Below are 72,089 nucleotides of genomic sequence, written 5' to 3'. Positions count from 1 at the left end.
TGAAAAAAAAACAGGAGGTTGAGCATCACCTATAAAAAAAAAGCAGGATGTTGAGCATCACCTATAAAAAAAAAACAGGAGGTTGAGCATCACCTATAAAAAAAACAGGAGGTTGAGCATCACCTATGAAAAAAAAAGCAGGAGGTTGAGCATCACCTATAAAAAAAGCAGGAGGTTGAGCATCACCTATAGCAGCAGATCAGAAAAACAGAGATGTGGGTGCTGTAGTAAAGGTTCCTTTGAAAGTGACGTTAATACAATGGAAACCTTTTGGTCTTCTGTACTCTGAGTCATAGACAGTCTCCGGATGTATTTCTGGTACAAGACACAGATGTGCTGATGTCCATCAACTCCAAAGGAAACACCTACAATATTCATGACTTTGTGTTGTTCTTGTATAATACATTTGTTTATTGTTTAAATATCCGTCATGTGTGAAATGTTATTATCTAATCCAAAATGCCACAAACAAATTTTCCTGTATGAAAAAAACATTATGCTATGATATTCGACTGTATTCTTTTCCATTGTTCAAGCATTGTAGTGGAGTGGAGAAACCTGGCCATTAGAGTTGTTTTAGTCCAGGATGGACATTAATGTTCATTAGTCTGGATCATAGTGATGACCTCATGTGAAACATGAGACCTTTTGTTATGTCCCCTGGTTACCGACCCCTGGTTACCGACCCCTGGTTATCGACCCCATGTCCACATATAGGACGGAGAGATTAACAAGGATATTTCTATAACTGAATAAATAAATGACCTTTAATCTAAAAGTAAGATTGTTTATTTATGGTAAAGGAGAACATCAAAGGGTGATCAAAAATCTAAATTATTCACATCGAAATAACTGTAGAAGTCTAAACTATTTTAAAAGATAGTAGGTTGAATATTGAATATCATTAAGACATTGAACACTTTTGACATGTTTTCTATACTAAAGCATTATACTGTACATATGAAGTAGGCGTTTGTGTTTCCAACGGAGCATTAAAACCTATTCTGTTAGGCCCAACAACAACAACGACAACAACAGGTTCCAGTCCATTGAATGAAACCTCGAAAGCGGACATTGATATTGCATTCTATTGTGCAATTCAAATGGGACTTTGTGTTTCAACAGTAATAATACGTAAAGACACCAAATGGAATTAATGGATGTTCAAATCGTAAGTTGCTAATAATAAAATACAATTTATTAAAATATTGTTGAGTTTTAAGCCTTGAAACACCACACGTCTGCTCATAACTGTAACTAAACCCTTTGCATAGGAGTGATCTTGAACCCCTATCATAACCACAGGACAAAATGGTGAAGTCATGTCTTCATGAAGCATCGCATAGACATGGCTATCTGTAGATATATATTATGTCTGTGTAGGATATATAATTACCCTAATCCCTACATTTGATTACTCAACATTACTATAATGACTCGTCAATTAAGGTCTGCGATGATATTCCTTATATGGTTTTGGGTAGAGCAAATTGATAATAACCAGATGGGGACATGACGTTGGCTTTGTCTGGCTGGCTGAAGTCACTTCTGGGTTACTCTGTAAGCATTTTGACATTTTTTGAAAACCTTAATCTTTTCCCTTTTTTAAATTCAGGTTTGTTGAGATCTGACCCTTTGTTTTCATGTAGTAGTAAAGTTATTCAAGTTTCTCCATTAGCGTGAGACGGCAGGTAGCCTAGTGGTTAGAGGGTTGGACTAGTAACCAGCAGGTAGCCTAGTGGTTAGAGGGTTGGACTAGTAACCAGCAGGTAGCCTAGTGGTTAGAGGGTTGGGCTAGTAACCAGCAGGTAGCCTAGTGGTTAGAGTGTTGGACTAGTAACCAGCAGGTAGCCTAGTGGTTAGAGCGTTGAGCAATTAACTGAAAGGTTTCTGGATCGAATCCCCGAGCTGACAAGGTAAAAATATGTTGTTTTACCCCTGAACAAGGCAGTTAACCTGGAAGGCACTGTTCCCCGGAAGGCTGTCATTGTAAATAATAATTTGCTCTTAACTGGCTTGCCTAGTTAAGATAGTCATTCTCTCTTTTATGGCTTGGAGAACGGCAACATGAAGCTGAAAATAATAGGTACATCTTGGAAAATATGTAACATGTGTTTTAGATGTCAGAAATGAGTTCTGGGAGCCAAACCTTGTGCTCTGTTTGTAGTTGTTTATAGCTCATCTGTGGTCCTGTATGTGTGAGGATGGTAAAGCAGAAGGGATCTAATTTACCTCTTTCAAAATACTTATATTTGAAGATTGTGAATCTTTGGCTAAACACACACTCACTTAAGTCATTTTTTTCTCAAAGTAGGATTCCATTCTTGTCATTTGTGGAGAGCAATTCCATTCAACTATTAGTACGATCTGTGGCTGGTCTGGGGCTGGGTCTGGGGCTGGGTCTGGGGCTGGGTCTGGGTCTCGGTCTGGGGCTGGGTCTGTGGCTGGTCTGGGGCTGGGTCTCGGTCTGAGGCTGGGTCTGGGGCTAGCTAACCCTTGGAGTTGAGGGTCAGTGTAGGAAGCAACGTCATGTGACTAATCATGATCCAACCAGGGGTTCTAATATTACTGACATCTCAGGTTCCGATTATCAACTGACCCATTAAAACAGTGAAACATCAAGGCACTCACAGTAACTAGAATTACACACAGTTCAAATGACAAACTTGGATAGAAATTAAGAGCGGGCTGGCGCGAGTTATAAGATTTTGCTTGACATACCAACCAATTGGTTTGGCGGCTCTGGCGGATCCTGGCTGAATTGCAGCTCTAGCGGATCCTGGCTGAATGGCGGCTCTGGCGGATCCTGGCTGAATGGCGGCTCTGGCGGATCCTGGCTGAATGGCCGCTCTGGCGGATCCTGGCTGAATTGCGGCTCTGGCGGATCCTGGCTGAATGGCGGCTCTGGCGGATCCTGGCTGAATGGCGGCTCTGGCGGATCCTGGCTGAATGGCGGCTCTGGCGGATCCTGGCTGAATGGCGGCTCTGGTGGATCCTGGCTGAATGGCGGCTCTGGTGGATCCTGGCTGAATTGCAGCTCTAGCGGAACCTGGCTGAATGGCGGCTCTGGCGGATCCTGGCTGAATGGTGGCTCTGGTGGATCCTGGCTGAATGGCGGCTCTGGTGGATCCTGGCTGAATTGCAGCTCTAGCGGAACCTGGCTGAATGGCGGCTCTGGCGGATCCTGGCTGAATGGCGGCTCTGGCGGATCCTGGCTGAATGGCGGCTCTGGCGGATCCTGGCTGAATGGCGGCTCTGGCGGATCCTGGCTGAATGGCGGCTCTGGCGGATCCTGGCTGAATGGCGGCTCTGGCGGATCCTGGCTGAATGGCGGCTCTGGCGGATCCTGGCTGAATGGCGGCTCTGGCGGATCCTGGCTGAATGGCGGCTCTGGCGGATCCTGGCTGAATGGCGGCTCTGGCGGATCCTGGCTGACAAGCAGCCTTTATTTGCATCACTATTTCTCCCGACAGGAAGAACTTCTCAACAACATCACGCTGAAGGAGCGTCAGAGGCTGACGAACAATCAAAAGTCCAACTGGGCACACTTAATGTTTTCAGACGGCAATATATCCCCGCTCTTCCAAAGAGATACATTTTTTCTTCGTTTGGTGCGTCGCCAGAGCACTGTTTGAACTAAGGCTTAGATATTTCTGTGTGCTCTTAACTTACATTTAACATTCCTATTGAGGGTTTGAGCTAAATTGAAGCGCACTTTCAAGGTAAACAACCAATCATTGCATAATAAATGTAGCTAAGTGTACATTAAACTTAGTGCTCATCAAGTACATCATCTAGCCTAGACCAATGGGGGTTTCCATGTAGACATAGGCCATGTTCGAGACCATCAAAACCGTGATGAATCATGGGTAAATTGTGACTGATTGACTGATTGATTTACAAATAATAATGGCAGAGTTTGAGTGGTAAGGCGAAAGCAACCGGCAGTATATGAAAGTCAAGAAATTAAGTCGGGGGAGGTGCAACTGCGACAGCAAAAAGTCGGACACCAGTGTGGTTCAACAACAGCAAGGCTCAGATCAACATCTTGTGTCGTTAAAGTTTGTCTTTCTGATGTTAAAACATGGCTCCAGCCCCATATCACATACTCACAGACCTAAATCACACGTGTGTTCATTGTACAATCAATTACTAAAAGAGCCTCAAATATCACATTCATTTGTATTACAGGCTATTTCACTGTGTGGCCTACATGATGAAGTTGGTTCCTGTTTCAGTCATGTCTTCGAATCAAACAAAAAACAACCTAATGATTGGTTGACAATAGAGCTTCCCACAATGCAGGCGGTGGCAGCAGGATGAAGAGCAGAAACTTAGCAGTCAACTACAGTCAAAACTTCATAACCTTTGATCACATGATTTCTGTAAAGGTCACGAAGTCGACATGTCAGCGCAAAGTCAGACCATTTTTTTTTAATCCTCATAAACAATGGTCACCAACTTGATAAAAAGTGATCTGCTCAAAACATACCCAATGAGTCCTTATTTATGATGCAAGCTGATTTGTAGATCAGTCGGTAGGCAGTCACCTGCACTATAGTCTGCAATGTCAAACAAGCCCAGAAACTGGATCATGTAGGGACTTGTTGGCAGTTTGGTAGAGGGGATGGAGTTTTGCCTCTCTATAATGGTTGTACCTCCCTCATGTGGTGAAAAGAAAGCATTTCTGATCCCAGAGCAGGAAGAAGAAAAACCAGCTTTTTTCGACGTAGCCTTAATTCATTAGAAATGATGTGGGAGCTGTTGCGTACAGAAAAAAAACATTTAAAGTAATCCTATAATATTATCATACAAATGGTTTATGTGAATATTATGGTACCCAATAATGCAAAGGTAACTGAACTAAATGACTATAGCTCCAGTAGCACTCACTTCTGTCATCATGAAGTGCTTTGAGAGGCTAGTTAAGGATCATATCACCTCCACCCTACCTGACACCCTAGACCCAGTTCAGTTTGCATACTGCCCTAACAGGTCCACACATGACGCAGTCACCATCACACTGCACACTGCCCTATCCCAACTGGACAAGAGGAATACCAACGTAAGAATGCTGCCCCACGAGGGTGCGTGCTCAGCCCCCTCCTGTACTCCCTGTTCACCCATGACTGCGTGGCCATGCACGCCTCCAACTCAATCATCAAGTTTGTAGACAACACAACAGTGGTAGGCTTGATTACCAACAACAATGAGACGGCCTACAGGGAGGAGGTGAGGGCCCTCGGAGTGTGGTGTCAGGAAAATAACCTCTCACTCACCGTCAACAAAACAGAGGAGATGATCGTGGACTTCAGGAAACAGCAGAGGGAGCACCCCCTTATAAGGATAAGGTGGACATTTTTAAGTTCCTCGGCATACACATCACGGACAAACTGAAATGGTCCACCCACACAGACCGTGTGGTGAAGAACGTGCAACAGCGCCTCTTATACCTCAGGAGGCTGAATAAATGTGTCTGGTCACCTAAAACCCTCACAAACTTTTACAGATGCAGATCCTTTTACATATCCTGTCGGACTGTATCACCGCCTGGTACGGCAACTGCACCACCCACAACCGCAGGGCTCTCCAGAGGGCAGTGAGGTCTGCACAACGCATCATCAGGGGCAAACTATCTGCCCTCCAGGACACCTACAGCACCCGATGTCACAGGAAGGCCAAAAAGATCATCAAGGACCCCGTTACCATCCAGAAGGCGAGGTCAGTACAGGTGCATCAAAGCTGGGACCCGAGAGACTGGAAAAACAGCTTCTATCTCTCTCAAGGCCATCAGACTGTTAAACAGCCACCACGAGAGAGAGGCTGCTGCCTATATCATACAGACTTGAAATCATTGGCCACCTTAATAAATGGATCACTAGTCACTTTAATAATGCCACATTAATAAGGTTTACATATCTTGCATTGCTCATCTCATATGCTGTATTCTATACTATTCTACTGTATCTTAGTGTATGCAGCTTATCATTGCTTAATCCATATAGTTATATGTATATATTCTTATTCCATTCCTTTACTTAGATTTGTGTGTATTAGGTAGTTGTTGTGGAATTGTTAGATATTACTTGTTAGATATCGCTGCACTGTCAGAACTAGAAACACAAGCATTTCGCTACACTGGCAATAAGATCTGCTAACCATGTGTAGGTGACGACCAATAACATCTGCTAACCATGTGTAGGTGACGACCAATAAGATCTGCTAACCATGTGTAGGTGACGACCAATAACATCTGCTAACCATGTGTAGGTGACGACCAATAAGATCTGCTAACCATGTGTAGGTGACGACCAATAACATCTGCTAACCATGTGTAGGTGACGACCAATAAGATCTGCTAACCATGTGTAGGTGACGACCAATAACATCTGCTAACCATGTGTAGGTGACGACCAATAAGATCTGCTAACCATGTGTAGGTGACGACCAATAAGATCTGCTAACCATGTGTAGGTGACGACCAATAAGATCTGCTAACCATGTGTAGGTGACGACCAATAACATCTGCTAACCATGTGTAGGTGACGACCAATAAGATCTGCTAACCATGTGTAGGTGACGACCAATAACATTTGATTTGATAAAATTATAGTAATTATGCTAGAAATTCCCATAATGAATCTTATAGTATTTTCGACCATTACTATAGTAATCCTATAAGATTATCATACAACTGTATTGTAGGAATATTATAGGACTATTAAAGTAATTACTATAAAAATGTCTAAGAATCGAATGGTATTATAGCCTAATAGGCGACTGACGTTACAAATCAAGACGTCATGTAGTTATGCAACATATTTGTTTATTACACAATTATTCAACAATTCGTCAATTAAAGAAAATTCAATTACTGAATAAATAAATATATAGGCCTATCAACCGCAATGTAGATCTATACGATTTGGCTTCATTGTTGAGTTTGGACCTCATTATCTGAATCACTTCACTTCGTGGTCATGTTCGGGCACACTTTGGCTGTAAAGAAGAAAATAGTCATATCCAAAGATATTATACTGAAAGAACAATTCAGACTTGTTAACTTGTTTATCCGAATCCACTATTTTCCCAGTGTCTTTGGCTTTATTATTTGTTTTCTGATGGCAAGCATCCTATAGCATACTGCGGTTGAAGTATCGGCTCAGTCGTCCTATAGCATACTGCGGTTGAAGTATCTGCTCAGTCGTCCTATAGCGTACTGCGGTTGAAGTATCGGCTCAGTCGTCCTATAGCGTACTGCGGTTGAAGTATCTGCTCAGTCGTCCTATAGCGTACTGCGGTTGAAGTATCGGCTCAGTCGTCCTATAGCATACTGCGGTTGAAGTATCTGCTCAGTCGTCCTATAGCGTACTGCGGTTGAAGTATCGGCTCAGTCGTCCTATAGCGTACTGCGGTTGAAGTATCTGCTCAGTCGTCCTATAGCATACTGCGGTTGAAGTATCTGCTCAGTCGTCCTATAGCATACTGCGGTTGAAGTATCTGCTCAGTCGTCCTATAGCGTACTGCGGTTGAAGTATCTGCTCAGTCGTCCTATAGCATACTGCGGTTGAAGTATCTGCTCAGTCGTCCTATAGCGTACTGCGGTTGAAGTATCGGCTCAGTCGTCCTATAGCGTACTGCGGTTGAAGTATCTGCTCAGTCGTCCTATAGCGTACTGCGGTTGAAGTATCTGCTCAGTCGTCCTATAGCGTACTGCGGTTGAAGTATCTGCTCAGTCGTCCTATAGCATACTGCGGTTGAAGTATCTGCTCAGTCGTCCTATAGCGTACTGCGGTTGAAGTATCTGCTCAGTCGTCCTATAGCGTACTGCGGTTGAAGTATCTGCTCAGTCGTCCTATAGCGTACTGCGGTTGAAGTATCGGCTCAGTCGTCCTATAGCGTACTGCGGTTGAAGTATCGGCTCAGTCGTCCTACAGCGTACTGCGGTTGAAGTATCTGCTCAGTCGTCCTCTAGCATAATGCGGTTGAAGTATCTGCTCAGTCGTCCTATAGCATACTGCGGTTGAAGTATCTGCTCAGTCGTCCTATAGCATACTGCGGTTGAAGTATCTGCTCAGTCGTCCTATAGCGTACTGCGGTTGAAGTATCTGCTCAGTCGTCCTATAGCGTACTGCGGTTGAAGTATCGGCTCAGTCGTCCTATAGCGTACTGCGGTTGAAGTATCTGCTCAGTCGTCCTATAGCGTACTGCGGTTGAAGTATCTGCTCAGTCGTCCTATAGCGTACTGCGGTTGAAGTATCTGCTCAGTCGTCCTCTAGCGTACTGCGGTTGAAGTATCGGCTCAGTCGTCCTATAGCGTACTGCGGTTGAAGTATCTGCTCAGTCGTCCTATAGCATACTGCGGTTGAAGTATCTGCTCAGTCGTCCTATAGCGTACTGCGGTTGAAGTATCGGCTCAGTCGTCCTATAGCGTACTGCGGTTGAAGTATCGGCTCAGTCGTCCTATAGCGTACTGCGGTTGAAGTATCTGCTCAGTCGTCCTCTAGCGTACTGCGGTTGAAGTATCTGCTCAGTCGTCCTATAGCTTACTGCGGTTGAAGTATCTGCTCAGTCGTCCTATAGCGTACTGCGGTTGAAGTATCTGCTCAGTCGTCCTATAGCGTACTGCGGTTGAAGTATCTGCTCAGTCGTCCTATAGCGTACTGCGGTTGAAGTATCTGCTCAGTCGTCCTATAGCGTACTGCGGTTGAAGTATCTGCTCAGTCGTCCTATAGCGTACTGCGGTTGAAGTATCGGCTCAGTCGTCCTATAGCGTACTGCGGTTGAAGTATCGGCTCAGTCGTCCTATAGCGTACTGCGGTTGAAGTATCGGCTCAGTCGTCCTATAGCGTACTGCGGTTGAAGTATCTGCTCAGTCGTCCTCTAGCGTACTGCGGTTGAAGTATCTGCTCAGTCGTCCTATAGCGTACTGCGGTTGAAGTATCTGCTCAGTCGTCCTATAGCGTACTGCGGTTGAAGTATCTGCTCAGTCGTCCTATAGCGTACTGCGGTTGAAGTATCTGCTCAGTCGTCCTATAGCGTACTGCGGTTGAAGTATCTGCTCAGTCGTCCTATAGCGTACTGCGGTTGAAATATCTGCTCAGTCGTCCTATAGCGTACTGCGGTTGAAGTATCTGCTCAGTCGTCCTATAGCGTACTGCGGTTGAAGTATCGGCTCAGTCGTCCTATAGCGTACTGCGGTTGAAGTATCCGCTCAGTCGTCCTATAGCGTACTGCGGTTGAAATATCTGCTCAGTCGTCCTATAGGGTACTGCGGTTGAAGTATCGGCTCAGTCGTCCTATAGCGTACTGCGGTTGAAATATCTGCTCAGTCGTCCTATAGCGTACTGCGGTTGAAATATCTGCTCAGTCGTCCTATAGCGTACTGCGGTTGAAGTATCTGCTCAGTCGTCCTATAGCGTACTGCGGTTGAAGTACCTGATCAGTCGTCCTATAGCATACTGCGGTTGAAGTATCTGCTCAGTCGTCCTATAGCGTACTGCGGTTGAAGTATCGGCTCAGTCGTCCTATAGCGTACTGCGGTTGAAGTATCTGCTCAGTCGTCCTATAGCATACTGCGGTTGAAGTATCTGCTCAGTCGTCCTATAGCGTACTGCGGTTGAAGTATCTGCTCAGTCGTCCTATAGCATACTGCGGTTGAAGTATCTGCTCAGTCGTCCTATAGCATACTGCGGTTGAAGTATCTGCTCATTCGTCCTATAGCATACTGCGGTTGAAGTATCTGCTCATTCGTCCTATAGCATACTGCGGTTGAAGTATCTGCTCAGTCGTCCTATAGCATACTGAGGTTGAAGTATCTGCTCAGTCGTCCTATAGCGTACTGCGGTTGAAGTATCGGCTCAGTCGTCCTATAGCGTACTGCGGTTGAAGTATCTGCTCAGTCGTCCTATAGCATACTGCGGTTGAAGTATCTGCTCAGTCGTCCTCTAGCATACTGCGGTTGAAGTATCTGCTCAGTCGTCCTATAGCGTACTGCGGTTGAAGTATCGGCTCAGTCGTCCTATAGCGTACTGCGGTTATCTGCTCAGTCGTCCTATAGCATACTGCGGTTGAAGTATCTGCTCAGTCGTCCTATAGCGTACTGCGGTTGAAGTATCGGCTCAGTCGTCCTATAGCGTACTGCGGTTGAAGTATCTGCTCAGTCATCCACATGCATTCTCCAGCCAAAGCAAAGGTAATGTGTGGGCGAGTGGAGAGAAAGAAATGGCAGTCCTCTTCACAAACAATTGTTATAATTTATAGCATACAGTTACTTTATTAGTTCATTCATTTATTGTTTAAATTATTGTTTTCCAAAAGCGTATCTTTAATTTCAAACCACGTAGTTAATGTCCATGCTAAACATTGTAGGGCAGTTGCGCATTTGATTTCTCCAGCCAAAGATCTGTGCCATGTGCGCAAGCAAAAGAGAAGCATTTCACTGAACCCTGCTGACATATTTAAATGTAACCTTAATTTAACCTTTATTTAACTAGGCAAATCAGTTAAGAACAAATTATTATTTACAATGACGGCCTACCCCAGGCCAAACCCGAACCTGGTCGAAGCTGGGCCAATTGTGCACCGCCCTATGGCACTCCCAATCACGGCTAGTTGTGATACAGCCTGGAATCGAACCAGGGTCTGTAGTGACACCTCTGCTGCGCCACTGGGGAGCCCCCAAATACAGTATATGTCATAGGATAATGAATACGCCTGTATAGCCTAGCCTAATAGCCTGGTTTCTATAAAATGGCACAAGTTGCCAAAAGACAACAACAAGGCTATAAGAATTGAATCTAGTCCTCTTGTTTTCAAATCAATGATGGACTGCCAAACAACTTGAGATATGGGGTCCAGCGAAAATAAAAGAATGCCTTTACATGCTAGCTCTGCAAATATGAACAAAAAGTCTTTATGGCATGCTAGTCCATTGATTTATTGTATATCCTTGATATATTGCATTCATCCTATTCAGATACACGCTGAACTGTTATCACTAACCAGGTTTCCATCGAACCTTGTTATGTGAGTAAAGTATGTCTCTGATAAAAACATGTCAAGACAAGACTGGTGGAAACTTTCCAAATGTCAACAAAACAATAGGCTAGACAAGGTGGGATCTTTTTGGGTCTGTAAAATGTATTATGTGAGAAATGGCAGTGTAAACACCTTCATGCAGAAATATTGATTTAATAACCATCATATTGAAGTAAACTTGAAGTCATGCAAGGATATGTTGTGTTGGCCTAGGCCAACACCCGATAGTGGGTGCTAGCTCTTCACATCGTCTAAGATTGATGTGCCCAGCCGGTAATACACTCCTGTCCCCCGTGGACCGGCTCGTACATAAAGCATCCTCCATTCAGGCTGCAAAGGAATAATTTCCTCCTTAACTTGCTTTAATGGTGGGCAGTCTGGAAAGAAAACTGAAAAAATATGTGCAGTCTAAAAAATTCAAAAATAAACTATTTCCACCACCATGTCTGGACAGCCAAGGGTGTAAAACATCTTAAATTGTCAGAAAATCCAAAAATGGTGGCGTAAAATTACAGCACTTCGACGGGGAGACAATACAGTGTGATGATCAAAAATGATTGATCCGAATTGATTAGTTAAAGAATTCAGCCAAGTGACGGGTGAACTATGTTCCAGGAAGAGAAAACTACCGCAGTATTGGGTGGGGAGGTGCTGCCTGACAACTCTGAGACTGCCACCGTTGTAGTTGTTTGCGGTGACATCAAAATGAGGGGCGTTATACAAAACAAAGTAATCTGTGATTGGATCAACACCAGTCAGAGTATGAAAGACAATGCCACATTTTCAAAACGCTGCTTTACCTGTATGTGTTCTGGCTCCGGCCCAACCCATTGGTTTCTGGGACCAATCAGAACGGTTAGAATGTGTTTGTGTTGTAGACATCGTCTGTGAGGTACTCAGATTTGGGACCTGAGCTGTGTTAGAATACTCTTACTAACTGCACTAACCGTACTATCTGTGACGTAAATTGAGTATGTAGTATGCTTATTGGTCATAGTATGGATATAGGTAGTATGCTTATTGGTCATAGTATGGATATAGGTAGTATGCTTATTGGTCATAGTATGGATATAGGTAGTATGCCAAAAGTTCCTGGATGTCGTACTACATTCGCCCAAAATACGAAGTATACAAGCAGTGGACACTATTTTCCGTGCTTTTAGGGCCCATAATGCAATTCTTCACAAAAAGGGTGTGGCTTCACAACATTTTTTAGACTTGAGGAAAATGGCGGAAAAATATGCAGCCGAATTCCGACGAGAGAGGATACAAATTCATTGCTTTAACTAATTATGACAAATGTTAAGAAATGTTGAGCAATGTCATAAAGTAATGACTTTTCAAATAAGGGTACATGACTGACAATTTGTTAGCTACGCTAGCCTTACGAACGGCAAAGCATATATATTGTTGCTTGTGTGTACCGGTATGTTAGTTAACTACCTAGCCATGGCTGGCTACATAATACACTGGTATGTTAGTTAACTACCTAGCCATGGCTGGCTACATAATACACCAAACTTTCCAGTATATTACCTATATGCTATCTAACTAACTACCCAAAGTTTATTGACTTGATTATTCACATCATTCTTAGCTTAGCTAAGTGTTATAGTCTGTGTGCGTTCTCAATGGACATTGTTAATGAAATCTTAAGATGCCTAGCTAGTAATTTGCTATGCTAACAAACTAGCAAGAAGTTGCATAGGTAACAGCATCAACTTCCAGTAGACAGCCGAAGCGCTAGTACACTCAACTGAAAGGATACCGTTTGTTTATAGCATTCTGAAATGAACTAATAGTATATAGTATTTGGTATATACGTACTCCTGAAGGATGTAGTATACAGTATGTTAGTATGGGTAGTTGGGGGGGGGGGGGGGGGCAGTGCTATACGCCACGGTGGGCGTGGGTTTCATAGTTCAACAACTATCTGATGCACATCCTTGTTCAACCGAGAACCCTCAGCAAAGGGATATCATTCATAACTTCTTCACTGACATCATTATGATGGGTTTTATACTTTCATATCAAGACGCCCTTTGAATTTATGTTAACTTCCTATAGTTATCACCAGTTTCCCCAAAAAGTAAACGATGGGTAACATCAAGTTTTTTGCTTGCTGGCCAACCAACAATGTGAATGATTCTAACATGAAATATAGGACACTTGTAACGATTCTCGTCCTCCTCTTCTGAGGAGGAGTAGTAAGAAGGATCGGAGGACCAATGCGCAGCGTGGTGCGTGTTCATGCTCTTTATTACAACAAGCGGACACTGAAACAAAACAATAAAGGACAGGTGAAATAACCAACCGAAACAGTTCCGTGTGGAACACACAGACACGGAAAATAAACACCCACGAAACAGTTCCGTGTGGAACACACAGACACGGAAAATAAACACCCACGAAACACAAGTGGGAAAAGGCTACCTAAGTATGATTCTCAATCAGAGACAACTAACGACACCTGCATCTGATTGAGAACCATACCAGCCAAACGCAAACACACCATAGAAAACGGAACATAGACTACCCACCCAACTCACGCCCTGACCATACTAAAACAAAGACATAACAAAAGAACTAAGGTCAGAACATGACAACACTGATCATGACTAGATTTAATCTCCTTTCACTGCGCATTGGTTAGTCAACATACCATAATACCTGTATAATGTCAATCACTGAGATTAAATATTTTTGTTAAGATGAAAAAGATCAGTTTAACTGAGCCTTTCCCCCTCCACTTTTCAGTGACTGTGATGTGAACTACAAACCAATACTTCAGGTCAGTATGATCAATGATCCTGCCTAAATACATTGATATGCATGATATATTTATCAGTTGTACAGTTTCAAAACAGAGGTTGTGCCGCACGCATGTAAACAATATCACCAAAATCCAATACAGGGAGAAGCGTTGTTTGAACAATCTTTCTCCTATTTTCAATACGGAGGCATGATTTATTCAGATATTAAAAAAACAATCTTTGATCTTATTTTCTTATTCAGATGTTCTATATATCCGTTACGAAGGACAAGTTGTCATCAATCCAGACACTCAGGCACTTATATCGAGAAAGTAGCTCAATTTGAGCTCCATTTGTAGCGCAAATATGCAGGTCCTCAGGATCAACATTTCATGACCTGGAGAACGGCATGAGCTTGGTTTTACTTATATTTAAGTGATTTCGGAATTGAATCAGTCATGCTGAAGTTCACGAATGGCCTGGCCCGATGCACTGAGGTGGCACAGGAACACAACACTGTGTCGTCTGCATAGAGATGAATGTTACAAATATGAACAGTGTTTCCTATGTCATTAATATACAAAGTGAACAATAATGGACCTAAAGTAGAACCCTGAGGAACACCTTTTTGAATCTCAAGAAATTCAGATTAAACCCCATCTATCAAGATGACCTGAGTTCTGTCACTAAGATAATTCAGATTTAACCCCATCTATCAAGATGGCCTGAGTTCTGTCGCTAAGATAATTCAGATTTAACCCCATCTATCAAGATGGGGATAATTCTGAAACCATAAACAGGCTATATATCCCGGGCTATAAGCTGTATGATATGGTTAGTTGTATAGTAGTTTTGGACAGTCATTGTAGTCAGTAGTTGTGATCAGTAGTTATGGTCAGTAGTTGTGGTCAGTAGTTATGGTATGTAGTTGTGTTGTTCTGGTCAGTAGTTGTGGTCAGTAGTTGTGGTCAGTGGTTGTGGTCATTAGTTGTGGTCTGTAGTTGTGGTCAGTAGTTGTGGTCAGATGTTATGGTGTGTTGTTGTGTGGTTATGGTCAGTAGTTGTGTGGTTGGGGTCTGTAGTTGTGTGGTCAGTAGTTGTGGTCAGTAGCTGTGTAGTTGTGGTCAGTAAGTTTTGGGGTTCAGTTTTTATGTGGTCACTAGCTGCGGTCAGTCATTTTGATGTTGTGGTCAGTAATTGTGTTCAGATGTTATGGTCTGTAGTTGTGTTTTTTTTGGTCAGTCATTGTGGTTAGTAGTTTAGTGGCTGTGGTCAGTAGTTGTGTGGTTGTAGTCAGTAGTTGTAGTCAGGTCACTAGTTATGTGGTTGTGGACAGTAGTTTTGGTCTGTTGTTTTGTGGTTGTGGTCAGTTTCTAAACTAAAGTGAAAACTGAAAGAAATGCAATGATAAGTGATCGGGTGAAATACAGTGCCTTGCGAAAATATTCGGCCCCCTTGAACTTTGCGACCTTTTGCCACATTTCAGGCTTCAAACATAAAGATATAAAACTGTATTTTTTTGTGAAGAATCAACAACAAGTGGGACACAATGATGAAGTGGAACGACATTTATTGGATATTTCAAGCTTTTTTAACAAATCAAAAACTGAAAAATTGGGCGTGCAAAATTATTCAGCCCCCTTACGTTAATACTTTGTAGCGCCACCTTTTGCTGCGATTACAGCTGTAAGTCGCTTGGGGTATGTCTCTATCAGTTTTGCACATCGAGAAACTGACATTTTTTTCCCATTCCTCCTTGCAAAACAGCTCGAGCTCAGTGAGGTTGGATGGAGAGCATTTGTGAACAGCAGTTTTCAGTTCTTTCCACAGATTCTCGATTGGATTCAGGTCTGGACTTTGACTTGGCCATTCTAACACCTGGATATGTTTATTTTTGAACCATTCCATTGTAGATTTTGCTTTATGTTTTGGATCATTGTCTTGTTGGAAGACAAATCTCCGTCCCAGTCTCAGGTCTTTTGCAGACTCCATCAGGTTTTCTTCCAGAATGGTCCTGTATTTGGCTCCATCCATCTTCCCATCAATTTTAACCACCAACTTACAGGCCTCCCTTTCTTTTTACAGACAGACAAACTAGTCAATTGAGTTATTTAGAGCACCGGGCACAATCCTGAGAAGGAGGACAAAGCTGGTGAGCATTAGACATTTTCTCTGTATCATTCCAGACTGGGGAAGCATTCGAAATCTTAGTGCAAGCTGTTTGGTACGAAACATATTCACAAATCAGTACCAGTCAAAAGTTTGGACACACCTACTCATTCCTGGGTTTTTCTTTATTTGTACTATTTTCTACATTGTAGAATAATAGTGAAGACATCAAAACTATGAAATAGCACATATAGAATCATGTAGTAACCAAACAAGTGGTAAACAAATCAGAATATATTTTGTATTTCAGATTCTTCAAAGTAGCCACCCTTTGCCTTGATGACATCTTTGCACACTCTTGGCATTCTCTCAACCAGCTTCATGAGGTAGTCACCTGGAATACATTTAAATTGTTCAAAAATAATTTGTGGAATTTCTTTCCTTCTTAGGACATGATGCTCAGTCAATCCGGAAAATTTCAAGAACTTCGCAAAAACCATCAAGCGTTATGATGGAACTGGCTCTCATGAGGACTGCACCAGGAAAGGAAGACCCAGAGTTACCTCTGCTGCAGAGGATAAGTTCATTAGAGTTATCTGCACCTCAGATTGCAGCCCAAATAAATGCTTCACAGAGTTCAAGTAACAGACACATCTCAACATTAACTGTTCAGAGGTGACTGCGTGAATCAGGCCTTCATGGTCGAATTGCTGCATAGAAACCACTACTAAATCAAACTTTATTTGTCACATGCGCCGAATACAATAATAAGAAGAGACTTGCTTGGGCCAGAAAACACAACATTAGACTGGTGGACATTAGACTGGTGGAAATCTGCCCTTTGGTCTGATTTTTAGTTCCAACCGCCGTGTCTTTGTGAGACGCTGAGTAGGTGAATGGATGATCTCCTCATGTGTGGTTCCCACCGTGTAGCATGGAGGAGGAGGTGTGATGGTGTGGGGGTGCTTTGCTGGTGACACGGTCTGGGATTTATTTAGAAGTCAAGGCACACTTAACCAGCATGACTACCACAGCATTCTGCAGCGATACTCCGTCTGATCTGGTTTATATTCCATTAAACTTGTGTTAAAAACATGCAGGGCTTGACATTAACCTGTTCATACACTTGTCCTTCAGACAAGGAGGTGACCAAAAATGGTATTGTGGTGTTTGATGCAAGAAACCAATTTACAAAATAACATGCATTATTATTCACATACCATTATTTCAGAGAATCAGACAAACCTATTGTCACACCCCTCTGACAGACAGCATGTGAAAGTAAAGTACTACAGTGTTGTGGTAACAAAGAACATTTTAGAGGTCCCATTATTCATGTTGAATGAATGTCCAATTTATTAACTGAAGATTGAAAACCTCTCTGGCAATATTCTCACACAGCATAACCTGCACCAACTGGTGACACACATTACAACTGTTGGAGAGAAACTCTGCAGACCTGGTGCAGTCTTGAGCTGAAAAAACGTGTGTCATAAGTTACGTTCAAGAGTTGTGCTCAGAGTTTAACTGTGTTTTGGTCTAGTTTCTCTGGTACTGTGCTTTTAATTTAAAATATATATATATATTTAACCTTTATTTAACCAGGTAGGCCAGTTGAGAACAAAGTTCTCATTTACCACTGCGACCTGGCCAAGATAAAGCAAAGCAGTGTGACACAAACAACAACACAGAGTTACACATGGAATAAACAAACATACAGTCAATAACACAATAGAATAATCTATATACAGTGTAGTAAGATTATTGAGGTACGGTATGTAGTAATGTAGTAAGATTAGGGAGGTAAGGCAATAAATAGGCCATAGTGGCGAAATAATTACAATTTAGAATTAACACTAGAGTGATAGATGTGCAGATGATTATGTGCAAGTAGAGATACTGGGTTACAAAGATATATTGGATTTCAAGGAAAAATATATTGCATTTGGGGACAGATTTCAAACATTTGTTTTTTGGCGTTTATTAAATGTACCAGAGAGAATGACGAGATTAACGACTAATTCAGTAGTTTTGTTTTAATTTGAAAAAATAACGTATTACGTCTTAAATTGTCTGTCATTAAATGACGAAACCTTATTGTTGACCAATCGCCGACGAGGGGGCGTAAAACTTCGGCTACCGACTTCGGCTTGCTTCGAGAAAAATAATGTTTTGTGCCCGAACAGCCGAAAAAAAAGTAGCGGAAGTCCAAAACGAACAAAAACTAAACAAAATGTCGTGATAATATACGCAATAACTGTTTCGGCTGGGAAGCGTATGCCCATATGTTTTTAACGCGGCAGTAGTGACTGGACTGGCTCTTCTTGCTCTACTAGTCTAAGCTTGACATCCATGAAAGGGCCTTCCTGTGGGCGTTTCTTGCAACAATCAACGTCCCCCAAGACACATTCCGCAGCCAGACACACATGTCACGTGACGGGGAGGTCAATGATCCTGACAAGAAAAATGGCGGAATTTGAGGAGCTACGGGTAGGCTAAAAAAAACAACAACATAAACACTGCTAGGTAGAAAGCTATACTACGGCTAATCCTTTTATTTAAGAAATTTACGTTTTCGGATAAGGCATTGAATTAGACATCCGCTTCATATAGGCAAAAATTACTTCGCTAACTGTGGAATGGTGCATGTCTGTTTTGCCTAGTTAACAAACTGGTGCTGCTCTCGACATTAGCATGCCGCTAGCTAGCTAACAACAATTAGCCAGGTGTAGGCATTGGCTTAGCAATGCGAAATCGTTTTGTGATCTAGCTTCACGTTAATGTACTTTATCTAATAAAATGCACGTTACCTGTTAATACTACCTGTAAATACTGTTAGTTGACTACAGTGGATAGCTAGTCTATTTACATTAAAATAGGCTATGCTAACATGACTATCTATCAAGGTAGATAGAGACTATTGTTGTTTTCAGTGTTGCTAGCTAGCTGGACTGCTCTTAACTGTTATAAAAAAATATATATATTTTCAGGAATTACTTTCTAAATAAGGTTATTTAGACCGGACCGCTATAAAACAGTACTACAACTAACTCTAATGTAAGAGATCAGTCATGATAGTTAGCCATCTGCCATCGACTTGAGATGAGACCGAGGCAAAATTATTTTATTGGACATTCTGCTTTCTATCGTCAATAGCTATTAAACCAGAAACAGAAGGAGTAACCCAGACAAGTTACAGGGGTTATAAAGCTGAAACATCCGTCTATATAGAACGTTTTCTCACCACCAATTACGGTAGCGACCGGAAGTCCAGTCTGGGTAGTGGGAGAAGATGGAACCAGGTGAAACTGGGCCAACATTCTGCAAAGTTTCTCATTGATTTAACATCTGATATCAAAACAATTATATATTCTGAATCGGGAGGATAGAGAAAAGTTAACTGCTTTTTTGTTGTTGACCCCCCCCCTCCCAACTTTCAATCTTCAATATCTTTTAATTAATCATATTCTTAGATGTAAAGTCCCCTGTTTTACGGGACCTGCTTGGGTCCGACTGAAGTTTTTGCTTATAAATCGATCTGTGGACACCGTTGTTTGAAATGGCTTGCATTGAGCGATAGTAGTATATGTGACTAGGATGTTTAACCTGACACCACTTGAAGCTGGGATGGCCCTCCTACCATTTCATTCGCTCTACCGAATGTCCGTCAACCCGTCAACTGCTGAGCCCTAGGTCACAGCCACTGACAAAGCACATGCCTGCAATTCTTATGTTGTAGCTCAGCAGGAGAGAGTGGGTTCAGCATTGTAGCACATTCAGAGATCAATTTATAGCCATTAATCTAAAATAACAAATGGATTTTAAACAAAAAAAACAACACTTTCTGTTCATCATAGATGGACACGATTAATTTGAGAGGAAAGGCGAGTTCCTAACGAGCTCAGGAAGCCGAGCTCTGTGAGACCTTCACATTGATGGGGCCAGATATTTTGATCAAGAGAGACCTTTTCAAAATATGCAAATGTTCTCTAAAACTACACCAACAAATATGTATTTTACAGTTATAAGGAAGGTGACGTCTTATAGTTAGTCTTTTTATAATTTCATTAAACTATAATTAGAAAGCATATGTCATTTCAAGCCTTATTCCTACAGTTTAGTTGAATAGGAAATAAATGATATTAAATGTTTAAAATGTTCGTGTTTTTTAATCATATTTATACTGTGTACTTGAGCTTGTGTCCTCAGAAGTGACTATACCTCAGCAATTTATAGCTATTTTTTTTTACCAGAAAGATGATATTGTAACCTTTCTTCGAGGATGCATTACTAGTTATTGTTTATGACCCTCATGATAAACAATTACTTTTGCCGATTGTGTAGATTACAATATTGATGACATTTTAACCGGTTTAAACAAAGCGTGCCATGACTATGAAAATGATCTATTCTGGATCGGATGGATGGAAAACAAACCACTACTTTGTTGTTTACATGTTTATTTGTTTTTCTTCTTCTGGTTTTCAATCTTTAACAGCCCATAAACAAAGCGTGCCATGACTGAAAATGATATATTCTGGAGGGAAAAAATACACACAGAATTATTTTCTTCTTCTCTCTCTTTCCCGCTGATTCAGAATATATCATTTTCATATTCATGAAAGGCGGTGTTTTAAAAGCTGCTGAAGTATGAAAACGGGAAGAGAATATGGGACGGTATTATGGTCACATATGGAACCATGCTCATAGTTCATCATTTGCAGGAATTCTGGGTATTTTGATACATTTTCTGTTGCTATTTATATTGTCATATGAATGCCCCCAATAACAATACCTATTTGTGTACAGCGATATTGTATAGCTTAACAAATTCTTACCATGAGCATGATTCTGCACTCCCACCGTTTTCATTTGCCTCCCTAACCAACTAGCTAATGTTGTGTTTTTTTTTTCCTTTTCTAAAGTCAAGCTCATCCTCACTCCTCTTTCGTCCATCGTTTGTCATCCTTGCCAATGCTATGCTCTTCCCATGTTTAATCTGATCTAACGGTTCTGGCATTTATTCTCATTCAACATTTTAGATGCTTAACGGTCACATAGAATAAGGATTTGTAAGAAACAAGGAAATACACACGTAGGAGCGATCAAGCATGGACCGTATAATGAAGGGTCAGTTGGGCTTTTCTTACTTTCCTGTTCTGAGGGGGGGGGGGGGGGTTGTTGTTATGTGAAGAGGGGGGGGGTCCTGTTCTGGGGGGTTGTTATGTGAAGAGGGGGGTGGGGGGGGGGTCCTGTTCTGGGGGGTTGTTATGTGAAGGGGGTCCTGTTCTGGGGGGTTGTTATGTGAAGGGGGTCCTGTTCTGGGGGGTTGTTATGTGAAGGGGGTCCTGTTCTGGGGGGTTGTTATGTGAAGGGGGGTCCTGGGGGGGGGGGTGTCCTGTTCTGGTGGGGTTGTTATGTGAAGGGGGTCCTGTTCTGGGGGGGTTGTTATGTGAAGGGGGGGGGGGGTCCTGTTCTGGAGGGTTGTTATGTGGGGGGGGTCCTGTTCTGGGGGGTTGTTATGTGAAGGGGGAGTCCTGTTATTGGGGTTGTTATGTGGGGGGGGTATCAAATGTGTAATAATAATTGTGTTGGAATACCGCTATTCTGGGTAGTTTCACCTCGCCATTGACATGTTTGGTGTTTTTGCTTTTAAAGCCAATATTGCTAACCTGGCTGTGCCATGTAAGGATAACACGAGTCATTGTTTTGTTAGGATATCAGAATGTACAGCCTATATATTCTCTCTGACAGCTGAATCCTAGTTACATACTTTTACACTTTTTACAACTTCAAAATGAGGCTAATCAACTGAACTAAAGAAAACATGGCATAAAAACTTGAATTTTCCTCAAGTGGCAAAAATGATTAGCCTAATCATTCCTAATCATGTTTTTATCAATGTCTTAATTGATGCATTACATTAACAATGACATGGTAGCCTGTCTGTGTTCTGACGTCTCCCCTTGTCTTTCCAGAGCATGGTGTCAAGTTTCAGAGTGTCAGAGCTACAAGTGTTACTGGGCTTCGCTGGGCGTAACAAGAGTGGTCCCAAGCATGAGCTCCTTCTGAGGGTCTTGCACCTCCTGAAAAACTCCTCCTGCAGTCCAGCCGTCCAGATCAAAATCAAAGAACTTTATCGACGCCGCTATCCCAGGACGATAGACACTTGTCTTACCGACTTGGCTGCAATTAAGTCTGCGTTCTCCACGGCAGCGGAAGGCGGTGATGTTACCGTGGTAACCTCTGACCTCAGTGACCTGTCCCCTGACGGCGCCAGTGTCTCCCGGGACTTTGACCTGGCGTCCGATTCGCTGCTCCTCTCTGGTGAATCGCTGCTGCTCCACGAGGAGACCAATAAGGAGCTGAGGATGAACCTCCAGCAGCCCGCCCCTCTCATCCCTCCAGTCCACCCAGACGTCCAGATGAAGTCTCTGCCATTCTACGACGTGTTGGACATCCTCGTTAAACCCTCCAGCCTGGGTCAGTGTCTCTCTGGTAAATCTATCTAGTTGGACCTCTACCATATTACTGGGCAGGCTTTACATTGATGAAATGAATGATTACTGATTTATTTTCCCTTTATTTAACCAGGAAGGGCTCATTGAGATTTAAAATCTCTTTTTCAAGAGCGTCCTGATTGACTCTGATTATGTTTGTGAATGATTGTTCTTGCTTGTCACATAATTATTCTTGTGGTCCTGAAACCCGAGTGGCGCAGCGGTCTAAGGCATCTGCATCTCAGTACAAGAGGCGTCACTACAGTCCCTGGTTCGAATCCAGGCTGTATCACATCCGGTCGTGATTGGGAGTCCCATAGGGTGGCGCACAATTGGCCCAGTGTCGTCCGGGTGTGGCTCGGGTAGACCAGTCATTGTAAATAAGAATTTGTTGTTAACTGACTTGCCTAGTTAAATAAAGGTTAAATAATTAAATAGGTAATAAAACAACAACCTGTAGGCCACTAACTTTAGACAAGTTCTGAATGGTTTGGATGGGTGTATAGGGCAAGCGTAAGCAATATAATACAAGCTCTGCCTATCTCTCGTAATCTAGTGATTAATGCCTGAATGTTTGTTAATTCTGGTCATAATCTGATGTCCATTTTTCTTGTTGTCCTTTACACTTCAGAGCCATAAACCAGCCTGTAGGCACTAATTTGAGACATTTCTCAAATTAGCATAGATCGAAAATTATGGCTGATGATATAGTAGCTCTGCCTATCTCTCTGGTAATGTTGACATGCTGCCTATCTCTCTGGTAATGTTGACATGCTGCCTATCTCTCTGGTAATGTTGACATGCTGCCTATCTCTCTGGTAATGTTGACATGCTGCCTATCTCTCTGGTAGGTAATGTTGACATTACGGCCCATCTCTCTGGTAGGTAATGTTGACAGTACCTCATATCGTTCTGGCAATGTTGACATTATGGCCTATCTCTCTGGTAGGCAATGTTGACATTACTGCCTATCTCTCTGGTAATGTTGACAGTGCGGCCTTTCTCTCTGGTAGGTAATGTTGACATTACGGCCTTTCTTTCTGGTAGGTAATGTTGACATTACGGCCTTTCTCTCTGGTAGGTAATGTTGACATTATGACCTATCTCTCTGGCAATGTTGACATTATGACCTATCTCTCTGGCAATGTTGACATTATGACCTATCTCTCTGGCAATGTTGACATTATGACCTATCTCTCTGGCAATGTTGACATTACGACCTATCTCTCTGGCAATGTTGACATTACGACCTATCTCTCTGGCAATGTTGACATTATGACCTATCTCTCTGGCAATGTTGACATTACGACCTATCTCTCTGGCAATGTTGACATTACGACCTATCTCTCTGGCAATGTTGACATTATGACCTATCTCTCTGGCAATGTTGACATTACGACCTATCTCTCTGGCAATGTTGACATTATGACCTATCTCTCTGGTAGGTAATGTTGACATTACGACCTATCTCTCTGGCAGGTAATGTTGACATTACGACCTATCTCTCTGGCAGGTAATGTTGACATTACGACCTATCTCTCTGGCAGGTAATGTTGACATTACGACCTATCTCTCTGGCAATGTTGACATTACGACCTATCTCTCTGGTAGGTAATGTTGACATTACGGCCCATCTCTCTGGTAGGTAATGTTGACAGTACCTCATATCGTTCTGGCAATGTTGACATTATGGCCTATCTCTCTGGTAGGCAATGTTGACATTACTGCCTATCTCTCTGGTAATGTTGACAGTGCGGCCTTTCTCTCTGGTAGGTAATGTTGACATTACGGCCTTTCTTTCTGGTAGGTAATGTTGACATTACGGCCTTTCTCTCTGGTAGGTAATGTTGACATTATGGCCTATCTCTGGCAATGTTGACATTATGACCTATCTCTCTGGCAATGTTGACATTATGACCTATCTCTCTGGCAATGTTGACATTATGACCTATCTCTGGCAATGTTGACATTATGACCTATCTCTCTGGCAATGTTGACATTACGACCTATCTCTCTGGCAATGTTGACATTACGACCTATCTCTCTGGCAATGTTGACATTACGACCTATCTCTCTGGCAATGTTGACATTACGACCTATCTCTCTGGCAATGTTGACATTATGACCTATCTCTCTGGCAATGTTGACATTATGACCTATCTCTCTGGCAATGTTGACATTACGACCTATCTCTCGGGCAATGTTGACATTATGACCTATCTCTCTGGTAGGTAATGTTGACATTAAGACCTATCTCTCTGGCAATGTTGACATTAAGACCTATCTCTCTGGCAATGTTGACATTACGACCTATCTCTCGGGCAATGTTGACATTACGACCTATCTCTCTGGTAGGTAATGTTGACATTACAACCTATCTCTCTGGCAATGTTGACATTACGACCTATCTCTCTGGCAATGTTGACATTACGACCTATCTCTCGGGCAATGTTGACATTATGACCTATCTCTCTGGTAGGTAATGTTGACATTACGACCTATCTCTCTGGCAATGTTGACATTACGACCTATCTCTCTGGCAATGTTGACATTACGACCTATCTCTCTGGCAATGTTGACATTACGACCTATCTCTCTGGCAATGTTGACATTATGACCTATCTCTCTGGTAGGTAATGTTGACATTACGACCTATCTCTCTGGCAATGTTGACATTATGGCCTATCTCTGGCAATGTTGACATTATGACCTATCTCTCTGGCAATGTTGACATTACGACCTATCTCTCTGGTAGGTAATGTTGCCATTACTGACCACAGACTGCATTGAAGTGTCTGAATGTTTTTTTTAGTTTGTTTTTCCATCATGTCCTAATCTGACGTCCTTATTCTACTAGGAACCAGCACTGTTCAGAGATACCACCAAGAGAAATACTTCATCTTCGCCTTGACGCCTCAACAAGTCAGAGAGGTGTGCATTTCAAGGTATGGGCTGCTCTGCTCTCACAGCACCTTTTCCCTTCTGCTCCTGACACGTTCCACAATAGTTCTGTTTCTAATTGCATGTGTTCTTGTTCTTAAAAGGGACTTCCTACCAGGTGGCAGAAGGGACTACATGGTTCAGATACAACTGAGGTGAGGATGGATAGAATGTGGTTATAATTCCAGGCATCTATTTTATTTTACTTTATTTAACTAGGCAAGTCAGTTCAGTACAAATTCTTCTTTTCAATGACGGCCCTAGGAACAGTGGGTTAACTGCCTGTTCAGGGGCAGAACGACAGTTTTGTACTTTGTCAGCTCGGGGGTTTGAACTTGCAACCTTCCGGTTACTAGTCCAACTCTCTAACCACTAGGCTACCTGCTGGTTACTAGTCCAACTCTCTAACCACTAGGCTACCCTGCCGCCCCCTGGAGGAGCCCCAGAGGAGATTTACCTTCAAAACATCTTGTTTATTGCTTCTCAAATGTAGTTTTTCTGATTTTTTTTCCCCCTGTAGGTTTTGTCTGTCAGAAACAAGTTGTCCCCAAGAAGACAACTACCCCAACAGTCTCTGTATTAAAGTGAATGGGAAGCTCTTCCCTTTGCCGGTACGTTAGTGTTTTTTCAGCTGGTCTAGGATCAGGTCCCAGCTGTTTACGTTACCTTTATTCATTATGATCTAAAAGGCAGAACAGATCCTAGATCAGCTCATAGTGAGACTATTTCTAATATAACATGATGGTAAAGTTGGTAACACACATATGTTTGTTGTTTTTCAGGGTTATGCCCCGCCCCCTAAAAATGGAGTGGAACAGAAGAGACCGGGAAGACCTCTAAATATCACCTCATTGGTCAGATTGTCCTCTGCCGTACCCAATCAGATCTCTGTAACGTGGGCAGCCGAAATTGGAAAGGTATTGTAAGCACTAACATTGAGGATCAATGTATTTTTCACTATTGTATTGTGAACTTAATTTATAGTAGTGGCAATTGTAAAGATCCTTTTTGCATCATAGACTTCATTAGGCCTTTCAAGCTGATGTGTCGTTTCCTGACGTTCTCCGCGTGTCATTTCCTGACGTTCTCCGCGTGTCGTTTCCTGACGTTCTCCGTGTGTCGTTTCCTGACATTCTCCGCATGCCGTTCCTGACGTTCTCCGCGTGTCGTTCCTGACGTTCTCCGTGTGTCGTTTCCTGACGTTCTCCGCGTGTCGTTTCCTGACGTTCTCCGCGTGTCGTTTCCTGACGTTCTCCGCGTGTCGTTCCTGACGTTCTCCGCGTGTCGTTCCTGACGTTCTCCGCGTGTCGTTCCTGACGTTCTCCGCTTGTCGTTCCTGACGTTCTCCGCTTGTCGTTCCTGACGTTCTCCGCTTGTCGTTCCTGATGTTCTCCTGACGTTCTCCATGTGCCTTTCCTGACGTTCTACATGTGCCGTTCCTGACGTTCTCTGCGTGTCGTTCCTGACGTTCTCCGCGTGTCGTTCCTGATGTTCTCCGCGTGTCGTTCCTGAAGTTCTCCGTGTGTCGTTTGAAGCGGACAGATCATTCTAAGTCTCTGCCTGTTGTTCCAGACGTACTCCATGTCGGTGTACCTGGTGAGACAGGTCACCTCGCCTCTACTGCTGCAGAGGCTCAGGATGAAGGGCATCAGAAACCCAGACCACTCCAGAGCGCTGAGTAAGCACACACACACACACACACACGCACGCACGCGCGCACACACACACACACTTGTGTGGTCACACTCTTATATACTCACACTATCTCACTCACTCACACATGAACATAAATTAGAGAACAGGCTCATTGCAATTGATTCCCACTGAATCCCATGTTTGTGTTAAATCTGTAATGTCCTTGAAATCTTCCCGGTCCTCTTGCAGTAAAAGAGAAGCTGACAGCAGACCCTGATAGTGAGATTGCCACAACCAGCCTGAGGGTGTCCCTCATGTGCCCCGTGAGTATAACATGCTGGGGAAAAAAACGAAGTTTTATACAAATCAGTCTGGTACAACTTTTACAGACAGACAAAGATATGTGTTACAAATATGTAAAGTGTGGTGAAATTGGCCAATTCATCTCTCTTTTTCATCTCTTTCTCTCTCTCTCTCTCTCTCTGTAGCTTGGTAAAATGCGTCTGACTGTGCCGTGTCGAGCTGTCACCTGTTCCCACCTGCAGTGTTTTGACGCAGCCCTCTACCTGCAGATGAATGAGAAGAAACCCACCTGGGTCTGTCCTGTCTGTGACAAGAAGGCCCCCTACGAGAGCCTCATCATCGACGGGTTGGTACCCCTCTCTATAATAATACCTGGGTCTGTCCTGTCTGTGATAAGAAGGCCCCCTACGAGAGCCTCATCATCGACGGGTTGGTACCCCTCTCTATAATAATACCTGGGTCTGTCCTGTCTGTGATAAGAAGGCCCCCTACGAGAGCCTCATCATCGACGGGTTGGTACCCCTCTCTATAATAATACCTGGGTCTGTCCTGTCTGTGACAAGAAGGCCCCCTACGAGAGCCTCATCATCGACGGGTTGGTACCCCTCTCTATAATAATACCTGGGTCTGTCCTGTCTGTGACAAGAAGGCCCCCTACGAGAGCCTCATCATCGACGGGTTGGTACCCCTCTCTATAATAATACCTGGGTCTGTCCTGTCTGTGATAAGAAGGCCCCCTACGAGAGCCTCATCATCGACGGGTTGGTACCCCTCTCTATAATAATACCTGGGTCTGTCCTGTATGTGACAGGAAGGCCCCCTACGAGAGCCTCATCATCGACGGGTTGGTACCCCTCTCTATAATAATACCTGGGTCTGTCCTGTATGTGACAGGAAGGCCCCCTACGAGAGCCTCATCATCGACGGGTTGGTACCCCTCTCTATAATAATACCTGGGTCTGTCCTGTATGTGACAGGAAGGCCCCCTACGAGAGCCTCATCATCGACGGGTTGGTACCGTTCTATAAAACACTGAACAAAAATAGAAACACAACATGTAAAGTAGCGATGCACCGATATCGATATCCGATATTAAACATTTTAGCAGCCTTTTACGCTTTCTAGTTCAGTTAAATAGTTAACACACACACATGGACACAGAGGTCTAAGGCACTGCATCTCAAGAGGCGTCGCTACAGTCCCTGGTTCGATTCCAGGCTGTATCACATCCGGCCGTGATTGGGAGGCCCACAGCGTCGTCCGGGTTTGGCCGGGGTAGGCCGTTACTGTAAATAGGAATTTGTTCTTAACTGTCTTGCCTAGTGAAATAAAGGTTGACATTTACCTATTTCCCCATTTACCAGTAAAACATAATCAAATCCGATTTTCATTCACTTACTTGCTGTGCTGTTTCGTTGTTCATTTGTTCCGTCGTTTCATTCTCAACCAGCATTTCTATGGAACGTTGTTTGAGTCTTAGCATGTCAAAAAATATACTATTTAACACGATTTGACGTGTCAATTAAGCTTGTTGACCAATCGGGACCTGAATATGACTGCAAGTCACAAAATAATTTAACACGCTCATACATTTTTTACGTACTTATTACACATTGATTAGAATATCACTCGCCGACGTTGGCATGTTTAGCTAATATCGTCCGATTCCGATATGTTTACTGATATATCGTGCATCCCTAATGTAAAGTGTTGGTGTTATGAGTGGAAATAAAAGATCCCAGAAATGTTTCATATGCACAAAAAGCGTATTTCTTCCAATTTTTGTGCACAGATTTGTTTACATCCCTTTTAGTGAGCATTTCTTCTTTACCAAGATAATCCATCCACCTGACAGGTGTGGCATATCAAGAAACTGATTAAACAGCATGATCATTACACAGGTGCACCTTGTGCTGGGGACACTAAAAGATCACTCTAAAATGGGCAGTTTTATCACAACACAATGTCACAGATGTCTCAAGTTGAGGGATCGTGCAATTGGCATGCTGACTGCAGGAATGTCCACCAGAGCTGTTGCTAGAGAATTGGATGTTAATTTATCTACCATCAGCTGCCTCCAACGTCGTTTTAGATCATTTGGCAGGACGTTCATCCAGCCTCACAATCGCAAACCACATGTAACCACGCCAAATACGGCTTCTTCACCTGCTGGATCATCTGAGACCAGCCACCCAGACTGCTGATGAAACTGTGGGTTTGCACAACTGAAGAATTTCTGCACGAACTGTCAGAAACGGTCTCAGGGAAGCTCATCTGCGTGCTTGTCCTCACCAGGATCTTGACCTGACTGAAGTTTGGCGTTGTAACCAACTTCAGTGGGCAAATGTTCACCTTCGGTGGCCACTGGCACACTGGATAAGTGTGCTCTTCACGGATGAATCCTGGTTTCAGCTGTACCTGGCAGATGGCAGATAGCGTGTATGGCATCATGTGGGTGAACGGTTTGCTGATGTTAACGTTGTGAACAGAGTGTCACATGGTGGTGGTGGGGTTATGGTATGGGCAGGCATAAGCTACAGACAACGAACACAAATGCTTTTTATCGAATGCAATTTGAAAGCACAGAGATGCTGTGATGAGATCCTGAGGCCCGTTGTCCTGCCATCATCCACTGTCATCACCTCATGTTTCAGTATGATAAAGCACAGCCCCGTGTCACAAGGATCTGGACACAATTCATGGAAGCTGAAAATGTCCCAGTTCTTCCATGGCCTGTATACTCACCAGCCATGTCACCCATTGAGCATGTTTGGGATGCTATGGATCAACGTGTACGACAGCGTGGTCCAGTTCCCGCCAATATCTAGTAACTTCACACATCCGTTGAAGAGGAGTGGGACAACATTCCACAGACTACCAATCAACAGCCTGATCAACTCGATGTGAAGGAGATGTGTCGCGCTGCATGATGGTGGTCGCACCAGATATGGACTGGTTTTCTGATCCACGCCCTTTCTTTTAAGGTCTCTGTGACCAACTGATGCATATCTGTATTCTCAGTCATGTGATATCCATAGATTAGGGCCTAATGAATTGATTTAAATTGACTGATTTCCTCATATTAACTGTAACTCAGTAAAAATCTTTGTTGCATGTTATTTTTATATATATATATATATATATAATGTTTTTGGACCATTTTCAATGTTGTTTACTATTTATTCTTCAACAGAACTGCTGGACCGATGGTCACCACATTTTCCAAGACTCTTGCTTAAACAATATTGTCGCTATGATCCAATGAACTTGCATGAATAATTTTTTTGTTCCTGTCCAACAGTGCCACCATGTGGACAAACTGAAATATATTTGACAGGTTAGCTCGACTCATCACTTTTGAGTCAAACAGATCAAGAGTTATAGCGCCACCGTGTGGTTAATATGAATCTGCTTGCATATGTTGAGTCTTGACAATGTTTGGAACATGTGTACCAAAGTTTTGTTAAAAAACAAAATATCCGTGTTGGAGTTGCATTTATGTGCCATTTATGTGCCAGACCACAGGTCAGTACTGACCTTTCGTGCGGTCTGGCACATAAATGCAACTCCAACACGGATATTTTGTTTGAGATGCTATCCTGCAAAAACATTATTTGTGAGAGGTTGGTCCATAGATGCCACATATCTCGTTTTGTACAGATGGGTCATTTTGTGCCTGAGGGAGTAGCGTTTTAAAAGTGTTTTTAACTAAATAAAGTCCACGGTGGACTTTATGGGTCCTTGAGGCAAATGTGTTCCTTGTCAGGAGAGGGACCTACGTACTGAATTTCAGGACTGTAGGCCCATGGGGTGAGGGGCCGCGTGACCTTTCCAAGTTTGCATTGTTAATCGCTTGTTAATGCTCCACCATGTTGCCAATAGTGCATGGTATTGGATGAGAGGGTGTGGCCCTTGTTTTTGTTTTTTTACCATAATGCAAGGTTACAACTTCCTAGGCCTTTCCATCTCACAGATGCTCTTTTTTTTTCCAGCAGAAGGAAAATCATAATTGATGGCAGAAAATGCAATTTCACTGCTGAACCCTTAATGATGATGATGATAATAATAATAATGACAATGATTAATGATGATAATAATGATGACGATCATGATAATAATGACGGCGATGATGATAATGACAGTAATATTGATGATGATAAGATTATAATGACAATCATTATGATGACAATAATGATCATGATAATAATGACAACGATGATAATAACACCTGGATATGTCTTGTCTGTGAGAAGGCTTCCTATGAGAGCCTCGTCATCGATGGGTGTTGGTACCTCTGTTATAATTTATTAGTAAAATAAGAAACCATTTTATTTACAGCCAGTTTATTAGAATGTAGACCTGAATGGTATAAATAGCATAGCTGAATACTGGAGCGTTCTATGGAACTTTAAAGAATGAATGGAACGTTGTTGGAACATGTCTGTCTCTGTCAGGTTGTTGGAACATGTCTGTCTCTCTGTCAGGTTGTTGGAACATGTCTGTCTCTGTCAGGTTGTTGGAACATGTCTCTCTCTGTCAGGTTGTTGGAACATGTCTCTCTCTGTCAGGTTGTTGGAACATGTCTGTCTCTGTCAGGTTGTTGGAACATGTCTGTCTCTCTGTCTGTCAGGTTGTTGGAACATGTCTGTCTCTCTGTCTGTCAGGTTGTTGGAACATGTCTGTCTCTCTGTCTGTCAGGTTGTTGGAACATGTCTGTCTCTCTGTCTGTCAGGTTGTTGGAACATGTCTGTCTCTCTCTGTCAGGTTGTTGGAACATGTCTGTCGCTCTCTGTCAGGTTGTTGGAACATGTCTGTCTCTCTGTCTGTCAGGTTGTTGGAACATGTCTGTCTCTCTGTCTGTCAGGTTGTTGGAACATGTCTGTCTCTCTGTCTCTCAGGTTGTTGGAACATGTCTGTCTCTCTGTCTGTCAGGTTGTTGGAACATGTCTGTCGCTCTCTGTCAGGTTGTTGGAACATGTCTGTCTCTCTGTCTGTCAGGTTGTTGGAACATGTCTGTCTCTCTGTCTCTCAGGTTGTTGGAACATGTCTGTCTCTCTGTCTGACAGGTTTTTGGAACATGTCTGTCTCTGTCAGGTTGTTGGAACATGTCTGTCCCTCTGTCTCTCAGGTTGTTCATGGAGATTCTGAACGACTGTTCCGATGTGGATGAGATCAAGTTCCAGGAGGACGGGACCTGGTGCCCCATCAGACCAAGGAAAGAGGCCCTCAGTGTGTCCTCAACCTGTATCCCCAAAATAGAACGTAAGTCCTCCTGTAGACATCATCCGTCTCTGCTATACTGTATTTATAGTATACCTACTGACTGATCGATCACTTCATACTCATCTCTCCTCCTCCAGCGCGTCTATGTGCCGTGGTCCCCTCCCACAGCGAGCTCAGCTCAACCAATAAGAAGGCAGACGTGATCGACCTGACCCTGGAGAGCTCATCAGAGGAGGAGGAGGAGGAAGAGGAGCCTGATCCGCCACTGAAGAAGAGATGCCTCTACATGTCCAAGACAGAGGAGGTTCACGCCAAGGGGTGAGTTCAAATCGAATTTGATTTGTCACATGCACCGAATACAACAGGCGTTGGTAGACCTTAAAGTGAAATGCTTACTTAAAGTCCTTAACCAACAATGCAGTTCAAGAAATAGAGTTAAGAAAATATTTACTAAATAAAGTTTAAAAATATATAATAATAATAACTGAAATCGTCGCTACTCGGGCTGTAGTGGTCATGACATTCTGTCAGCCGGAAACTGTCGTGCAAATATCTGCCGGTCTCCCGGTAATTGACCGTCAATTAACAAGCCCTTTTAGCATCTCCTGGCTTCCACTCATACAAGCCAGGACCTTTAGAACAGCTACATTTAGAAAGTAGGCAAATCCATTTAATATACACTCGCGATGCACCGATATGACATTTTTGGTACATTCCTTGTAAATTATTATTTTTTTAAACGATACCGATATTTCAAATTTGAGCGGCCTTTTAAGCATTCTAGTACAGTTAATCTCTCTGGGATATGTGGGACGGACCTCGCCAACAGCCAGTGAAATTGCAGGGCGCCAAATTCAAAACAACAAAAATACCCTAATTAAAATTCCTCGAACATACAAGTATTTTTTACACCATTTTAAAGATAAACTTCTTGTAAATCCAGCCACAGTGTCCGATTTCAAATAGGCTTTACGGCGAAAGCAAACCAAACAATTATGTTAGGTCAGCACCTAGTCACAGAAAACCATACAGCCATTTTCCAGCCAAGGAGAGGGCTCACAAAAGACAGAAATAGCGATTAAATTAATCACTAACCTTTGATGATCTTTATCATATGGCATTCACAGGACTTCATGTTACACAATAAATGTGTTTTGTTCGATAAAGTTCATCTTTATGTCCAAAAACCTCATTTGAAATTGGTGTGTTATGTTCAGAAATGCATTGTCTCAAACAAACATCCGGTGAAAGTGCAGAGAGCCACATCAAATTACAGAAATACTCATCATAAACATTGATAAGAGATACAAGCGTTATACATGGAAATATAGATAAACTTCTTAATGCAACCGCTGTGTCCGATTTCAAAATGGCTTTACGACGAAAGCACGCCTTGCTATTATATTAGGTCAGCGCTAGTCACAGAAAAACATCCAGCCATTTTCCAAAGAAGGAGAGGTGTCAGAAAAGTCAGAAATAGCGTTAAATATTCACTTACCTTTGATGATCTTCATCGGAATGCACTCCCAGCAATCCCAGTTCCACAGTAAATGTTTGATTTGTTCGATAAAGTCCTTCATTTATTTCCAAATACCTCCTTTTTGTTCGCACGTTTAGCCCAGTAATCCAAATGCATAATGAGCGATCACTTGTTCAGAAGAAATGTCAAAAAAGTTCTATTACAGTTTGTAGAAACATGTCAAACGATGTATAGAATCAATCTTTAGGATGTTTTTTTTAATCATAAATCTTCAATAATGTTCCAACTGGAGAATTTCTTTGTCGGAACGCAGCTACCTCTCACGGGAGCTCGTGTGTTCAGCTCATGGCACTCTGCCAGACACCTTGTTGAAACAGCTCTCTTTCTCTCCCCCTTCACAGTCGAAGCCTCAAACAAGGTTCTAAAGACTGTTGACATCTAGTGGAAGCCTTAGGAAGTGCAATATGACCCCACAGACACTGTGTATTCAATAGGCAATGACTTGAAAAACTACAAACCTCAGATCTTTTTCTCAGGTTTTTGCCTGCCAAATCAGTTCTGTTATACTCACAGACATCATTCAAACAGTTTTAGAAACTTCAGTGTTTTCTATCCAAATCTACTAATTATATGCATATTCTAGCTTTTAGGCCTGAGTAGCAGGCAGTTTACTCTGGGCAAGCTACTCAATAGTGCCCCCCAGTCCCAAAGAAGTTAAATAGTTAACACACACACATGGACTTAGCAGTCTAAGGCACTGCATCTCAGTGCAAGAGGCGTCACTACAGTCCGTGGTTTGAATCCAGGCTGTATCACATCCGGCCGTGATTGGGAGTCCCATAGGTTGGCCCAGCGTCGTCCGGGACGTCATTGTAACTAAGAATTTGTTCTTAACTGACTTGCCTGGTTAAATAAAGGTTACACACACACCACACACACACACACCACACACACACACACCACACACACACACCACACACACACACCACACACACACACCACACTGACCCAGAACGTTATTTTGTTGTCATTTACATATGTCCCCATTACCAGTAAAACATCTTTCACTTACTTGCTGTGTTGTTTCGTTCAGTCGTTTCTCAACCAGGATTTCTATGGAACAAATTGTGCTTTATTACCAACACGGTATTGTAAACACATCCTTCGTGACCGGTGTTTGCAGACTGTTTTGTCAGTGCTACTTTAAAAATAAAAAATACATTTTGACACGCAAAGATGTTTGGTACTATATATATGTATTTATTGAAGATCAAATTGAATCAATTAATTATTAATTAATTAATTTCTCAAGAGATCAAATTACATTCCATCAAAATAATATTTCAAGAAAGCTAAATATAAATGTTTTTCAGCATCTTTCTTGTGCTTTATGAGGTGTGGAACTAGTCTGTTTCTTCTGTATGTCAAAGACAGGGGGTCATCTTCACTTGACTAGTTTTTAAACTGAAACTCAGCGATATGACCACAAGCAGCAGTGTAACTAACATCACGACGTAGGAGCCACGTCAAGAGGCTGAAGTTGTGAACATCCGTGCACGTGGCTTCTGCCAAACTCTGCTGCAATGTGATAGCTGTGTGACGACGACAACAACTCCTATACATATTAAACCCTCTATTTGTTGTTGGCCCGTTCACAATGTCTACTTTTGTTTTTGCTTTATGAGGTGTGGAACTAGTCTGTTTCTTCTGTATGTCAAAGACAGGGGGTCATCTTCACTTGACTAGTTTTTAAACTGAAACTCAGCGATATGACCACAAGCAGCAGTGTAACTAACATCACGACGTAGGAGCCACGTCAAGAGGCTGAAGTTGTGAACATCCGTGCACGTGGCTTCTGCCAAACTCTGCTGCAATGTGATAGCTGTGTGACGACGACAACAACTCCTATACATATTAAACCCTCTATTTGTTGTTGGCCCGTTCACAATGTCTACTTTTGTTGTGTGGCTGAATCTACTCTGTGTTTCTCTAACCCTCAGAGTGTTGACGTATCAGCCATCCACGGGGCGCCTCCCAAATGTACAGGCCCTGGACACGCCATACCTGATGTCTTCACTAGCAGACTATACAGTCCCCTTCCACCACTCCACCCTGTCCACCATCCCTACAGACATGCAGAGTAAGTCACCCTGTCACCATCGCTATAGACATGTAGATTAAGTCACCCTGTCACCATCGCTATAGACATGTAGATTAAGTCACCCTGTCACCATCCCTATAGACATGTAGATTAAGTCACCCTGTCCACCATCCCTACAGACATGTAGAGTAAGTCACCCTGTCACCATCCCTATAGACATGCAGAGTAAGTCACCCTGTCACCATCCCTATAGACATGTAGATTAAGTCACCCTGTCACCATCCCTATAGACATGTAGATTAAGTCACCCTGTCACCATCCCTATAGACATGTAGATTAAGTCACCCTGTCACCATCCCTACAGACATGTAGATTAAGTCACCCTGTCACCATCCCTATAGACATGTAGATTAAGTCACCCTGTCACCATCCCTATAGACATGTAGATTAAGTCACCATCCCTACAGACATGCAGAGTAAGTCACTCTGTCACCATCCCTACAGACATGTAGATTAAGTCACCCTGTCACCATCCCTATAGACATGTAGAGTAAGTCACCCTGTCACCATCCCTACAGACATGTAGATTAAGTCACCATCCCTACAGACATGTAGATTAAGTCACCCTGTCACCATCCCTACAGACATGTAGATTAAGTCACCATCCCTATAGACATGTAGATTAAGTCACCATCCCTATAGACATGTAGATTAAGTCACCATCCCTACAGACATGTAGAGTAAGTCACCATCCCTATAGACATGTAGATTAAGTCACCATCCCTATAGACATGTAGAGTAAGTCACCATCCCTATAGACATGTAGAGTAAGTCACCCTGTCACCATCCCTATAGACATGTAGATTAAGTCACCCTGTCACCATCCCTACAGACATGTAGAGTAAGTCACCCTGTCACCATCCCTACAGACATGTAGAGTAAGTCACCCTGTCACCATCCCTACAGACATGTAGAGTAAGTCACCCTGTCACCATCCCTACAGACATGTAGATTAAGTCACCCTGTCACCATCCCTACAGACATGTAGAGTAAGTCACCCTGTCACCATCCCTATAGACATGTAGAGTAAGTCACCATCCCTATAGACATGTAGATTAAGTCACCCTGTCACCATCCCTATAGACATGTAGAGTAAGTCACCATCCCTATAGACATGTAGATTAAGTCACCCTGTCACCATCCCTACAGACATGTAGAGTAAGTCACCATCCCTATAGACATGTAGAGTAAGTCACCATCCCTACAGACATGTAGAGTAAGTCACCATCCCTACAGACATGTAGAGTAAGTCACCATCCCTACAGACATGTAGAGTAAGTCACCATCCCTATAGACATGTAGAGTAAGTCACCCTCCCTATAGACATGTAGAGTAAGTCACCATCCCTACAGACATGTAGAGTAAGTCACCATCCCTATAGACATGTAGAGTAAATCACCATCCCTATAGACATGTAGAGTAAATCACCATCCCTATAGACATGTAGAGTAAGTCACCCTGTCACCATCCCTACAGACATGTAGAGTAAATCACCATCCCTATAGACATGTAGAGTAAGTCACCATCCCTACAGACATGTAGAGTAAGTCACCATCCCTATAGACATGTAGAGTAAGTCACCCTCCCTATAGACATGTAGAGTAAGTCACCATCCCTACAGACATGTAGAGTAAGTCACCATCCCTATAGACATGTAGAGTAAATCACCATCCCTATAGACATGTAGAGTAAGTCACCCTGTCACCATCCCTACAGACATGTAGAGTAAATCACCATCCCTATAGACATGTAGAGTAAGTCACCATCCCTATAGACATGTAGAGTAAGTCACCCTCCCTATAGACATGTAGAGTAAATCACCATCCCTATAGACATGTAGAGTAAGTCACCCTCCTTATAGACATGTAGAGTAAGTCACCCTCCCTATAGACATGTAGAGTAAGTCACCCTCCCTATAGACATGTAGAGTAAGTCACCCTCCCTACAGACATGTAGAGTAAGTCACCCTCCCTATAGACATGTAGAGTAAGTCACCCTCCCTATAGACATGTAGAGTAAGTCACCCTCCCTATAGACATGTAGAGTAAGTCACCCTCCCTATAGACATGTAGAGTAAGTCACCCTCCCTATAGACATGTAGAGTAAGTCACCCTCCCTATAGACATGTAGAGTAAGTCACCATCCCTACAGACATGTAGAGTAAGTCACCATCCCTACAGACATGTAGAGTAAGTCACCCTCCCTATAGACATGTAGAGTAAGTCACCCTCCCTATAGACATGTAGAGTAAGTCACCCTCCCTATAGACATGTAGAGTAAGTCACCATCCCTATAGACATGTAGAGTAAGTCACCATCCTTACAGACATGTAGAGTAAGTCACCATCCCTACAGACATGTAGAGTAAGTCACCCTGTCACCATCCCTATAGACATGTAGAGTAAGTCACCCTGTCACCATCCCTATAGACATGTAGAGTAAGTCACCCTGTCACCATCCCTATAGACATGTAGAGTAAGTCACCATCCCTACAGACATGTAGAGTAAGTCACCCTCCCTATAGACATGTAGAGTAAGTCACCCTCCCTATAGACATGTAGAGTAAGTCACCCTCCCTATAGACATGTAGAGTAAGTCACCCTCCCTATAGACATGTAGAGTAAATCACCCTCCCTATAGACATGTAGAGTAAGTCACCCTCCCTATAGACATGTAGAGTAAGTCACCCTCCCTATAGACTTGTAGAGTAAATCACCCTCCCTATAGACATGTAGAGTAAGTCACCATCCCTATAGACATGTAGAGTAAATCACCCTCCCTACAGACATGTAGAGTAAATCACCCTCCCTATAGACATGTAGAGTAAATCACCCTCCCTACAGACATGTAGAGTAAGTCACCCTCCCTATAGACATGTAGAGTAAGTCACCATCCCTATAGACATGTAGAGTAAGTCATCCTCCCTATAGACATGTAGAGTAAGTCACCCTCCCTATAGACATGTAGAGTAAGTCACCATCCCTATAGACATGTAGAGTAAGTCACCCTCCCTATAGACATGTAGAGTAAGTCATCCTCCCTATAGACATGTAGAGTAAGTCACCATCCCTATAGACATGTAGAGTAAGTCACCATCCCTATAGACATGTAGAGTAAGTCATCCTCCCTATAGACATGTAGAGTAAGTCACCCTCCCTATAGACATGTAGAGTAAGTCACCCTCCCTATAGACATGTAGAGTAAATCACCCTCCCTATAGACATGTAGAGTAAGTCACCCTCCCTATAGACATGTAGAGTAAGTCACCCTCCCTATAGACTTGTAGAGTAAATCACCCTCCCTATAGACATGTAGAGTAAGTCACCATCCCTATAGACATGTAGAGTAAGTCACCCTCCCTACAGACATGTAGAGTAAGTCACCCTCCCTATAGACATGTAGAGTAAGTCACCCTCCCTATAGACTTGTAGAGTAAGTCACCATCCCTATAGACATGTAGAGTAAGTCACCCTCCCTATAGACATGTAGAGTAAATCACCATCCCTATAGACATGTAGAGTAAGTCACCCTCCCTATAGACATGTAGAGTAAATCACCATCCCTATAGACATGTAGAGTAAGTCATCCTCCCTATAGACATGTAGAGTAAGTCACCATCCCTATAGACATGTAGAGTAAGTCACCATCCCTATAGACATGTAGAGTAAATCACCATCCCTATAGACATGTAGAGTAAGTCACCCTCCCTATAGACATGTAGAGTAAGTCATCCTCCCTATAGACATGTAGAGTAAGTCACCCTCCCTATAGACATGTAGAGTAAGTCACCCTCCCTATAGACATGTAGAGTAAGTCACCCTCCCTATAGACATGTAGAGTAAGTCATCCTCCCTATAGACATGTAGAGTAAGTCATCCTCCCTATAGACATGTAGAGTAAGTCACCCTCCCTATAGACATGTAGAGTAAGTCACCCTCCCTATAGACATGTAGAGTAAATCACCCTCCCTATAGACATGTAGAGTAAATCACCATCCCTATAGACATGTAGAGTAAGTCACCCTCCCTATAGACATGTAGAGTAAGTCACCCTCCCTATAGACATGTAGAGTAAATCACCCTCCCTATAGACATGTAGAGTAAGTCACCCTCCCTATAGACATGTAGAGTAAGTCACCCTGTCACCATCCCTACAGACATGTAGAGTAAGTCACCATCCCTATAGACATGTAGAGTAAGTCACCATCCCTATAGACATGTAGAGTAAGTCACCATCCCTACAGACATGTAGAGTAAGTCACCCTCCCTATAGACATGTAGAGTAAATCACCCTGTCACCATCCCTACAGACATGTAGAGTAAGTCACCATCCCTATAGACATGTAGAGTAAGTCACCATCCCTATAGACATGTAGAGTAAGTCACCCTGTCACCATCCCTATAGACATGTAGAGTAAGTCACCCTGTCACCATCCCTACAGACATGTAGAGTAAGTCACCATCCCTATAGACATGTAGAGTAAGTCACCATCCCTATAGACATGTAGAGTAAGTCACCATCCCTATAGACATGTAGAGTAAGTCACCCTCCCTATAGACATGTAGAGTAAGTCACCATCCCTACAGACATGTAGAGTAAGTCACCATCCCTATAGACATGTAGAGTAAGTCACCATCCCTATAGACATGTAGAGTAAGTCACCATCCCTATAGACATGTAGAGTAAGTCACCATCCCTATAGACATGTAGAGTAAGTCACCATCCCTACAGACATGTAGAGTAAGTCACCATCCCTATAGACATGTAGAGTAAGTCACCATCCCTATAGACATGTAGAGTAAGTCACCCTGTCACCATCCCTACAGACATGTAGAGTAAGTCACCATCCCTATAGACATGTAGAGTAAGTCACCATCCCTATAGACATGTAGAGTAAGTCACCCTGTCACCATCCCTATAGACATGTAGAGTAAGTCACCCTGTCACCATCCCTACAGACATGTAGAGTAAGTCACCATCCCTATAGACATGTAGAGTAAATCACCCTCCCTATAGACATGTAGAGTAAATCACCATCCCTATAGACATGTAGAGTAAGTCACCCTCCCTATAGACATGTAGAGTAAGTCACCCTCCCTATAGACATGTAGAGTAAATCACCCTCCCTATAGACATGTAGAGTAAGTCACCCTCCCTATAGACATGTAGAGTAAGTCACCCTGTCACCATCCCTACAGACATGTAGAGTAAGTCACCATCCCTATAGACATGTAGAGTAAGTCACCATCCCTATAGACATGTAGAGTAAGTCACCATCCCTACAGACATGTAGAGTAAGTCACCCTCCCTATAGACATGTAGAGTAAATCACCCTGTCACCATCCCTATAGACATGTAGAGTAAGTCACCATCCCTATAGACATGTAGAGTAAGTCACCCTGTCACCATCCCTATAGACATGTAGAGTAAGTCACCCTGTCACCATCCCTACAGACATGTAGAGTAAGTCACCATCCCTATAGACATGTAGAGTAAGTCACCATCCCTATAGACATGTAGAGTAAGTCACCATCCCTATAGACATGTAGAGTAAGTCACCCTCCCTATAGACATGTAGAGTAAGTCACCCTCCCTATAGACATGTAGAGTAAGTCACCATCCCTATAGACATGTAGAGTAAGTCACCATCCCTATAGACATGTAGAGTAAGTCACCATCCCTATAGACATGTAGAGTAAGTCACCATCCCTATAGACATGTAGAGTAAGTCACCATCCCTACAGACATGTAGAGTAAGTCACCATCCCTATAGACATGTAGAGTAAGTCACCATCCCTATAGACATGTAGAGTAAGTCACCCTGTCACCATCCCTACAGACATGTAGAGTAAGTCACCATCCCTATAGACATGTAGAGTAAGTCACCATCCCTATAGACATGTAGAGTAAGTCACCATCCCTATAGACATGTAGAGTAAGTCACCATCCCTATAGACATGTAGAGTAAGTCACCATCCCTATAGACATGTAGTTGTGTTTTTTCATGGAACTTTGCAGCCCTCGTTGAAGCTTTGATCTGCTTGTCCAGCCAACGAAACGATGACGTGTTCTGTCTAATTGTCTGGTAATCTCCATGTCTGTGATGTAGGCTGTGTTTCTGTCCAGCACTTTGTGACATCGGCTGATGTAAGAAGGGCTTTATAAAGACATTTTAATGTTTTAATGTTGCTTGTGAGTTCAGAGGAGGAGTGTGACACGATCTTTTCCGCCCCCCTCTCACCTAGGTCTGGATCTGTTCTCGCTGATCCAAGGTGACCCGCAGCATTACAGAGCTCCCATGTTCCTGGATAACTTGACCAGCAGCCTGCAGGGTGCCACCACTAGCGCCGGCCTGGTGTCCTCTTCTAGCCAATACGACACCAGTTCCCACCACACCACTGCCTCTTCATCCTCCCATGAGACTGGGGTTATCACTGGGGGAGGAGGAGGGTCCAACATCATCTCAGACATCATCTCATTGGACTGATCTTCTGGTCCCTGAGAGCTCATTGGACTAAGCTTCTGGTCCCCGAGAGCTCATTGGACTAAGCCTCTGGTCCCTGAGAGCTCATTGGACTGATCTTCTGGTCCCTGAGAGCTCATTGGACTAAGCTTCTGGTCCCTGAGAGCTCATTGGACTAAGCCTCTGGTCCCTGAGAGCTCATTGGACTAAGCCTCCTATTCGACACAAGCCTCCGAGGACTGAGGTAGTGCACTATATAGGGAATATCGTGCCATTTTGGACCTGGACGATGTCCACAGGCCACCATGGGACAGGGAGATCCCAGAGCTAGGCTAACTTGTCTCCTTTCCTTTGTCTGTCTGCCAGTGAAGTTAGGACACATTTGCTTTTTTCCCCCTACTGTGCCCGTGCTGATTGAAGGAAAGGAAAACTAGGAGAGGAAGCCATTTTTAGATAGTTGAGACTGTTGGACCCGTAGTCTTTTCCCAATTGGATTTGCTCAGCTCCTACGTCCTCTCCCGCCTCCTTTTGAAAAAGGTCAAAGGTGATTGGAGGAGAGGCGGCGAGGAGAGTGAATGTGGGTGAAAATGTCCTGAAATGACGTCTACAGGTTGGATCCCAAAACGTGGTGATAAAAACAAATGAAGATAGTTGTGGAAGACATTATTATTTTTATTTTTAGCTACAACGATAGATTTTAAACATGTTCATGCCTTTTTCTCCGACGACAAAACGAAAGCTTGATTTAAAGAGTGGAGGGGGGGGGAGGGGGGGGGGCAGGTTTCAGTAGTCTTCCATGAAGGACTCCGGAAGGATACACATGACCTTCCTCGAGGTAAAGGTGACTATCAAGGAGAGGAGGGAAACTCTTCCGTTCAGCTACTAACGAATTGACATAGCCTTGACCACTCATCGGTTTCCGGGTCACAGAGGAGAGAGGACGGACCCCCCCCCCCCCCCCCCCCCCCCCAAATAGTCAAAAGCCTATTTTGACTGAGTTGGCCTCACCCCACACATTCTGACCTGTGGAAGAGAAGGGGATTTTACCAGTCTGTTCTTCACATTTGTTTTTAATTGGATGAGATGACATGGAAGCATTCCGCAGGAAGTGGGACAATGGGGGGCGGGGTTTGTTTCCCCCTTCAGTCACAGCAATAATACTGAGTTTTCCAGATCTACTGACTCTGTACACGGTTGAAAGTGTATCTAAAACATGGAACCATTAGAAATGAGATATTTGTGTGTGTGGATCCATGAATTGGAGGTACCATTTAGTTTTTTGTACAAATTATCAAAAGTGATACAAACTAGAGCGTTGAGTGTTTATAAAAATGCCATCTTTCTCAGCATTTTGGAAATCTGTTTTTGTATTTAGTTGGACCTTGTTGTGTATGTACCATCTAATTAGGATCCCCTTTTGTTCCGTGTGTAAACATGTATATGAGTTAATGTCCCCAAATGGTTTCCGTCCCACGAGTCTCGGCTTTTGAACATTTGAAGGTTAAGCAGGATGTTTTCACAGAACCAAATGTAATGCGAAGTTGTCAATTGAGCCTTTGTCGAACGTAGCAAAAAAAAGCAATCAGGGCCTGAAATAGTGTATTTTATTTAATGTACAAAACTCTAGATAAATTAGCTAAGGCAATTAGTGCTGCAGTTTTTAAAGTGTAGAATGATATGTTGGCCCTCAACCTTGTATGAGTTGCTTAGGGAAAGGGGACCTACCCACTAAAATGTTAGGAATTACATTAAGTTAGGTTAATGTTTTAAAATGGAACCTGAAGTATTTTCCAAACTTAAATTTAAGGGAATAGATATTTAATATTTTATTGTAGTTAAAGGATGCTCCTCTTGTTTCACTGTGGGTAAAGGCTGCTCTGCTTGTTTCGCTGTGGGTAAAGGATGCTCCTATTGTTTCGCTATGGGTAAAGGATGCTCCTATTGTTTCGCTTTGGGTAAAGGATGCTCCGCTTGTTTCGCTGTGGGTAAAGGATGCTCCTCTTGTTTCGCTGTGGGTAAAGGATGCTCCTCTTGTTTCACTGTGGGTAAAGGATGCTCCTATTGTTTCGCTGTGGGTAAAGGATGCTCCTCTTGTTTCGCTTTGGGTAAAGGATGCTCCGCTTGTTTCGCTGTGGGTAAAGGATGCTCCTCTTGTTTCGCTGTGGGTAAAGGATGCTCCTCTTGTTTCGCTGTGGGTAAAGGATGCTCCTCTTGTTTCGCTGTGGGTAAAGGATGCTCTTGTTTCGCCGTGCCATCGTGATGCAAACAAACAAACAAACAAACAACAAGGTGCTCATTTTTTATTTGCTGTCAGGATCTCAGACTTAAAACAATAAAGCAGCATTTTTTTAAAATACCTGTATTAGTCAACTTTCCCCCCTCATACCGTTTCTAGTTATAATACAGTGTATTGTTGTTATTGTGGTTTGGCTATTTTTATTTTATACATTTCCACATTAGGGTGCTATGATCATTAAATTGCACTAGGAAGCAGCAGTCCAATCACAGACGATCACAGTTTATCCAGGAAGTTGTCCAGGGAAGGGATGCCTTCTTTGAGGCCTTTGCGTTTGCGGGTGTCTGCCACTACTTGCCATGGCCGACTGGTCTCGTCGAAGGGGTCCCCGGGCAGGATCTGCCAGTGGTCGAACACACACTGGGGGAAGGCCTGGCCACCTGTGTTGGATCTCAGGTCCGCTGTGAAACCTAACGACATCGGGGGGGGGGGGGGGGGATAACAAATAAAATATTCATAAACAACCAGAGGTCTGTGTTGTTTTGTCATGCTTATCTGTAACTAGTTGGTTGACTCCTATTTCTTATGTTACGTTCCTATCCTGACCGAATACATTGTTTTACTTGTTAAAGAGCTAATCCTTTTCATAAAGGCTGTGATTGTACCAGTATAGTGATATTTTTTCCATGGAAAACTCTTTTGGTCCTTTAAAAAAAAAAAACCCAGCTGTATGTAAAATATTTTGTGATAGCTTGGAAAATAAATACACGTGACTGGATGGTTGTTTTCCTAAAGAAGTTAAATCCACTTTGTGTTTTGTTTCCTTGCCCGCGATACTGTGACGAAACAGGCAGGGAGCACGTCTCGAACCCTCGACCCCGAAGTCCAGCGCGCTATCGAGCATGCTCAAGCGGCAGCGGCAGAGTCGATATCCGCGCTTATAAACCCAGGGTCGTTACACTACTAACAAGTATTGTGGTATTGTCCTTGCCCTACTAAATTAGTCTTTTTAGTTATAGAATATATATATATTTTAGAAAAGTTACATTTTAATTGTTTCTTTTTAAATGTTGTTTCCATTCATTGTTTTGGTGAAATGGGTTGTTGGAAGATGTGATGAACGTACCAAATTATGAATTGACTGGGCTATCTTTTTACATTCAGTGTTGAAATGTTTCGTTGGAAAGCGTGATGAACTCACCAAACGATTCGTTGACTGGAAGGAAAGCCTTCACGATGAAGATGGGTGTTCCAGCGACCTGCGACTCCTCAAATACCATGCCTCTCTTTCTGTTCAGCACACCGTAGATCCCTCCAACAACGTGCTCTGGACACTGCAGGAAGAACGGTAAGTTGAAATACACTCAACTAAAAATATATTTTTTAAACACACAACATTTTCTAAGATTTTACTGAGTTACAGTTTATATAAAGGAACCCCAGTCAATTGAAATATTTGGCTCTAATTTATGGATTTCGCATGACTGTGAATACGGATATGACCGTAGTGACGGCTCAAGCTAAGCAGTGCCTTAGACCGCTGTGCCACTCGGGAGTCCCAAAAGAATACACCTGTAAAAGCCTATTACACACCATAGTCTACTGAATTTGATTTCGGGCACAAATGAAAACATCACTGATTTCCCCATTTAATTGATTCAGCATTGTCTCAATGAAGCGTTTGGCGTGCGTCATGCACAGTAACAAGGCCTGCTGGGGTTAGCGGCAGGCGGACGATCAATATCCACGGTCGTAGTATGGTTGAAGTCTGAGCTGGAATGTGAAGCTCACTGAAGACCGGCTAGCTTTAGAAAACCCAGAGTAGATCTAGCTTGATTCATCGGATACCCCTCAGGACTCAGGAAAGGTTGAACATCCCTTACTATTCTGTCTGTATATTCTGTTATGGTTGTTAGCACCATCTCACCAGGTCAAATTCCTGGTACATGTAAATGTACTTGGAAGTATAAAGAAGATTCTGATTTTGAATCTCACTTCTGAGTTCCACGTCGACTTACCTGGATCTGGATCAGGTAGACTGGTTCTAAAAGTCGTGACTGACCTGAGAGGTGTAGTTGACTCATCTGGATCAGGTAGACTGATTCTATAAGTCGTGACTGAGCTGAGAGGCGGAGATGACTCACCTGGATCTCGACCAGGTAGACTGGCTCCATGAGTCGTGGCTGAGCTGTGAGCTGAGAGGCGTAGATGACTCGGCGTGCCGTGGGGATGATCTGCCCGCCCCCTCTGTGGATGGCATCCGCATGCAGCGTCACATCATGGACGTCGAAACGTATCCCCCTCATGTTCTCCTCACACAGGACACCCTGTGAAAGAGAACGTTTTTCAGTGGTGGTGTAGTTTTCTGGTTCTCAGAGTTAGTGGTGGGGTTCTCTGGTTCTGAGAGCCTGTCAGTGGTGGTGGGGTTCTCTGGTTCTAAGAGCCTGTCAGTGGTGGTGGGGTTCTCAGAGCCTGTCAGTGGTGGTGGGGTTCTCTGGTTCTAAGAGCCTGTCAGTGGTGGTGGGGTTCTCAGAGCCTGTCAGTGGTGGTGGGGTTCTCTGGTTCTAAGAGCCTGTCAGTGGTGGTGGGGTTCTCTGGTTCTAAAAGTTGGTGCTAAAGGGACTTGACCCCCCCAGCCCTGCTGGCGTCTGCTCACCTCCTTGGAGGCCCACTGGAACCCTGCCACCACGCTGTCCTTGATCTCGTTGAGGTACTGCACTCCCTTGGTAACGTCCGTCAGGATGTTGGGTCCCGTCCCGTCGGGGCCGAAACACCAGATCTTGCGGGCCTCTGTCACCTCCCACTCGTACTTCTCAGTCAGGTAGCGAGCCCTGGTCTTCAGTTCCTGTCTGGAGCTCACGTCCCCCTTATCGATATCCTCCGCCAGACCATCCTGGAAGGGCCGGGCCTTCATGTATAGACGGTTATGTTTGTTAGGGGACTTGGACAGGCAGACCTGGTCTGAATCCTCGGCTACGGTCTCGCGGTAAGACACCACAGGGTCAGATTTCTGGGAGAAGTATGAAGAGGATTCAGTTTTTTCACTCAATATTCAAAGGTTACAAATTTCATCCTTTTTGAAAAGCATTCCTGTACAATGCAGTAAGTCAATATCTTCCCAACCTTTAGGGGGATCCCAGCGTGGTCCTCCTCCAGATCCTTCAGGCAGATCTCCAGATGAAGCTCCCCAGCTCCAGCTACGATGTGTTCTCCAGACTCCTCAATGATGCACTGCCACACAGAGAGACAGGACAAAGACACATAAACACCACTATTTCCCTGCATCTCTAAACCACACCGTTTCCCTGCATCTCGAACAGACTAGTATTGTACCTGGACCATGGGGTCAGACTGGTATTATACCTGGACCATGGGGTCAGACTGGTATTATACCTGGACCATGGGGTCAGACTAGTATTGTACCTGGACCATGGGGTCAGACTAGTATTGTACCTGGACCATGGGGTCAGACTAGTATTATACCTGGACCATGGGGTCAGACTGGTATTATACCTGGACCATGGGGTCAGACTAGTATTGTACCTGGACCATGGGGTCAGACTAGTATTGTACCTGGACCATGGGGTCAGACTAGTATTATACCTGGACCATGGGGTCAGACTGGTATTATACCTGGACCATGGGGTCAGACTAGTATTGTACCTGGACCATGGGGTCAGACTAGTATTGTACCTGGACCATGGGGTCAGACTAGTATTGTACCTGGACCATGGGGTCAGACTAGTATTGTACCTGGACCATGGGGTCAGACTAGTATTATACCTGGACCATGGGGTCAGACTAGTATTATACCTGGACCATGGGGTCAGACTGGTATTATACCTGGACCATGGGGTCAGACTAGTATTATACCTGGACCATGGGGTCAGACTGGTATTGTACCTGGACCATGGGGTCAGACTAGTATAGTATTATACCTGGACCATGGGGTCAGACTAGTATAGTATTATACCTGGACCGTGGGGTCAGACTAGTATAGTATTATACCTGGACCATGGGGTCAGACTGGTATTGTACCTGGACCATGGGGTCAGACTAGTATTGTACCTGGACCAAGGGGTCATACTAGTATTATACCTGGACCATGGGGTCAGACTAGTATTGTACCTGGACCATGGGGTCAGACTAGTATTATACCTGGACCATGGGGTCAGACTAGTATTATACCTGGACCATGGGGTCAGACTGGTATTGTACCTGGACCATGGGCGTCAGACTAGTATTGTACCTGGACCATGGGGTCAGACTAGTATTATACCTGGACCATGGGGTCAGACTAGTATTATACCTGGACCATGGGGTCAGACTAGTATTATACCTGGACCATGGGGTCAGACTGGTATTGTACCTGGACCATGGGGTCAGACTGGTATTATACCTGGACCATGGGGTCAGACTAGTATTATACCTGGACCATGGGGTCAGACTAGTATTATACCTGGACCATGGGGTCAGACTAGTATAGTATTATACCTGGACCATGGGGTCAGACTAGTATTATACCTGGACCATGGGGTCAGACTAGCATTGTACCTGGACCATGGGGTCAGACTAGTATAGTATTATACCTGGACCATGGGGTCAGACTAGTATAATACCTGGACCATGGGGTCAGACTAGTATTGTACCTGGACCATGGGGTCAGATTAGTATTGTACCAGGACCATGGGGTAAGACTAGTATTGTACCTGGACCATGGGGTCAGAGTAGTATTGTACCTGGACCATGGGGTCAGACTGGTATTGTACCTGGACCAAGGGGTCAGACTAGTATTGTACCTGGACCATGGGGTCAGAGAAGTATTGTACCTGGACCATGGGGTCAGACTGGTATTGTACCTGGACCAAGGGGTCAGACTAGTATTGTACCTGGACCAAGGGGTCAGACTAGTATAGTATTGTACCTGGACCATGGGGTCAGACTGGTATTGTACCTGGACCATGGGGTCAGACTGGTATTGTACCTGGACCATGGGGTCAGACTAGTATTGTACCTGGACCAAGGGGTCAGACTAGTATTGTACCTGGACCATGGGGTCAGACTAGTATTATACCTGGACCATGGGGTCAGACTAGTATTGTACCTGGACCATCGGGTCAGACTAGTATTGTACCTGGACCATGGGGTCAGACTAGTATTGTACCTGGACCATGGGGTCAGACTAGTATTGTACCTGGACCATGGGGTCAGACTAGTATTGTACCTGGACCATGGGGTCAGACTAGTATTGTACCTGGACCATGGGGTCAGACTAGTATTGTACCTGGACCATGGGGTCAGACTAGTATTGTACCTGGACCAAGGGGTCAGACTAGTATAGTATTGTACCTGGACCATGGGGTCAGACTAGTATTGTACCTGGACCATGGGGTCAGACTAGTATAGTATTATACCTGGACCATGGGGTCAGACTAGTATAATACCTGGACCATGGGGTCAGACTAGTATTGTACCTGGACCATGGGGTCAGACTAGTATTGTACCTGGACCATGGGGTCAGAGTAGTATTTTACCTGGACCGTGGGGTCAGACTAGTATAGTATTGTACCCGGACCATGGGGTCAGACTGGTATTGTACCTGTACCATGGGGTCAGACTAGTATTGTACCTGGACCAAGGGGTCAGACTAGTATTGTACCTGGACCAAGGGGTCAGACCAGTACTGTACCTAGACCATGGGGTCAGACTAGTATTATACCTGGACCATGGGGTCAGACTAGTATTATACCTGGACCATGGGGTCAGACTAGTATTGTACCTGGACCATGGGGTCAGACTAGTATAGTATTATACCTGGACCATGGGGTCAGACTAGTATAATACCTGGACCATGGGGTCAGACTAGTATTGTACCTGGACCATGGGGTCAGACTAGTATTGTACCTGGACCATGGGGTCAGAGTAGTATTTTACCTGGACCGTGGGGTCAGACTAGTATTGTACCTGGACCATGGGGTCAGACTAGTATTGTACCTGGACCAAGGGGTCAGACCAGTACTGTACCTAGACCATGGGGTCAGACTAGTATTATACCTGGACCATGGGGTCAGACTAGTATTATACCTGGACCAAGGGGTCAGACTAGTATTGTACCTGGACCAAGGGGTCAGACCAGTACTGTACCTAGACCATGGGGTCAGACTAGTATTATACCTGGACCATGGGGTCAGACTAGTATTATACCTGGACCATGGGGTCAGACTAGTATTGTACCTGGACCATGGGGTCAGACTAGTATAGTATTATACCTGGACCATGGGGTCAGACTAGTATTGTACCTGGACCATGGGGTCAGACTAGTATAGTATTATACCTGGACCATGGGGTCAGACTAGTATTATACCTGGACCATGGGGTCAGACTAGTATTGTACCTGGACCATGGGGTCAGACTAGTATTGTACCAGGACCATGGGGTCAGACTAGTATTGTACCTGGACCATGGGGTCAGACTAGTATAGTATTATACCTGGACCATGGGGTCAGACCAGTATTGTACCTGGACCATGGGGTCAGATTAGTATTGTACCAGGACCATGGGGTCAGACTAGTATTGTACCTGGACCATGGGGTCAGAGTAGTATTGTACCTGGACCATGGGGTCAGACTAGTATTGTACCTGGACCATGGGGTCAGACTAGTATTGTACCTGGACCATGGGGTCAGACTGGTATTGTACCTGGACCAAGGGGTCAGACTAGTATTGTACCTGGACCAAGGGGTCAGACTAGTATAGTATTGTACCTGGACCATGGGGTCAGACTAGTATTGTACCTGGACCATGGGGTCAGACTAGTATTGTACCTGGACCATGGGGTCAGAGTAGTATTTTACCTGGACCGTGGGGTCAGACTAGTATAGTATTGTACCCGGACCATAGGGTCAGACTGGTATTGTACCTGGACCATGGGGTCAGACTAGTATTGTACCTGGACCAAGGGGTCAGACTAGTATTGTACCTGGACCATGAGGTCAGACTAGTATTGTACCTGGACCAAGGGGTCAGACCAGTACTGTACCTAGACCATGGGGTCTGACTAGTATTATACCTGGACCATGGGGTCAGACTAGTATTATACCTGGACCATGGGGTCAGACTAGTATTGTACCTGGACTAAGGGGTCAGACTAGTATTGTACCTGGACCATGGGGTCAGACTAGTATTGTACCTGGAACAAGGGGTCAGACTAGTATTGTACCTGGACCATGGGGTCAGACTAGTATTATACCTGGACCATGGGGTCAGACTTGGCCAGGCGTTTCAGTCCTTCCACCAGCTTGGGCAGGTCAGCAGGGTTCTTGCACTCCACCGCCACCCTGACCACGGGACTGACGCTGAACTTCATCACCCTCAGGTTGTGGGCGTGCTCGAAGGTGGAGATGGTCCCGGTCTTCACCAGGAATTGGTCTACTCCCACCAGACCCACGATGTTGCCGCAGGGCACATCCTCAATGGGCTCTGTGTAGCGCCCCATCATCAGAATGGTCCTGGGAGTCAGAGGGAGCACAGCAGAGTTTAGTGAAGTCTACCAGTTATAATTTTAATTTGTCAGAGCACCTCACATTTTCTAAACAGTTGTCGTAGGACAGTCACACACACACCACTCCAGTCGTGTTCCATAGGACAGTCATATAGTTTCACCATATTAAAACGAGAGTTAATTCATCACTAAATCACATGAAATGAATAATAATCTCCAGAAATGACTGTCAAAGCAACACAATATGTTGGGCTTTACAATTATGGCGAAATCTCTGAGAAATGTGGGGGTAAAGTGATTTTAAAAAGTCACAGAGGGACATGCCAAAAAAGCTGAATTTAGCAAGTGCTCATTCATATTTAAAAAAATATATATTTATTTAATTTTCCATTTGGTCTCTATTAAAAGGACACTTCATGCTTTTAAAATTCAAATATTGGTGCACAATTTCTACTTACAATATACATTTGGACACAAAAGATCCTCATTTGGTTGAGCAACCCTCCTGTGTTTGAGCTGGTAAATAGGACATGTATGTATTCTAGCTCCGTGTACCTCTGAATGGGTTTAAGATACAGGTCCTCCTTCTTCCCAGGAGTGTAGTTGGGTCCCATGATGCGAACCTTCTGCCCCGTGGCCACCATACCGGAGAACACGCGGCCGAAGGCGTAGAAGCGACCCTTGTCGCTGGTGGGCACCATCTTGGAAATGTACATCATCAAGGGAGCTTTGGGGTCGCAGTTCTTAATGCCTGGGAGGGTTAAGAGGGAGGGCGATCAGGGGATGTATGATTTTCGGGAGAAGGTTGAGAATCTGAACTGGGATCTGGGTAGTTAAGCGTCTCCCCCTGATTCACCGTAGTCTGGTGATGTAGCCAGCTCTTCTATTGTTTGGCTGTTGGCAAGACTTTTGGTATTACGAAGAACAAAGAAAGAGAGAGAATTGTCTAATGTACAAATGAACTGAAGCACCAGGCTAGACTCTGACTCGCCCATTGTGGACTCTTCGTCCCTGGGCCCTTCATACTACTAGCAGGCTGGACTGACTCACCCACTGTGGACTTGTTGTTCACAGGGACCAGTACAACAGTCAGACTGAAACACCAGTTACTGCTACTGCTGCTACTGCTGCTACTACTGCTACTGCTGCTACTGCTGCTACTACTACTACTACTACTGCTACTACTGCTACTACTGCTACTACAGCTACTACTACTACTACTACTGCTACTACTGCTACTACTGCTACTACAGCTACTACTACTACTGCTACTACTGCTACTACAGCTACTACTACTACTACTACTGCTACTACTACTACTGCTACTGCAGCTACTGCTACTACTGCTACTGCTACTACTACAGCTACTGCTGCTACTACTACTGCTGCTACTACTATTGCTACCCCACCACCACTGCTACTACAGCTACTGCTACTACTACTGCTACTACTACTACTACTACAGCTACTGCTGCTACTGTTGCTACTACTACTGCTACCCCACCACCACTACGACTACTACTGTTGCTGCTGCTACTACTACTACTACTACTGCTACTACTGTTGCTGCTACTACTACTACTACTACTACTGCTACTACTGTTGCTGCTACTACTACTACGGCTGCTGCTACTACTACTGTTGCTGCTGCTACTACTACTGTTGCTGCTGCTACTACTACTACTGCTACTACTGTTGCTGCTGCTACTACTACTACTACTACTGCTACTACTGTTGCTGCTACTACTACTACTACTACTGCTACTACTGTTGCTGCTACTACTACTACTGCTACTACTGTTGCTACTACTACTACTACTACTACTACTACTACTACTACTGTTGCTGCTACTACTACTGCTGCTGCTGCTACTACTACTGCTGCTGCTGCTACTACTACTGTTGCTGCTACTACTACTACTGTTGCTGCTACTACTACTGTTGCTGCTACTACTACTACTACTACTGCTACTACTGTTGCTGCTACTACTACTACTGCTACTACTGTTGCTACTACTACTACTACTACTACTACTACTACTACTACTGTTGCTGCTACTACTACTGCTGCTGCTGCTACTACTACTGTTGCTGCTACTACTACTACTGTTGCTGCTACTACTACTACTACTACTACTACTACTACTACTACTACTACTACTACTACTACTGCTACTACTGCTGCTGCTGCTACTACTACTATGGCTGCTACTACTACTACTGTTGCTGCTGCTACTTCTACTACTACTACTACTGCTACTACTGTTGCTGCTACTACTAATACGGCTGCTGCTACTACTACTGCTACCTCTGATACTACTACTACTACTGATACTACTACTACTGTTGCTACTACTGATATTGCTACTGATACTACTACTACTGATACTACTGCTACTACTGTTGCTACTACGACTGATGCTACTACTACTGATACTACTGCTACTACTGTTGCTACTAAGACTAATGCTACTACTACTGATACTGCTACTGGTACTACTGCTACTACTACTGCTACTACTGCTACTACAGCTGCTACCACCACCACCAGGCTAGACAGGCGCACCAGTCTACAAACTCACCCATAGCGGCCTCGTCGTCGCCAGGCCCCTCGTAGAGCAGCTCACAGCGGTACCTCTGAGCCGTAACGGGGGAGGGCAGGTGGATGGTGATCATCTGGAGCAGAGCGTCCCCCGCTGGCAGCCAGCGGCGCATCACCGCCTGGGGGACGATGAAATACAACATTATACTGCATCTCTATGGACCAGGGATGTTCAGTAGGGTATACCAGGGATGTTCAGTAGGGTATACCAGTATGTTCAGTAGGGTATGCCGGTATGTTCAGTAGGGTATGCCGGTATGTTCAGTAGGGTATGCCGGTATGTTCAGTAGGGTATGCCGGTATGTTCAGTAGGGTATACCAGTATGTTCAGTAGGGTATACCAGGGATGTTCAGTAGGGTATACCAGGGATGTTCAGTAGGGTATACCAGGGATGTTCAGTAGGGTATACCAGGGATGTTCAGTAGGGTATACCAGGGATGTTCAGTAGGGTATACCAGGGATGTTCAGTAGGGTAAGCCCGGTATGTTCAGTAGGGTATGCCGGTATGTTCAGTAGGATATACCAGGGATGTTCAGTAGGGTATACCAGGGATGTTCAGTAGGGTATACCAGGGATGTTCAGTAGGGTATACCAGGGATGTTCAGTAGGGTATACCAGGGATGTTCAGTAGGGTATACCAGGGATGTTCAGTAGGGTATACCAGGGATGTTCAGTAGGGTATACCAGTATGTTCAGTAGGGTATACCAGGGATGTTCAGTAGGGTATACCAGGGATGTTCAGTAGGGTATACCAGGGATGTTCAGTAGGGTAAGCCCGGTATGTTCAGTAGGGTATGCCCGGTATGTTCAGTAGGGTATGCCGGTATGTTCAGTAGGATATACCAGGGATGTTCAGTAAGGGTATACCAGGGATGTTCAGTAGGGTATACCAGGGATGTTCAGTAGGGTATACCAGGGATGTTCAGTAGGGTATACCAGTATGTTCAGTAGGGTATACCAGGGATGTTCAGTAGGGTAAGCCAGGGATGTTCAGTAGGGTAAGCCAGGGATGTTCAGTAGGGTAAGCCAGGGATGTTCAGTAGGGTAAGCCCGGTATGTTCAGTAGGGTAAGCCCGGTATGTTCAGTAGGGTAAGCCCGGTATGTTCAGTAGGGTAAGCCCGGTATGTTCAGTAGGGTAAGCCCGGTATGTTCAGTAGGGTAAGCCCGGTATGTTCAGTAGGGTAAGCCCGGTATGTTCAGTAGGGTATACCAGGGATGTTCAGTAGGGTATACCAGGGATGTTCAGTAGAGTATACCAGGGATGTTCAGTAGGGTATGCCAGGGATGTTCAGTAGGGTACACTGGTACAAAATGTCTTCAAAAAAATATATAGACAATTTATTACACAAGTTTAGGTAGTTAGTATCTCTCTCAGTTTCACTCAGTTTTATCCAATTTCGTTCCGACTGAACACGACCCTGGTCAGTCTTGGATTTAATGGCTAATTTCTCCACACAACATTTCTGAAGTGGTGACATACCTTCAGCAGTGGTTTCCCCTCTTTCTCCTTGTCATCAGCATCGAGCTTCACATCCAGTTTCTTAATCAGCTTATCGGCAGTCTCTTTGTTAAAATTCATGATGGCATCGAACACCTTTGGTCAAAACAAGATGAATGTGAATGTCACATTTATTTATTTCAGATGTGTGTGCTACACCCAACGAAAAAAAAAAAACTCCAGTCATATATAATCAATCTTAGATCTTTGGCATAAACAAACCTTAAAGATGGGATCCAGGACGAGTTGGCAGAATGTACGTGGGAGCTTTTCCCCAGCAGCGTTGGTGGCTGATTTACTGAATTTACCACATGACGGATCGAAGAACCTGGAGAAACAGACGTGATCATCAACTGCACTGTCCTCTGGAGTCATTGCTGGACACAGGTTAAGCCGGGTCCTTTTTCAAAGGAGAATCTCCATTGAGTTGGCTTTTTAGTCAGGACCAGGCTTAACCTGTGTCTGGAAAACTGACCCAGAATCATCCACTGAAGTGCTCTCCAACACTCTCTCCTCTCCTCTCTCTCTCTCCTCTTTCTCTCCCTCTCCTCCCTATCTCCTCATCTCCCTCTCTCTCCTCCTTCTCTCCCCTCTCCTCCTCCTTTCTCTCCTCTCCCCCTCTCTCTCCTCATTTCTCTCCTCTCCTCCTCCCTTTTCTCTCCTCTCCCTCTCCTCCTTTCTCTCTCCTCTCCCTCTCCTCTCCTCCTTTCTCTCTCCTCTCTCCTCCACTCACTTTTCTCCCCACAGTTTCTTCATCATGTCCTCCACCTTCTTGCAGCGCTCCTCTGGGTTCATCTCTGTCTTTTGGTCTCCCTTGGCTGTGAACTTGGCCACGTACATCTCAGCAAACTGCTTCAGAGTGAAGGCCCAGCCGTGGAGACCCGAGCCGAAACCCACTGTGCCCACCATTGGGTCCACCTACACAGGGAAACACGGAACAGACACATTAAGGGGATCGAACTAGTGGTCCTCTGCTTTGCAAACACACGTGACTGCCCACTTTTAACATACTTACAAACATACACGTAACATACTAGCCAGTTGCCCCACCGAGTATTTCTTTTGCATTTCAGGGACCAAGTGAAACCATTTTGAGCTCTGGAGTGAACTTATCGTACCCTCTGAACCCTGTGGAGTGGTCTTATCGTACAATCTGAACCCTGGGGAGTGGTCTGACTGTACCATCTGAACCCTGGGGAGTGGTCTGACTGTACCATCTGAACCCTGTGGTCTGACTGTACCATCTGAACCCTGTGGTCTGACTGTACCATCTGAACCCTGTGGTCTGACTGTACCATCTGAACCCTGTGGTCTGACTGTACCATCTGAACCCTGTGGTCTGACTGTACCATCTGAACCCTGTGGTCTGACTGTACCATCTGAACCCTGTGGTCTGACCGTACCATCTGAACCCTGTGGTCTGACTGTACCATCTGAACCCTGTGGTCTGACCGTACCATCTGAACCCTGTGGTCTGACCGTACCATCTGAACCCTGTGGTCTGACCGTACCATCTGAACCCTGTGGTCTGACCGTACCATCTGAACCCTGTGGTCTGACTGTACCATCTGAACCCTGTGGTCTGACCGTACCATCTGAACCCTGTGGAGTGGTCTGACCGTACCATCTGAACCCTGTGGAGTGGTCTGACCGTACCATCTGAACCCTGTGGTCTGACCGTACCATCTGAACCCTGTGGAGTGGTCTGACCGTACCATCTGAACCCTGTGGAGTGGTCTGACCGTACCATCTGAACCCTGTGGAGTGGTCTGACCGTACCATCTGAACCCTGTGGAGTGGTCTGACCGTACCATCTGAACCCTGTGGAGTGGTCTGACCGTACCATCTGAACCCTGTGGAGTGGTCTGACCGTACCATCTGAACCCTGTGGTCTGACCGTACCATCTGAACCCTGTGGTCTGACTGTACCATCTGAACCCTGTGGTCTGACCGTACCATCTGAACCCTGTGGTCTGACCGTACCATCTGAACCCTGTGGTCTGACTGTACCATCTGAACCCTGTGGTCTGACTGTACCATCTGAACCCTGTGGTCTGACTGTACCATCTGAACCCTGTGGTCTGACTGTACCATCTGAACCCTGTGGTCTGACTGTACCATCTGAACCCTGTGGTCTGACTGTACCATCTGAACCCTGTGGTCTGACTGTACCATCTGAACCCTGTGGTCTGACTGTACCATCTGAACCCTGGGGAGTGGTCTTATCGTACCATCTGAACCCTGGGGAGTGGTCTGACTGTACCATCTGAACCCTGGGGAGTGCTCTGACCATACCATCTGAACCCTGTGGTCTGACCGTACCATCTGAACCCTGTGGTCTGACCATACCATCTGAACCCTGTGGTCTGACCGTACCATCTGAACCCTGTGGTGTGACTGTACCATCTGAACCCTGGGGAGTGGTCTTATCGTACCATCTGAACCCTGGGGAGTGGTCTTATCGTACCATCTGAACCCTGGGGAGTGGTCTTATCGTACCATCTGAACCCTGGGGAGTGGTCTTATCGTACCATCTGAACCCTGGGAGTGGTCTGACTGTACCATCTGAACCCTGTGGTCTTACCGTACCATCTGAACCCTGGGGAGTGGTCTGACTGTACCATCTGAACCCTGGGGAGTGGTCTGTCCGTACCCTCTGAACCCTGTGGTCTGACCGTACCATCTGAACCCTGTGGTCTGACTGTACCATCTGAACCCTGTGGTCTGACCGTACCATCTGAACCCTGTGGTCTGACCGTACCATCTGAACCCTGTGGTCTGACCGTACCATCTGAACCCTGTGGTCTGACCGTACCATCTGAACCCTGTGGTCTGACCGTACCATCTGAACCCTGTGGTCTGACTGTACCATCTGAACCCTGTGGTCTGACCGTACCATCTGAACCCTGTGGTCTGACCGTACCATCTGAACCCTGTGGTCTGACCGTACCATCTGAACCCTGTGGTCTGACCGTACCATCTGAACCCTGTGGTCTGACCGTACCATCTGAACCCTGTGGTCTGACCGTACCATCTGAACCCTGTGGTCTGACCGTACCATCTGAACCCTGTGGTCTGACCGTACCATCTGAACCCTGTGGTCTGACCGTACCATCTGAACCCTGTGGTCTGACCGTACCATCTGAACCCTGTGGTCTGACCGTACCATCTGAACCCTGTGGTCTGACCGTACCATCTGAACCCTGTGGTCTGACCGTACCATCTGAACCCTGTGGTCTGACCGTACCATCTGAACCCTGTGGTCTGACCGTACCATCTGAACCCTGTGGTCTGACCGTACCATCTGAACCCTGTGGTCTGACCGTACCATCTGAACCCTGTGGTCTGACCATACCATCTGAACCCTGGGGAGTGGTCTGTCCGTACCCTCTGAACCCTGTGGTCTGACCGTACCATCTGAACCCTGTGGTCTGACCGTACCATCTGAACCCTGTGGTCTGACCGTACCATCTGAACCCTGTGGTCTGACCGTACCATCTGAACCCTGTGGTCTGACCGTACCATCTGAACCCTGTGGTCTGACCGTACCATCTGAACCCTGTGGTCTGACCGTACCATCTGAACCCTGTGGTCTGACCATACCATCTGAACCCTGGGGAGTGGTCTGTCCGTACCCTCTGAACCCTGTGGTCTGACCGTACCATCTGAACCCTGTGGTCTGACCGTACCATCTGAACCCTGTGGTCTGACCGTACCATCTGAACCCTGTGGTCTGACCGTACCATCTGAACCCTGTGGTCTGACCGTACCATCTGAACCCTGTGGTCTGACCGTACCATCTGAACCCTGTGGTCTGACCGTACCATCTGAACCCTGTGGTCTGACCGTACCATCTGAACCGTTACACACTGACCATGATGCTGCCCATGGGCCCGCCCTCGTCCTCTCCGTAGGTGGCGATGATGACGTTGACGTTCTCTACGATGCGCTGGAAGGTAGCAAAAAGGGCGTCGGGTTTCAGCTGCAGCTCCAGCAACGCCCGGTCCATCTTGTTCATCATCAGAACAGGCTTTATCCGCTCTGCGATGGCCTGTCGCAGCACTGTCTCGGTCTGAACACACACACCTGCGACGGAGGGGAGAGGTTGGTACAGCACCACCTTAGAAGGGCATTAGTTCATCAAGGTGCTTGCAAGCTGCAACAAGGCCGTAGGCAGAAACTGTAAAGGAGTAGATTTTTTGTTGTATAGTTTGTCAGTGTTCAAATCTGTCATGATACACGTGTATAATAAATACGAATATTGCTATACTATTTAATAATGGTATTTAATATAGCTCTTTTCAAGGACCCACAGTATGATGTATAAAAGGCCTATCATGGTTGACTGTTGTACTACCTATTGTTGTTTGCTAACTGGGATCCTACTCTAAACAAACCACAACTTATAAAGGCTTTATAGGGCATTTGTAAAGTATTCATAAGCACAATAAATAAAAATGTCACAAACCAGTGATAAGCAAAGTCATACTATATAAAAATTTAAAAAATAGTGAAATAATTGTTGTGTTGCCAAATGTGGTATAATCCTTTTGCTTACCCTCCAGAATAACTAGCAACGTAAATGTCGTTTTTTATCATCTGAAAACAATATTTGACTAAATGGTTAGAAAATACATTTAAAAAAAAAGTATATTTCAAAGTTACAAATATTTTAGTGTTCGGAGCGACCTCCAATTCCTGACGTGTTCGTATCTGAGGTCCTCCAGCACACTATTTGTAGTTCTTTAGTTGTATACCATTATAGTACGTGCACACTATTTGTAGTTCTTTCGTTGTATACCATTACAGTACGTGCACACTATTTGTAGTTCTTTAGTTGTATACCATTACAGTACATGCACACTATTTGTAGTTCTTTAGTTGTATACCGTTACAGTACGTGCACACTATTTGTAGTTCTTTAGTTGTATACTGTTACAGTACGTGCACACTATTTGTAGTTCTTTAGTTGTATACCGTTACAGTACGTGCACACTATTTGTAGTTCTTTAGTTGTATACCATTACAGTACGTGCACACTATTCGTAGTTCTTTAGTTGTATACCATTATAGTACGTGCACACTATTTGTAGTTCTTTCGTTGTATACCATTACAGTACGTGCACACTATTTGTAGTTCTTTAGTTGTATACCATTATAGTACGTGCACACTATTTGTAGTTCTTTAGTTGTATACCATTACAGTACATGCACACTATTTGTAGTTCTTTAGTTGTATACCGTTCCAGTACATACACACTATTTGTAGTTCTTTGGTTATATACCGTTACAGTACGTGCACACTATTTGTAGTTCTTTAGTTGTATACTGTTACAGTACGTGCACACTATTTGTAGTTCTATATAATATCTCAATGTGAGAGTCCTTGTGAGTAAGATTTCTAATGTATGTATAAAGGCCAAATAACCTTGAACTTTTAAGCATCATGGGCTGTTACTGGGGTGTGAGCGAGCCAAGCATTGGATGCATTACAGCCAGGACACTACAAGACTGTGTCCAAAACAGCACCCTAGTCACTACTTCTGATCAGAGCCTCGTAAAGTTGTTCGGATATTGGACACAAGCAGTGCACTATATAGGGAATAGGGCGCCATCAGCCCCTTCCTTGTCATACCTGAGACGCAGTCTACTACAACTAGTGCCCCGTCAGTGACGCGGAGAGCAGCCGTCACCTCGGAGGAGAAGTCCACGTGACCGGGAGAGTCTATGAGGTTAATGAGGAAGCCAGAGCCATCCTTACACTGTTTGATGAAGGCCAAGTCATTCTCAGCCAATTCATAGTACAGAGAGATGGCTCTGCAGGGAGGAAGAGAGGGAGGGAGGGAAGAGAGAGAGGGAGGGAGGGAAGAGAGAGAGGGAGGGAGGGAAGAGAGAGAGGGAGGGAGGGAAGAGAGAGAGGGAGGGAGGAAGAGAGGAGGGAAGAGGGAGAGGGAGGGAGGAAGAGACATGTAACCATTGTGACCATCGTACATTTAATGTCTGTCTCTCAATCACTCTCACACAGTGGTATATTAGGGTACAGGATACCAGGGATAAGGTCAAGCATCTCTAAGTAGATTGGTCTTTTAGGTTCATAAATGAATAGGATTTTAGGTCATTTGTGGTGTGGTCAATAATAATTCAAATGCATGTTGCTTGTTGAACAACTTAGTTTTGTAGGTCTACCTCAGATTCCCTAAGAGAATATTACCCTTACAAGGTTACACACTTATAGGAGAAAAAGGGACATATTGTTGTAAAAAAAACTAAAAACATTTGTATATTACACTCTCTGAGGAGGACGAGGTATATTGTCTTGAGGGAAACACATACGTTGACTTGATGGTGATGCACCTCTCCTGCTCGTCTTTCCTGGTGTCTGTGAAACGCGTCTCACCAGCCCGGGCGCCTGCGATGATGCCAGCCTTGCACACCAGGGAGTCTGTGAGAGTGGACTTCCCATGGTCCACATGGGCGATCACAGACATGTTCCTGATGTTGGACTTCTTGTCCATGATCGCACGGATCTGGTCTACTGTAAAATTCACCTGGAAAGGGGAGGTGAGATCTGATCTTTTGTAAAAATTCACCTGGAAAGGGGAGGTGATCTGGTCTATTGTAAAATTCACCTGGAAAGGGGAGGTGAGATCTGGTCTTTTGTAAAAATTCACCTGGAAAGGGGAGGTGATCTGGTCTATTGTAAAATTCACCTGGAAAGGGGAGGTGATCTGGTCTTGTAAAATTCACCTGGAAAGGGGAGGTGAGATCTGGTCTATTGTAAAATTCACCTGGGAATGGGAGGAGAATGATCTGCTCTACAGTAAAATGTACCTGGGGAGGAGAATGATCTGGTCTACAGTAAAATTGACCTGGTGAGGAGAATGATCTGGTCTACTGTAAAATTGACCTGGTGAGGAGAATGATCTGGTCTACTGTAAAATTGACCTGGTGAGGAGAATGATCTGGTCTACTGTAAAATGTACCTGGAGAGGGGGGGTAAGATCTGCTCTACTGTAAAATGTACCTGGGGAGGAGAATGATCTGGTCTACTGTAAAATTGACCTGGTGAGGGGTGGGGATTGTTAAATTAATTCCAAAGCCAATAGCCTAATCATTTGCTGCAGTAACCTATAGGCTATGACGCATCTAAGAGAGGACACTATAACCCCAGCTTGTACACCTGCATGGTTTCATTGTAACAGGTGCATTTGTTTACAATGACAACACTGGTTCTTACCTGTAGCCCATGTAGTAAACTGGGCCTGGGTCTAGCCTACAGGGGCAGGCAGCGTTGCCCAATGTGAGCACGTGAAACTTTAATACGGCCATCCATCTCAGGGAACGGCGTGCTTGTGCTATTTATAACACGGGGCCGAGGGTAATGGTATTCTGTCTGACTGTACCCCTGCATTGGCACGCACATTAGGCCCGAAGCCTACCGAAAAGAACACTATTTAAATTCAAAAGAAACACTACGAGACGAGGTGTTGTTTACAGCAAATGTATTCAGTTAGCCTGCAGCAACTAATTCAAGTTCCACAGATGACTTTATTGTCTTGTTGATAAATAAGCCTAGTCACATTACATAGGTCATGCTTTACTTCGATTTGTAGAACGAATAACACATTTTGTTAACGGTGTGACATGCTTTCAATAATCACAGCATCCTTATTAGGCTAGTAAGCAATTAATACATTCCGTTTCATTTTTGATAACCATTTGTTAAAATTCTGCATACGTCATCGACAATAATAATAAAAATGATATTAATTTGAAAACCGTCGCTTTTAGAAGAAAGACAAACATTGTTAATGGCTGTAATTTGTCAAAATATGTTATATAGACTTACCATGATAGCGGTTCTTTATATCCCCAGCCTCAGCCGGTTGTTCCTCTCTTTCGGGGTGCTAGAGGGAAAGAGAGACTATGACGCACTGGTCTTGGTTAAACTCTGCGACAGCCGGCACTCTGGAAGTCATGTGGAATATGTCACGAAGTGTCATATGGACCCGAACTGAATTTTTAAAAGGGATATTAGCAGAGATTTTTTGTCGTTACTGATCTAGTCTATGCAGCATGTTAGAGACTCAGAGATGTGCAAGGGGACAGAAGATTTAATATTTTGGCTTCTACAACTGCACAAAAAATATAAACGCAAGATGTAAAGTGTTGGTCCCATGTTTCGTGAGCTGAAATAAAAGATCCCCGATATGTTCCATATTTCTCTAAAATGTTTTGCACAAATTCGTTTACATCCTTGTTAGTGAGCATTTCTCCATTGCCAAGATAATCCATCCACTTTACAGTTGTGGCATATCAAGAAGCTGATTAAACAGCATGCTCATTACACAGGTGTACCTTGAGCTGGGGACAACAAAAGGCCACTTTAAAATGAGCAGTTTTGTCACACAACACAAATCCCACAGATCTTTCAAGTTTTGAGGACGCGTGCATATTGGCATGCTGACTGCAGGAATGTCCGCCAGAGCTGTTGCCAGAGAATTGAATGTTCATTTCTCTACCATAAGCAAATCAAATCAAATTGATTTATATAGCCCTTCGTACATCAGCTGATATCTCAAAGTGCTGTACAGAAACCCAGCCTAAAACCCCAAACAGCAAGCAATGCAGGTGTAGAAGCACGGTATAAGGCATGTATAAGCCACCTCCAATGTAGTTTTAGAGAATTTGGCAGTACGTCCAACCAGCCTCACAACCGCAGACCACGTGCAAATCAGGATCTCCACATCCTGCTTCTTCACCTGCGGGAACGTCTGAGGGCCCACCGAATGGGCCCCCCACCACATGTCCAGTCATGTGAAAGTCAGACTAGGGCCTAATTCATTCATTTAAATGGACTGATTTCCTTATAAGAACTGTAAATCAGTCAAATCTTTGAAATTGTTGCATGTTGCATTGACATTTTTGTTCAGTATAATATGATATGTTATGTTTCATATGGTATGTATTAATTTGTGGATGTCCTTCATTAATTTTGTCTGATATGTTACGAACTCCAATTTAATGTGGCTAACGTTAGCTAGGTGCTAGGGGTTAGGTTTAGGATTAAGGTTAAACGGCTAGAGTTAGGGAAAGGGTTAGCTAGCATGCTAGGGGTTAGGTTTAGGAGTAAAGTTAAACGGCTAGAGTTAGGGAAAGGGTTAGCTAGCATGCTAGGGGTTAGGTTTAGGAGTAAAGTTAAACGGCTAGAGTTAGGGGAAGGGTTAGCTAGCATGCTAAGTAGTTACAAAGTAGCTAAAAAGTAGTTGCTAATTAGCTAAAATGCTAAAGTTGTCCATGATGACATTTGAAAATGCAACCTTTGGGTTGCTAGACTACCCCTGGAGTCAGAGGAAGACTTGACATATTAAATGTAAATCCGAGACACAGCAATTAGTAAAATATGTTACGTTTTGTATGGTATTTATTTATTTGTGGATTAATTCTGAAAAAAAAAAAAATCCCATTGTGAAATATATATATTTTTTAGCCTGTTCATTGATGTAAATAACAGCCAATGTAAATACATTTGACTGGTCAGGCGTATCGGTCTATAGTTAATTTGAATAATTTAGTGGAAATAAATTGGCACTTGTGTACAGTATATTCGTTGACGTATCTTATCACACATGTACAACATACAGATACAGAGCCTTTGACTGGAAAATATGCCCGACAGCAGGAGAGCTGTATCTTAGTGCTAGAGGAGTCACTACAGACCCTGGTTCGATCAAGGGCTGTATCACAACCGGCCCTGATGGGGAGTCCCATAAGGCGGTGCACAATTGGCCCAGCATCGTCCGGTTTAGGGGAGGGTTTGGGCGGGGTAGGCCATCATTGTAAAATAATCATTTGTTTTTATTAACAGACTTGACTTGAGTTAAATAAAAGTAAATGTAAAAAGCCTATTAGATCTCCTCTCTAAATTACTAATGGAAATCTCTGTCACGTGAAACTGTCATAAGAAAGTGGCCTTTTGACAACAGGTATTTTCCTGCTAATTGCAAACATTTGCATGTAGCGCACTGCTTGTGTGCATTGCAGTGCTTTATAATGTGAAGAAATAATAGTTTATCAACTTTTTAAGCTACCCAAACAACTACCTCTTTCCCAACTGTATTTAATTTTTATTTATTTATTTATTTTGCTCCTTTGCACCCCATTATTTTTTTATTTCTACTTTGCACATTCTTCCATTGCAAAACTACCATTCCAGTATTTTACTTGCTATATTGTATTTACTTTGCCATCATGGCCTTTTTTGCCTTTACCTCCCTTCTCACCTCATTTGCTCACATTGTATATAGACTTGTTTATACTGTATTATTGACTGTATGTTTGTTTTACTCCATGTGTAACTCTGTGTCGTTTTATCTGTCGAACTGCTTTGCTTTATCTTGGCCAGGTCGCAATTGTAAATGAGAACTTGTTCTCAACTTGCCTACCTGGTTAAATAAAGGTGTTCTCAACTGGCCTACCTGGTTAAATAAAGGTGTTCTCAACTGGCCTACCTGGTTAAATAAAGGTGTTCTCAACTAGCCTACCTGGTTAAATAAAGGTGTTCTCAACTGGCCTACCTGGTTAAATAAAGGTGTTCTCAACTGGCCTACCTGGTTAAATAAAGGTGTTCTCAACTGGCCTACCTGGTTAAATAAAGGTGTTCTCAACTGGCCTACCTGGTTAAATAAAGGTGTTCTCAACTGGCCTACCTGGTTAAATAAAGGTGTTCTCAACTAGCCTACCTGGTTAAATAAAGGTGTTCTCAACTGGCCTACCTGGTTAAATAAAGGTGTTCTCAACTAGCCTACCTGGTTAAATAAAGGTGTTCTCAACTAGCCTACCTGGTTAAATAAAGGTGTTCTCAACTAGCCTACCTGGTTAAATAAAGGTGTTCTCAACTAGCCTACCTGGTTAAATAAAGGTGTTCTCAACTAGCCTACCTGGTTAAATAAAGGTGTTCTCAACTAGCCTACCTGGTTAAATAAAGGTGTTCTCAACTAGCCTACCTGGTTAAATAAAGGTGTTCTCAACTGGCCTACCTGGTTAAATAAAGGTGTTCTCAACTGGCCTACCTGGTTAAATAAAGGTGTTCTCAACTGGCCTACCTGGTTAAATAAAGGTGTTCTCAACTAGCCTACCTGGTTAAATAAAGGTGTTCTCAACTGGCCTACCTGGTTAAATAAAGGTGTTCTCAACTAGCCTACCTGGTTAAATAAAGGTGTTCTCAACTGGCCTACCTGGTTAAATAAAGGTGTTCTCAACTGGCCTACCTGGTTAAATAAAGGTGTTCTCAACTGGCCTACCTGGTTAAATAAAGGTGTTCTCAACTGGCCTACCTGGTTAAATAAAGGTGTTCTCAACTGGCCTACCTGGTTAAATAAAGGTGTTCTCAACTAGCCTACCTGGTTAAATAAAGGTGTTCTCAACTGGCCTACCTGGTTAAATAAAGGTGTTCTCAACTGGCCTACCTGGTTAAATAAAGGTGTTCTCAACTAGCCTACCTGGTTAAATAAAGGTGTTCTCAACTAGCCTACCTGGTTAAATAAAGGTGTTCTCAACTAGCCTACCTGGTTAAATAAAGGTGTTCTCAACTAGCCTACCTGGTTAAATAAAGGTAAAATAAAAAAATAAATAAAAAAACGTTCTGATCTGTTACGTCAGACTCGTTGCTTTTTTACGTTTAATAAAAAAAACGTAGCCTACGCCTGCCTACTGGTTGTATGAATTTGGGATCGATCATCTCACAACTGTCCCAGAGTCTGTTTGGAATAGACTATTTCATTCTCAACAATAGGTAGCCTAAACTTTTTTTTCTATAGTAGATTGACAAAGGCTAGTGATTTCGCTGTTAGTTACTGGTCTTGTTGGCTGAGGAAAAGTAAACGCGGACAGTTATTTTAACATCTTTCAAAGTGCACATCAGAATTCGGGTAAGATGGACCTCATCATTGCATTCTCCACTTGTGAGACCTTCCTGGTTCCGTCCCTCAAGTCAGTGAGTCAACACAGGAAGGAGAAATGGATGGATAGTTAATTTATTTCCAAAGCTGCAATGATGGGACACACAGTATGGATGAATGATCAGTAGTCGACGCGATATAAATACCACTCCCACAGCAATTCTCCATAAATCTGCCCTATAATATACTAACAACAAAAAAAACAATCGAAATGTCTATCAAAGTCATTGTGATCATATAGTGGATTTAACAATTCCTAATAATAAAAATAAATGCATCGTTTCCGTGTATAATCTCATATTTACAACATCAAAATAAACCATCAGCCATTTTACTATTCAAAATGTCAAATTAACCTGAAAATGACTCAATGTCCCCCTCTGGTGGTGAAGAAATATAATAAACCTAGAATGTACCACATATTTTCCTAAACTAACAAACCCAGGATAATACACTGGCTGGTGCTCATGAGTTTATAAAACATATACTTTATACATTTGTCATAAAATGACCTGCAATGATGCGACACACACAGTTTGGATGAATGGTCAGTAGTCGATGGGTTATAAACAGCACTCCTAAAGCAGATGCATTTTCCAGTTAGCGACCAACTTCAAAGAGGGAACTGTAGCATAAATCCCACATGGAAAACAAAGATTTGACAAATAACATATAAAGAGTACCTTATTTGATGGCAAACCAACAACAGAAGTTAATAATAACATACATCGCTAATGTACAGTAATTCTACACAAATCTGCTGTGGATTACCCAGAATCCCATACGTTTATCACTAAATGTATTAGACAATGTAAACACACTAATCTACCAGGAGGTGGAATAATACCCATTTTATGCAGGAATTTAACAATTTAATTACATCGTTATTTTTTATTTTTTTATTTCACCTTTATTTAACCAGGTAGGCCAAGTTCTCATTTACAACTGCGACCTGGTTACACTTGCATTGTTCTGTTCATTTGAATGACCATATTCTAAATGTGATTCTAAATGTGATTTCTGTCTTTCTGAGCACTGTGGGTGGACGCCCTAATAAGGTCAACACCTGTAAATTCAAATGTTACCGGTTAATATATCCACCACCACATTTTCCTAATGCAAATGCCCTGGTGGCTAATGGTGGCTAGGCGGCTAGCTAGTTAGTTAGCTAGGCTAGGAGTTAGGTTTTAAAGGGGAAGGGTTAGCTAGCATGCTAAGTAGTTGCAAAGTCGCTAATCAGTTAAAATTCCAAAGATGTCTGTGATGACGTTCAAACACGGATCCTTTGGGTTGCTAGACATTTGTGTTATATGACCAACCACCCTAATAACCTTCTGTCTTATGTAACCAATTTTAACATATGATGCAAATGTGAGTGTCCCGGATTTACATTTACTATGTTACGTCTAGTCTATGAGACTAGGCTTTGTTGACAGTTTTGTTCCACTTGTGCCTTTACAAAAGCTCCATACAAAAGTTCTGTGTACTCATCTACTTTGGTCCATGTTGTGGTAGTTGATATGAATTGTCAGGCACTAGGTGGCAGTGTAGGCCTTCAGGGAATCAACAGAGCTGCAGCTACTAACTGAGTCAAAGAGAAAATCTTTGACAGAGCATAATATCATCCAGAAATACTCAAATGAACCGAGTAAAACATGCACGTTTTTGTTCTAACCCTGCACTGTCTGACACACCTGAGTCAATTTGTTGAACCAGGTGTGTTCATCCCGGAAATAGGCTATTAATGTCTTGGTCAAAGAGCTAACACCAAAGACAGTAGTGTGCAAACACCAAAGACAGTAGTGTGCTAACACCAAAGACAGTAGTGTGCTAACACCAAAGACAGTAGTGTGCTAACAACAAAGACAGTAGTGTTCTAACACCAAAGACAGTAGTGTGCTAACACCAAAGACAGTAGTGTGCTAACAACAAAGACAGTAGTGTTCTAACACCAAAGACAGTAGTGTTCTAACACCAAAGACAGTAGTGTTCTAACACCAAAGACAGTAGTGTGCTAACAACAAAGACAGTAGTGTTCTAACACCAAAGACAGTAGTGTTCTAACACCAAAGACAGTAGTGTGCTAACAACAAAGACAGTAGTGTTCTAACAACAAAGACAGTAGTGTGCTAACACCAAAGACAGTAGTGTGTTAACCACAAAGACAGTAGTGTGCTAACACCAAAGACAGTAGTGTGCTAACACCAAAGACAGTAGTGTGCTAACACCAAAGACAGTAGTGTGCTAACACCAAAGACAGTAGTGTGCTAACAACAAAGACAGTAGTGTGCTAACAACAAAGACAGTAGTGTTCTAACACCAAAGACAGTAGTGTTCTAACACCAAAGACAGTAGTGTGCTAACAACAAAGACAGTAGTGTTCTAACACCAAAGACAGTAGTGTTCTAACACCAAAGACAGTAGTGTGCTAACACCAAAGACAGTAGTGTGCAAACACCAAAGACAGTAGTGTGTTAACCACAAAGACAGTAGTGTGCTAACACCAAAGACAGTAGTGTGCTAACACCAAAGACAGTAGTGTGCTAACAACAAAGACAGTAGTGTTCTAACAACAAAGACAGTAGTGTGCTAACACCAAAGACAGTAGTGTGTTAACCACAAAGACAGTAGTGTGCTAACACCAAAGACAGTAGTGTGCTAACACCAAAGACAGTAGTGTGCTAACACCAAAGACAGTAGTGTGCTAACACCAAAGACAGTAGTGTGCTAACAACAAAGACAGTAGTGTTCTAACAACAAAGACAGTAGTGTGCTAACAACAAAGACAGTAGTGTTCTAACACCAAAGACAGTAGTGTTCTAACACCAAAGACAGTAGTGTGCTAACACCAAAGACAGTAGTGTGCAAACACCAAAGACAGTAGTGTGTTAACCACAAAGACAGTAGTGTGCTAACACCAAAGACAGTAGTGTGCTAACACCAAAGACAGTAGTGTGCTAACACCAAAGACAGTAGTGTGCTAACACCAAAGACAGTAGTGTGTTAACCACAAAGACAGTAGTGTGCTAACACCAAAGACAGTAGTGTGCTAACACCAAAGACAGTAGTGTGCTAACACCAAAGACAGTAGTGTGCTAACACCAAAGACAGTAGTGTGCTAACACCAAAGACAGTAGTGTGCTAACACCAAAGACAGTAGTGTGCTAACAACAAAGACAGTAGTGTGCTAACACCAAAGACAGTAGTGTGTTAACCACAAAGACAGTAGTGTGCTAACACCAAAGACAGTAGTGTGCTAACACCAAAGACAGTAGTGTGCTAACAACAAAGACAGTAGTGTTCTAACACCAAAGACAGTAGTGTGCTAACACCAAAGACAGTAGTGTGTTAACCACAAAGACAGTAGTGTTCTAACACCAAAGACAGTAGTGTGCTAACACCAAAGACAGTAGTGTGTTAACCACAAAGACAGTAGTGTGTTAACCACAAAGACAGTAGTGTGCTAACACCAAAGACAGTAGTGTGCTAACAACAAAGACAGTAGTGTTCTAACACCAAAGACTGTAGTGTGCTAACACCAAAGACAGTAGTGTGCTAACACCAAAGACAGTAGTGTGTTAACCACAAAGACAGTAGTGTGTTAACCACAAAGACAGTAGTGTGCTAACACAGTTTTTTTGCTGTGTTCAAACCAAGCTGATTGACTCCCATAAACGAACAGTG

General features: G+C 43.8%; 2 protein-coding genes and 1 long non-coding RNA gene across 7 annotated transcripts; 1 reads left to right on the top strand and 2 right to left on the bottom strand.

Annotated features, from left to right (window-relative positions):
• The first annotated feature begins 18,286 nt into the window (after window positions 1–18,286).
• Window positions 18,287–44,989, top strand: LOC109879535 (E3 SUMO-protein ligase PIAS2-like). 5 transcript variants are annotated; one of them, XM_031829551.1, is made up of 14 exons: window positions 18,287–18,392; window positions 20,945–21,032; window positions 21,881–22,385; window positions 25,260–25,347; window positions 25,447–25,497; window positions 25,863–25,953; window positions 26,125–26,259; window positions 26,915–27,020; window positions 27,227–27,300; window positions 27,466–27,626; window positions 32,409–32,542; window positions 32,641–32,821; window positions 35,984–36,123; window positions 42,389–44,989. In XM_031829551.1, the coding sequence occupies exons 3-14, from the start codon at window positions 21,884–21,886 to the stop codon at window positions 42,628–42,630; spliced, it is 1,905 nt and encodes a 634-aa protein (XP_031685411.1). In that variant the 5' UTR covers window positions 18,287–18,392; window positions 20,945–21,032; window positions 21,881–21,883; the 3' UTR covers window positions 42,631–44,989. The 5 variants fall into 5 exon arrangements, with proteins under 5 accessions (XP_031685411.1, XP_020327292.1, XP_020327291.1 ...); XM_020471703.2 differs by having other exon boundaries at window positions 21,881–22,400; XM_020471705.2 differs by having other exon boundaries at window positions 18,362–18,428; window positions 21,881–22,400.
• LOC109879533 (elongation factor 2) lies at window positions 44,892–64,456 on the bottom strand. The gene is made up of 15 exons (XM_031829550.1): window positions 64,295–64,456; window positions 62,779–62,993; window positions 62,081–62,262; window positions 60,320–60,531; window positions 57,179–57,363; window positions 56,668–56,773; window positions 56,428–56,541; window positions 54,926–55,064; window positions 52,899–53,094; window positions 52,092–52,350; window positions 47,966–48,073; window positions 47,499–47,852; window positions 46,987–47,169; window positions 46,044–46,176; window positions 44,892–45,312 (listed from the first exon to the last, which is right to left on the bottom strand). Exons 1-15 carry the CDS (start codon window positions 64,295–64,297, stop codon window positions 45,119–45,121), a joined length of 2,583 nt encoding a protein of 860 aa, XP_031685410.1. The 5' UTR covers window positions 64,298–64,456; the 3' UTR covers window positions 44,892–45,118.
• LOC116374791 (uncharacterized) lies at window positions 49,401–52,065 on the bottom strand. Its single transcript, XR_004210721.1, has 3 exons — window positions 51,207–52,065; window positions 49,797–50,836; window positions 49,401–49,731 (listed from the first exon to the last, which is right to left on the bottom strand). It is a non-coding gene; the product is annotated as an uncharacterized LOC116374791 (long non-coding RNA).
• Window positions 64,457–72,089: the final 7,633 nt, after the last annotated feature.

Source organism: Oncorhynchus kisutch, linkage group LG8 (genome assembly GCF_002021735.2).
Source record: "Oncorhynchus kisutch isolate 150728-3 linkage group LG8, Okis_V2, whole genome shotgun sequence".
NCBI classification, from domain to species: Eukaryota; Metazoa; Chordata; class Actinopteri; order Salmoniformes; family Salmonidae; genus Oncorhynchus; species Oncorhynchus kisutch.
Note: the sequence above shows the minus strand (reverse complement) of the source record. Positions and strands in the feature narration are given on the sequence as shown.

Excerpts from the sequence above, each read along its gene's own strand:
- LOC109879535 (XM_020471701.2), top strand. The coding sequence starts at position 18,351 with ATGATCCTGACAAGAAAAATGGCGGAATTTGAGGAGCTACGG. Across the intron at positions 27,627-32,408 it reads GAGAGCCTCATCATCGACGG|GTTGTTCATGGAGATTCTGA; the intron begins GTTGGTACCCCT and ends TCTGTCTCTCAG. Across the intron at positions 32,822-35,983 it reads GAGGAGGTTCACGCCAAGGG|AGTGTTGACGTATCAGCCAT; the intron begins GTGAGTTCAAAT and ends TCTAACCCTCAG.
- LOC109879533 (XM_031829550.1), bottom strand. Across the intron at positions 53,095-54,925 it reads CGACGACGAGGCCGCTATGG|GCATTAAGAACTGCGACCCC; the intron begins GTGAGTTTGTAG and ends TAACCCTCCCAG. Across the intron at positions 52,351-52,898 it reads TATCTTAAACCCATTCAGAG|GACCATTCTGATGATGGGGC; the intron begins GTACACGGAGCT and ends TCTGACTCCCAG.